This window comes from Salvia miltiorrhiza, chromosome 8, assembly GCF_028751815.1.
Source record: "Salvia miltiorrhiza cultivar Shanhuang (shh) chromosome 8, IMPLAD_Smil_shh, whole genome shotgun sequence".
NCBI classification, from domain to species: domain Eukaryota; kingdom Viridiplantae; phylum Streptophyta; class Magnoliopsida; order Lamiales; family Lamiaceae; genus Salvia; species Salvia miltiorrhiza.
Window position 1 is genome coordinate 36,607,606 of NC_080394.1, and position 60,948 is coordinate 36,668,553.

General features: G+C 40.4%; 3 protein-coding genes and 2 long non-coding RNA genes across 16 annotated transcripts; 3 read left to right on the forward strand and 2 right to left on the reverse strand.

Moving 5' to 3' along the window:
- Window positions 1-15,589: 15,589 nt before the first annotated feature.
- Window positions 15,590-16,045, reverse strand: LOC130998411 (uncharacterized). Its single transcript, XM_057923827.1, has one exon. The coding sequence runs from the start codon at window positions 16,043-16,045 to the stop codon at window positions 15,590-15,592; it is 456 nt and encodes a 151-aa protein (XP_057779810.1).
- Window positions 16,046-45,147: 29,102 nt separating this feature from the next.
- Window positions 45,148-50,229, forward strand: LOC130996568 (IQ domain-containing protein IQM3-like). The gene is made up of 9 exons (XM_057921852.1): window positions 45,148-45,567; window positions 45,867-45,981; window positions 46,166-46,231; window positions 46,352-46,440; window positions 46,817-46,904; window positions 47,213-47,359; window positions 47,436-47,528; window positions 48,344-48,445; window positions 49,550-50,229. Exons 1-9 carry the CDS (start codon window positions 45,278-45,280, stop codon window positions 50,048-50,050), a joined length of 1,491 nt encoding a protein of 496 aa, XP_057777835.1. The 5' UTR covers window positions 45,148-45,277; the 3' UTR covers window positions 50,051-50,229.
- Window positions 50,230-50,725: 496 nt separating this feature from the next.
- LOC130996571 (uncharacterized) lies at window positions 50,726-53,218 on the forward strand. The gene is made up of 2 exons (XR_009092669.1): window positions 50,726-52,812; window positions 52,898-53,218. It is a non-coding gene; the product is annotated as an uncharacterized LOC130996571 (long non-coding RNA).
- On the reverse strand, window positions 53,105-57,054 carry LOC130996569 (uncharacterized). Of its 12 annotated transcripts, none has more exons than XM_057921853.1 (7): window positions 56,927-57,054; window positions 55,554-55,600; window positions 55,356-55,467; window positions 54,844-55,115; window positions 54,512-54,647; window positions 53,953-54,081; window positions 53,105-53,329 (listed from the first exon to the last, which is right to left on the reverse strand). In XM_057921853.1, the coding sequence occupies exons 4-7, from the start codon at window positions 55,014-55,016 to the stop codon at window positions 53,222-53,224; spliced, it is 546 nt and encodes a 181-aa protein (XP_057777836.1). In that variant the 5' UTR covers window positions 55,017-55,115; window positions 55,356-55,467; window positions 55,554-55,600; window positions 56,927-57,054; the 3' UTR covers window positions 53,105-53,221. The 12 variants fall into 12 exon arrangements, with proteins under 12 accessions (XP_057777836.1, XP_057777839.1, XP_057777840.1 ...); XM_057921856.1 differs by having other exon boundaries at window positions 54,844-55,130; window positions 56,927-57,031; XM_057921857.1 differs by lacking the exon at window positions 55,356-55,467.
- On the forward strand, window positions 56,085-56,654 carry LOC130996572 (uncharacterized). Its single transcript, XR_009092670.1, has 2 exons — window positions 56,085-56,269; window positions 56,315-56,654. It is a non-coding gene; the product is annotated as an uncharacterized LOC130996572 (long non-coding RNA).
- Window positions 57,055-60,948: the final 3,894 nt, after the last annotated feature.

Sequence of the window (60,948 nt, forward strand, 5' to 3'; positions counted from 1 at the left end):
ACTTTGATGCTTCAAAGTACCTTCATCCGCGTAAGTCCCTTGCTTCCTTCTCCTACCGGCGGTTTAGTGGAAGTCTTGAGTACACTCCACCGTGGATACATTCTTCTCCATCCTTCTCGTGGGCTGCCGGTGTTAAAGGAAATACATATTAACGTCTATTGGTGAAAGGTACACAAGTTTTCAGTTTGCTCGTTACTTGTTAACTTGCTCCTCGCTGTTCTTGTGTTCTTGTTCTTCTTTTGGTACGTGCTGTGTGTTTTGCTTTAATTTTTGATGTTCTTCGGATCTTGTTTAGTCTTGTGAACTGCCGGTGATTGATAATCACGACCACACCCTCGGGTGTTAGGTTCGCTTTTACAGTTTGTTCAATAGTTGTTAACTTGCTTTCCTCTATTGTCTTACTGCTCTTGTGATCCTTGGCGTGATTGATTGGTTTTTCTGTGTTTTGTTCGTGTTAGTTGGTATCTTCCTTTTCTTTTCGGCTTGTTCCATTTTCTGGTTTTTCCGATTGTTTTTCCGGCTTTTGGGGTGTTTTTCTCGGCCTGTGGTACATCCTTGGGTGTTTCTGCTGTCAGAATTTCTTTCCCACCGTTAGAACCTTTGGTATTTCGCCGGAAAAAGTGTTCGGTACTGATCGGAGAAGAATACACCTCCTGCCGAACGTTCAAACGACTTGATTCACTTGGGCGGTCGTATTAATTGTTTGGGCGGTGGATTAATTAGCAGCCACTTTTCTCTCCTTATGTTTACGTGCCTTAATTCAAATTTCAAATCTTGTGAGATTAGTGGGGAACATAAGGGCGGTGCCTTAATTACTTGTGCTTAACCGTGCATAACTTGTCGGTCTCCTTAATTGCTAGGTCGGTGAGTTTATTAGCAGCCACTAATCCCACTTAGTGCTTTGTGCTTTATTTCAATATCTCTTTTTGTGGTTTTAGTGGGGAACAAAAGTGCGGTGGTTATTAATTACTTGACGGAACTTTTAATTTGCTTATCCTTTATCATTATTAATTATTAAAAAAGAGAAGGTTTTTATTTTTATCATTTATTTTTTTTAAAAAAAAGAGGAATTTGTGTGGTCCTTGCCGTTGCACTAACTATGGCAGGAAAGAGAAGCAATGGTGCGAAGAAGACCGGTAGCCCTTGCACGGCCTCTCTCTCGGCCCCTAGCACGCAAGGTGCAAAGAAAGCCGGCAGCCCTTGCATGGCAACACCCTCGGCCCCTAGCATGCATGATGTGGGCGAGGGCGAGGTCCCCCTAGCACTTGACGAGATGCCTTTCTATGAGGCCTCCCCCTCCGCTTTGGAAAACCAGCGAACATACCGTGAGGTGGTGATGATGGATGACGACACAAATGTTGAGGAGAATCCAATCAATGAGGCCAACGACCTTGAATGCCTTGACTCCCCTACAAGGGTGGCAAGACGTATTGAGATCGGAAACCTTGGTGAACATGAGAAGGATTTTTATATTGGCCTCCAAGACGAATGGTTTGTATCCCCATGGGTAAGGAACTTGGGGAATTTCAACAACAAAGTCATAGTGAATCCTTCCTTACTCTCCCTTCCAAAATTTGAGCCAAAAATCGTTAATGACACTTTAATTTTGGAAGATAAGGACTATATTGCTACTAAACATGCTTGGGGTTATTGTCTTCTTGGTTTTATAGCAGGAAAACTACCCAAAAAAGAGAGAATCTCGGAATTTGCAAAGACATGGCCGGTGGGGTGTAAGATCTCCTATCATGAAGAGGGATGGCTCGTGTTTGCGTTTGAAACCACCGAAGATCGTGACCGTATCTACCGTGGTGGACACTATGTGATCGAAGGCTCGAAACTTTCGCTTTGCCACCTCCCTCCGGATTTCACATTTGACATCACCGCAATCAATAAGTATTCGGCGTGGGGATATCTTCCTAATCTCCCACTCGAATTGTGGAATGAGAGAGCTATTTCTAAGATTGCGGCCTTAAATGGAACCCCTTTATTCGTTGATGTCAAAACTTTCTATAAAAGTGATGTTACGGCGGCAAGATTCCAAATTCTTGTTGATGCTACAAAGCCTCAAGTGAAGAAGAACGTGTTCATCAAACTACCAAATGGGAAGACTATCAACCAAAGGATCATGTTTGACTTCTTCCCCAAGCTTTGTGCTTATTGCCACAAATTAGGCCATCATGAGGATGAATGCCGAAACAAAGGCACCATGGCACAAAAGGAGACAAAAAAGAAAGAGAAGAAAGGAGTACCGTATGAGACCGTGGAGGATGAAGGTTGGACTAAGGTCTCCTACCGCAAAGGTAGGAGCCGAACCCGACGAGACATCCGTAGTGCCCCTCCATCAAATAGGAAGAAGTCACCGGCGAACAAAAGCAAGTCCCCACCGGCCCAACGTCAACCGGAATCAAAATAAGTTTACGTACCGGTCAACAAGGCACCTCCACCACCGAATACACACATCCGATTTCCTAGCCCAACATCTTTCTTTGAGGGGATGGTCGAGACTTGGGAAGATAGATTTGATGGTGATGAGGTTAATCTTGGCTTACACCTTGATGAAGAGCCTGTCCGAAACTTGGAGGATACTTGCCTTCTAGGGTTGTCCACTCCTGCCTCGCCGGGTGGACACTCTCACTCGGCAGCAACCAAACGCTCGACATTGACTGTGAAAGACTCGCCGACTGTAAATCGTGCTCGGCACCATGCATGCCCGTCTCTACACGGATTGAGATTAACACCTTGGCCTGTGTTAAAACACCTGCCTCGGCACCTAGTGTCTCGGCGGGGGGCTCCTCGGTTGAGGTCTCGGCGCCTAGCGCTTCGGCCATCTCCGAACCGACTGCCTTGAGCATTGATATTGTGTAGTCAGCACGGGCACCGTGTGCAAAGGAGGCCTCCCATGCTCCAATTCTAGCCCTTGAGGCCCCAACAAAGGTAACCCGAAATCTAGAAGCTACAAGTGTCGACGAGCAACAACACAAAAAGCTTCCAAACAAGGGGAAAACCAAAGGGAAAGGTAAAGGAAATGTTAGTAACACTCCCAAAACTATTTCCTCATGATTTGTGCAACATGGAATATTCAGGGATTCCATAAACCCCATAAACAAAATGCAATTTTGGACTTTTTGAAAAAACATAAAGTTAGTCTTTTGGGTCTTGTTGAAACCAAGCTTAATTCCACTAAGGCTAAAAAGATCATGGCAAAATTCTTACCTCATTGGAAATTCGAACATAACTTTGAATTGTGTAAAGGTGGCCGAATACTTGTCATATGGAATCCATCCCTCATCTCGGACACTTGTAATAAAAAGGATGAACAAAACTTGGTTTTGGAAGTTGATTGCTTGACTAGTAGAAAGTCATTCTACTTCACTTGTGTTTATGCGTTTAATGCTCTTCCAAAGAGGAAACCTTTGTGGAAAACATTGGTGGATTTGGCGGTGCAAAATGTACCTAACATTATTACAGGAGACTTTAATAATGTGAAGGGGCCAAGTGATAGAACATGAGGTACGACCCCTATGCCTTGGGAGTACGCGGATTTTGCCGATGCATGCTCGGCGGGTGGTTTGGAGGATGCCCCGTCGTCGGGCTGCTTTTACACTTGGACGAACACAAAAGTGTATTCAAAAATTGATCGGGTCATGTACAACAATGCTTGGGCTTTGGCAAATCTCTTTTGTCGAGCTGATTTCCTCACTAGGAGAGTACACTCGGACCATTCTGCTTCCATTATTCACTTATTTGATAGTGTTAAGAGCTTCTCTCGGCCCTTCAAATTCTTTAATTTTTGGATGCAGAACCCGAAGTTTCATAAGCTTGTGGAGGATTCGTGGATGCAGAAATTGGATGATAAAGCTCAACATAACTTCTCCTTGAAGCTTAAGGACCTTCAACAAGTCCTTAGGAAATTCAACAATAAGGAATGTTGGCATTTTTCTGAGAGAGCCAATGTTGCAAGGACCGAACTGAATTCCATTCAAGGAGCACTTGATAAAGACCCTCTCAATGCCGCACGTAAGGAGAAGGAGGTGGAAGCTCGAAAGCAAGCCATCTTCCTCGATCTTGCCGAGAAGGACTTTCTCAAGCAAAAGGCTAAAAGCCAACATCTCAACTTTGCCGACAAAAACTCTAAGTATTTTTTCTCCATGATTAAGAAGATGAATATCAATAACTCTATCTCTTTTCTTTGCAAGGACAATAGTGAAGAGACGAGAGACATGGATGAAATCATTCAATTGTTCGGTGATCATTATAAAGATCTCTTTCGAAAGGAAATGCTACCAGACCCCATCGTGTGGGCTGCTTTTGAAGAAGGACCGAGACTACAATTAGTCGAGAGAGATGCCATGATCACACCAATCTCGGACCAAGAAATCAAGGACGCGCTGTGGGACATAGGCAATGAAAAAGCGCCGGGACCTGATGGATTTTCGGCTGCATTCTTCAAGAACGAGTGGCCAACGGTCAAGTTTGATCTCCTTGAAGCAGTCCATGAGTTTTTCAACTATGGACTGATCCAAAAGGAGATCAATCATACAGTGGTTTCACTCATACCCAAAACCAGCCACAATCCAACCGTTGGGGATTTTCGACCGATTGCTTGCACGAATGTGCTCTACAAGATCATTACAAAAATTCTTTCAAATCGAATGCAATCTTGCCTTAATAATATTATTCATTCTTCCCAATCTTCTTTTGTTAAGGGTAGGTCTATTACTGATAACATTTTCTTGGCCCAGGAATTGATCAGGAACTACGAGAGGAAAATGATATCACCAAGATGCATGCTGAAAATTGACCTTCAAAAGGCATATGACTCCATCTCTTGGACTTTCCTTGTAAGGGTTCTAGTTGGCCTTGGCTTCCACACGACGTTTATCCAGTGGATCATGACGTGCGTTACCTCGGCCACCTTCACCCTTTCCATCAACGGTGGTCACCATCACTTCATTGAAGGAAAGAGAGGACTCCGACAAGGCGATCCGATGTCCCCTACACTCTTCCTTTTTTGCATGGAGTACCTTACTCGACTCCTCCAGATGCGCACTAGAGAGAAAGAATTCAACTTTCATCCAAAGTGCGAGAAACTCAAGATCACCCACATTGCTTTTGCTGACGACCTTCTTATGTTTGGTAGGGGTGATCTTGGGTCTATGGAGGCTATTGACGACACCCTCAAGGAATTTGCTGGAGCTTCGGGGCTCAAAATCAACAAAAGGAAGTCCCAAATCTTCATTGCCGGTGTTAAGAAAGACGAAAAGCGAGAAATCATTGATCTCTTTGGCTTTGAAGAAGGTACTCTCCCCATCAAGTACCTAGGCATTCCCTTGGCATCGAAGAGGCTCTTGGCTGCACAATATGAGCCCTTGATACAGAAAATCACCGAAGCCATCTATAAAAGAACTGACATCAACCTTTTAATGACCGGAAGACTTGAACTTGCAAGAGCGGTCCTCCAAGGCACTGAATGCTATTGGCTACAGATTTTCCCCTTACCCGGTGAAGTTATTCATCGGATTGATAAGATTGTTAGAACCTTTGTTTGGGGTAAAGCTTCGGGACAGGTTTCATGGAAAAAAGTTTGTCTCCCTAAGGAGGAAGGAGGACTCGGCCTTAGGGACCTTGGCATATGGAACAAAGCCTTACTCCTCAAGAATCTTTGGAACATCCATAACAAAGCAGAGTCTCTTTGGGTTCGGTGGATCCACACGGAGTATATCAAGACTAAGGATATCTGGACCTTAGTACCACACTCGACGGATTCCCCCCTTATCAAAAACATATGCACGATAAGGGATACTCTCCTTCTTAAGCAACAACAGTCCATGCCTAAGGCCAAGGAGGTGCTCGTGGATTGGAATGAAATCAGGCTCACGGCCTCGGCATACGACTTTTTTTTACCAAGAGGGACGAAGGCTTTTTGGCACAAGATTATTTGGAAAAGCTTTATCCCCCCTCGATGCTCTATCACATTATGGCTTGCTCTTCAAAACCGTCTCAAGACAACGGACCGGTTGCAAGCCATACAAGGAATTTCGAAGGAATGCCCCTTATGCAAGGTAAATGATGAATCTCAAACTCATCTTTTCTTTCAATGCTCGATTACAAAATCTGTTTGGGATCCTATTAAAGATTGGCTTAGGATTAGAACACTTATGTCTTCTATCCCAAGTGCAATTAAGCAACTTACAGCAAAAAAGAAAGGCTCGAATATCGTTTCTAAAGCGAAACTTCTTGCCATTGCTTTAACCGTGAATCACCTATGGTTTGCAAGAAACAAATTGGTGTTTGAAGAAGAACCAATTGCCAAAGACAAGGTAATCCATAATATTAAATCCGATCTTTTTACTTGTCTTTTCAATTTGTTTGCACCGGAAGAGGTACGCTCCCACCTTGAGTGGAACGGCATCTCCACTCGTTGGAAATAGTCTCTTCGTCCTCTTTCTTATTTTTTCAGGTTTGGAGTCCCCTTGAGCTATAGGTGCTTAGCCTACATTTCATGGATGATCCCGGTACTGAATGAGCAAAGAGGAAGAGCCAAAATCTTGCCGATCAAGTTGGAGTTCTCAAGCTATCGAACCAAAGGGTTTGCCCCGACCCCGAGAGGCTACTCCATCAAAAGGTTCTATTGCTTTTGCTCCAAGAATAGAACCTGTATCAACCCTTGAAGACCTTGAGTTTCTTTTCCAAAAGACAACAAGACCTTGGCTGTACTACAAAGCCGAAGAGTTCAGGTGCTGTGTTGCTGTAGTGATGGTTCCTGAACTGAAGTTCGACCGCCGATGCTCTTGAGCTGAAGCACCAGAACGGCAGTTACAGAGCCATAACTCAAACCACAGCACATTTATACTGATATATAGTGTGATTCTTATGCTGAAGTTCGATTGCTGATGCTCCTGAGCTGAAGCTCCTGAGCGGCAGCTTTGAATCACAACTTGACCTACAATCGGATTCTTGCAACAATGGGACCATTGCTGAATTTACTTGTACGAATGCTCCGCAGCTGGAGTTACCTTATACATCCCCATGGCACCACCCTGACAAAGGATGTGCCAAGTTGGCTGAAAACTAGGCAACCGCTTCGGCAGTTTGCACCTTTGAGACCCACATAGTGCACGTGCATTACCTTCGCCCGGCCGTTGGGCCATATCCTTGCAGCATGCTTAATACTTGTATTTGTTTTTGTAAACTTTATGTACCTTGTCATGGCAACGTCCAAATGCAAAGGACGTGCCAAGTTTGTACTTTTGCTTTCCTCTCTTTAGGAATAGCATTTCACTTTCGTCCCTTGTTCTCACTTGAGACTTGGTGACCTGTACACCCTTGGGTATGCCCAAGTTCTTTTTGTACCTCTTTTTTTTCGTTATTTATTCTTACGTATTTTCATCAAAAAAAAAATTAACCACTTTTTATGAAAAAGTCAAATTTACCTATCTCTCTCTCTTTGTTTCAATACAATCGTGTCTCACTCTTCTCTCTAACTCTCTTATCTATTTCCAGCTACCGACCTTCTCTCCCTCTCTTTTTTCCTTCTTACGACTTGTCTGGTGAGGGTCAGATTGCTCAACAGTGACGACGACAGTTTTCTGCCGAAACTCGTCTTTCTTCCTAGCGATCGACATTGGTTAACCTAGAAGAGTAGATCCAAGCGCGAATCGGTGATCCCATCACTTGGCTCGCTGATTTCTTTGACATTGTTGTCCATACTAGAATCGGCTCTCCATGACGCGATGCTCGTCGTCGACAAAGGCTTCATCGAAACGCTCTTCACCGCACGAGAAGCTGTTGATTTTGTGGCAGAAAATTAGATGGAGATGTCCATGAATTGGTCTCAGCTTTTCCACACGGATTCGATGAGATTCAGAGGTCGCGTTAACTACAACTACGCCGTGAATCAACTTTATCACAATCATCTGTTGATAACAGTCACTTTACTATTGTTTTTAACGTTCTTATGATGTCGATTTTATAGGGAATTGAGTGTTTTTTATAATGGTTTTGTGCTTAAATTGTTTTATCTTGTGAAATATGATATTTGTTCGTACTTTAATAAAATCTACAAAAATATTGAAGCTAAATTTGGAGTATTGTCTGAATTAAAATTATAGATCATCTCGATACGAGTTCGTGGGCGCAAACGGATCTCAAATTGAAGTTCAGACGAGAGAGATATGGCTAAAACAAGAAAGTCGCGTGTAGTAATGAAAAAACGGCGACCATAATCGGTGATCACCAATTCCTGAGTCCCATTCACCGATTCCTCTAACTTTTTTGTGCGGAAAACATGTTTAATTTTTAATGTATTTTCGAGTTTTTTACTGTGTTTCTCACTTGTGCCTAAATATAGGTCATATTCTTGACCTATTAGACACCTCTCTTTTTTCTCTTTTCATATTTTTTCAGTTTTTAGCTTTACAATTTATTTCTTTTATAGTTTCATAGCTCAAATTTATTTTCTGCAAGATTGAAGATTCCAACTGTTCATCCTAAATTCTTTTCGTGTTCTATCAATTTTATTTATTTCAATTGTTTTCTTTTCTATTATGTCTTTTATTTATTTATGTCTGGCTAGTCACCTTACAATGTATTTTTTTTATATGAAAATACACTATTAAAACGAGTCATTTTTAGTTGGATGGAGAAAATATCAATGATTAAAAATAAACTATATCCACTGTTAAAAATGAATTAGGAACTAAATTAAGTTTGCTAAATACTCCCTCCATTCTCATAATTAAATGTATCCAATTTATTTTTTTCGTTCGTCCTCATAAAATGTATCCAGTCTATTTTTGGTAAATTTTCTACTCATAATAAAATGGGATCCTTAATCTACTCACAACATGTTCAAATACTTTATTAACAGTGCCATTTAAAAATGGATACTCTTTATAAGGACGGAGGGAGTATATATTAAGAATAACTTAACCTGCTTAATATTTCAAATTAGCATCTATACTTTAAAGTTATCCCTTAGATTTTAAGTGAGGCTAATATTAACAAAAAAACAAAGTTTGTTGGTAAGACATTTCTATTTCAACTAATATGCTAGGAGTTTGAATTATTTAGATGGTCAAAATATGAGTGCATTTTTTTTTTGATAAATTAACAGTAGTAAATAAAAAAATTTAAAGGCCGTGTCACAAGGTACTCGAACCCAAGACCTTTGACCTCAAACATTAACTTCTTACCGCTTGGCCAACACATGTACACAAAAAATGTGTGTATTTTTCTTTTTTTGGCAATAATACAAGATATATCCCCTCGTCTTAGTTAAGTTGATCAATTTTTTTGATACATAATTTAAAAAATTAGTATTTTAAATATATTTAATAATAGGGGTGATTGCCTGTAAATTTCTAACGGTTACACCGAATTGGTTTTTGCACCTTTTTTTATTTTTCTACTTTTAAATACCTAGCCTTTCGTTTTTGTCTCGAATTTATCCGGTGATCGGTTTTTTCTCATGCCGACGCCGAAATTGACACTGTAGCAGCCGGAATAGACGAGGTGGCAGCCGGAATTGACACCTAAACATAACTTTTACATATGGTAAAAAAATTAAAAAAAAAAAGAAGAAAAAAATTTCCAACTCATCATCTTCCCAACCTAATTCACCTCTCCTCCCTTTCCCTCCACCCGCCGGCGCCGCCCACCGCCACCACACGCCGGCGTTGGCCACCCCCTCCCCCCATCCCCAGACCCATCGGCCCTCCCCCATCCCCAGACCCATCGGCCCCTGCCCCAAATCCCCAGATCCCGTCTGCCCCTCCCCAATCCCCAACCCGTCGCCGCCTATGTCGCTACCATCGCCGACACCACCCCACTCCGTTCTCACCACATTCGCAAGCACAAACGGCGCACAAATGGCAACAATTCGTGCCCTAGATCCCAGATCGCGGCGGTGCACAAAGGGCAACAATTCGTGCCCTAGATCCCCAATTCTCCACCAATTCGCGCCGCCCCCTGCTGCGCCACCACCACCATCACCACCACCAATTTCCCGCACTTCGCCGCTTCAATTCTTGCCTTTTTCCTCCTCTCCGCCTATGCCCTCCTCAACTGGGACAACGCCTCCACTTCGGAGAGTCTTCTCCTCGCTTTAATTGGAAGAATTGGAACTGGTGAGGTGTGCAGGGAGAGAGGGAAAGTCAGGTGAGAGGGGAAGGGGTCGACGGTTAGCAGGGGGTGGCGGGTACCGACCTGTTGGTGGTGTTGGCGATAGTGGTGGTGGCGAAGCAGGGGCGACGCGAATTGGTGGTGAACTGGGGATCTAAGGCACGAATTGGAGAGACCAAAGAGAGAGGGAGTCGATCTGGAAGGTTTCAGGCGCCGGTGGTGGTGGTACGGGCGTCGTCGCCGGCGGCGGCGGGTGGCGGCGGCGGGTTGGGGGATGGGGAAGGGAATTAGGGTTTGCAAGTATGGAAGATTGGGGAAGATGATGATGATATGTATTTTTTTTATTTTTTTTAAAGTTTTTTTCCATATGTAACAAATGTGTTTAGGTGTCAATTTTCGGCTGCCACCTCATCCATTCCGGCTGTCACAGTGTCAATTCCGGCGCCGGCATAAGAAAAAGCCGATCACCGAACAAATTTGAGACAAAAACGAAAGGCTAGGTATTTAAAAGTAGAAAAATAAAAAAAGGTGCAAAAATCTATTTGGTGTAAACGTTAGGAATTTACAGGCAATTACTCCTTAATAATAAAGTAAATAAATGATTAGATATTTTTTATATATTTTTATTTTATATAAGAAAATTGATCAATTTAATTAGAACTATTAAAAAAATTATTGATCAATTGGGGTGGAGCCGGAAGGTACGGCATATTTACTTTGTTGACATTATAAAATGAGGCATTTGCAAACTTACGTTAGCCACCAAAATAGAGGTCATTTGCAAACTTATAAAATTACCAGTACCAATCCGTAACAATTAAATCATTTTAGATTTATCATTTTCTTTTTTAAATTTGCAGACTTACGTTAGCCACCAAAATAGAGGTCAATAAAAATTGAAAATGACTCACGTGGGGGGAGAGAGAGAGAGAGAGAGAGAGAGGAGACGACTTTCATGCAATCAAGACGACTGAATAAATTGGGTCTTCTAACGTAACTCCTAATCATAACCCGACTTAATTTTGAAATAAAATCAGATATCCCAATCCATATTGTTAACCAATCATATTTAATCATTTCTAATTTTCTATAAACATCCTCGATCCTCCGTTGCTTTAATTTCTTACCTTCCTTTAAAAAAAATGATAGGTGAGACAAAAAATATCATTGCAAATTAAACGATTCCTAAGTAAAACAAAAGACTACCTACTTTTCAAAAAAAAAAAAAAATACAAAAAACTACCTAACTCTAGCTCTTATTTACACTAATTGAGCTATGCTTCAGGGGTAATTTTTCATTAACTTTGTAGTAGAAATTTATACGTTCGAGAAAAGCAAAAGGAGAAAAGTGAATGAAAAAAAGAGTACCTCTAATTAAAAAATTCATCTGTAAACAGGAGTTTTTTTTTTGATTGAGAAATAAACAGAAGTTCAATGTTGCCGCTAAGTGGTGCTGATAAATCAAATTTAAGGGGGTGTATTCGTTCTGGAATTTAATAGATTTTTATGGATTTTAAAAGTCTGGGTGTATTCGTTCCAGACTTTTAAAAGTCTGCAGAAATCTGCGTGTATTCGTTCAAGACTTTTAAAAGTCTATATAAATCTGGGTGTATTCGTTTCAGACTTTTTAAAATTCATACAAATCTAGGTGTATTCGTTATTCCATTGACTTAAAATCCGGAATGACTTTCATGGATTTCATCCAAAAAATACACACGACGAAATCCGGCCAAGAACCACGAGAATTGAAATCCATGAAGTTTTAAGCGAGCGCTGAGTTCCAGCGCCCGCGGCCAAGAAGCTAGCGAGCGCTGGAACTCAGCCACCGTTGAGAGAGTCCAGCATACGTTGGATTTGATCGGGCGCTGGGTTCCCAGCGGCCGCTGGGTTGCAGCAGCAGTATTAAACCCTTCTCTTTGCTCTCTTTCCACATTTTCTATTTAGTTTTATGTTTATTTGTGTATGCCTTTAATAATGCAGTATCTCATTATACATATCAATCAATTGATCTGGGTTTCTGTGGTATGCGAATGCCTTTTTTGGGTTTTCTGTTATTGATTTTCGGTTCAGAATTTGGTTATTTCGTATAATTTCGTGAAACTCGGACTCCATTTGTGGTGTTTGTTGCTGTTGAGAATTTTTTTTTAAAAATGGATCAGATGTGTGTGAACACCCCCCTTAAAATATGCATCCTGAACTTTATCTCTATGAAGTATTTCAATAATTTTTTTTATTCAATCACCATGTTACGAAATATATAACACATTCAAATGAGCAAGTGTAAAATGTGAAAGTACCAATCGGTTTTCGTCAAAAAAAAAAGTACAAATCGATTCTTCTTAAATATAAAGTAAAACGTCAAATTCACCAATTTATTTAATACTTTAATAATGCCTCGAATTGATTGCACTAAAAAAAAAGAAGATATAAAATTTATGCTTTGATATAAGGGTTAAAGTGCAGATAGACCCCTGTAGTATAGACCTCTATAGCGTATTGCTTCTCATACTCAATGTGTGTGCAAATAGGCTCCCAAAATTCAAAAAATCGTTCAATTAAGCCTGTTTGACTAACCGCCGTTAGTCAAACTTTTTTTTTACCCCCAATTTCTTTCTTCTTCCAATTTCTACCCCCAATTCCAAATTTAACCACAGTCGGTCACCTCTCCCTCAATTTGGCGTCGTCATCGCAGCCGCGAGATGTAAGGATAGACCGATCGTGGAAACGAGAGAGGCGGAGGGTGTTGCTGCGCGTTCAATTTACGGAGGAGCTGCGATTGTTTCAGCGCCTGCGTCTCCATTATAGCAAAGAGGCGTTCGCGGGTGGCGCCGACATCGCTGCTGAGGTCGGCAACATGCTTCTTGCACCTCGGTGGTGGCGGTGGCGGCGATGGCGGCGCCGAATTGAGGGAGAGGTGACCGGCGGCGCCGAGGGAGATGTCGGTGGTGGCTGAATTTGGAATTATGGTAGAAATTGGAAGAAGAAAGAAATTGGGGGTAAAAAAAAAGTTTGACTAACTCCGTTAGTCAAACAGGCTTAATTGATCGATTTTTCGGATTTTGAGGGCCTATTTGCATACATATTGAGTATGGGGAGCAATACGCTATAGAGACCTATACTATAGGGACCTATACTACAAGGACCTATCTGCATCTTAACCCTTGATATAATATCAAAGTCCTAACTCCTAGAGCTAAATGTCAAGTCATAAAATCATAAGCAAGCAGCGTAAGCATATCTTAATACATAAATAATACAAAAACTCTCTTTTAGGTGAAGTTTTGGATTCAATTCCACATATGTACGAGTAATTTTTTTATTTTTGTGTTAATAGTGATTTCGCCTGCGTACAAATTGTTTATTTGATTATATAATAGATGTCTCTTGTAATTTTTTTTAAAAATACATAAATAATACCTCCACGGCCTCACTAAAAATAATTTATTTCTATTTTGAGTTGTTCCATTATAAGTGGTCTATTTTTATAAATAGAAAATTTTAATCTCTAAAAAATGTAAACTTTATCAATTTTAATTAATTTATATATTATTTTTAATTTACGTGTCCAATATTTTTGTAGAAGTGGGATCGTGGCAGTAACAAAGTTTAGCCAAATTGTCTAAAGATTTTCCCGATGCGTCTGCAGAAATCGAATAAATATCATCGTTTCCTTGTAAAAAACATAAATAATAAAAATAATATTTTTCATTTGTTTAACTTTTTAAATGAACGCCGTAAGTAACACACGAAATTCACCCATCCTAATAGAAGTCGTGCAACACGTTTTTCAAAAACCAACACGTGGTGATCACGCATTAAGGTAGGAGGAAATGAATACCAACGCGCAGGAAACAAATAACCTCACCAATATTTACGGCTATCTTCTACCATAATCTCAAATTTAAGCACTTAGTAGCTGTCAAATTAAATATTCATATGTGACACAACAGAACGCAAAAAATAAACTGCAGATTGATAATATTGTTTAAATTCAATCATTTACTCCCTTTTATTTATTTATTTAATTGTTTGTCTTTTTCTTGTTTCATTTATTTATTTGTTTGTCTTTTTCTTGCCTATCATGTGTTGCGTATATCTTTTACTCATCCGCGTCTCTCGTTCTTACATCAGTGAAGAATATCACTGAGCTACACAGTCTACAGGTTTGTGGTTATATAGAATATTGTAGAGACAACAAATTGTTTTTGAAAAAAATAAAATAACCCAGAATGGGGTTACGTTAAAAAAACATCTGTAAAATTATGTCAGTCATATATAAGTTAAAAAAAAAAGAACATTTGTAATGCCGGGCTATGAATTCGTCAACAAATTGGACTCAATATCAACAAATTACTCAAGTAGCTGCATGCAATGATGCAACTGCAAGCAACTAATTATCCCTAGTCATCGCATTAATAAACAACTAACGTTGCACAAATAGTTGGTTTATATTCTAAATATTATTGTTGCATATATACTTGCTCTGGATTTAATTCTTCTATTTTTTTTATTTTTTATTTTGGCATAATTGAGCCTTTATAAACACAAAAATCAATTTTAATGCAAAAAAATATAAGAAAATTTTCTTAAATTGAAAGTTGGAACACAAGGTTGTGAGTGCAAAGATATAGAGTGGTGCAAAATAATTTAATAATCATATAAGTTTGAGTAAAATATACTATATGGTATGCTAAAGTAGTGTAAAATGAAGATAATTTAATAATTTATCCACTTATTTTCAATAAAGTAAATAAGTGTATAACTAGAATAAATGTAGTATATGATAAAAAAATCATTTTTAATAAACATATATTAGAAAAAGAAAAAAAAATCTCATATTTTCTTATTCATCCATTTCCAAGTAAACACACTTTTATTGAATTTTGGCTCAAAGTACAATTTGCAAATATAAGGGCATTCATTCACTATAGAGAGCCAAGATGGACTCTTAAATGTGGTCCACACCATTTAAGAGGTGGGGAGAGCCAACACCCCAACTCTTAAATTTTGATTTTATTTTGTATTTAATTTTAATGTCTTCTATAATTAAAATTAACATTAAATTTGACAACTTAGTTTTCATTAAAATAAAAAGCAAACATTACATTAATTAAAAAAACTAAAATAAACATTACAATAATTTTGAGAAAATTAAATCTACGACCTATGGCTCGACGGGACCAAAGCGTGCTCATATATGCTCGATTAAATCGTCGCGAAGTCGAGCGTAACGGCTATCCTTGAGGTTTGAGCTTCGGGCCATATAGGCGGTGAATTCCGATGGTGCTCCGGTGTTGAACTCTGTATGAGGACCGCTGCTTGATCCCTCACCGCCGGCCTCGACTTCCCAATCGGCTACGCCCGCTCCTTCATCCTCGATTATTATGTTGTGCAATATGATGCACTCAATCATGATACTGCTCATATGCTCATTCTTCCATAAACGAGCTGAACCTTTGACAATATTTCAACGAGCTTGAAGAACATCAAAAGCTCGTTCCACATCTTTTCTTGCAGCTTCTTGCATCACTTTAAACCTCTGCTTCTTCGAGTCACTTGAAAAAGTGAAGTTTTTCACGAATACCGGCCACTCCGGGTAGATGCCATCCGTTAAGTAGTAGCCTCTAGTGTGGTGGGAGTTGTTGGCGACGAAGTGCATTGCTGCTTCATTGCCCGAAATGACGTCGTTGAACAACGTCAACTGGTTGAGAACATTGATGTTGTTGTTTGAGCCAGCGACTCTGAAGAAGGCGTGCCAGATCCACGGATCTTGGGAAACAACGGTCTCAAGTATAATTGTGGGCTTGCCGTGATCCCTTCGAGTGTAAGCACCATGCCAAGCCACCGGATAATTCTTCCAAGTCCAGTGCATGCAGTCTAGGCTCCCCAACATTCCAAGGAACCCATGTTTCGCCTCGTGCATTGCTAGTAGTCTTTGAACGTCGGCAGCGACGAAGTGCACTACTGTTTCATTGCCCAAAATGATGTTGTTGAACAACGTCAACTGGTTGAGAACATTGATGTCGTTGTTTGAGCCAGCGCCTCCGAAGAAGGCGTGTCAGATCCACAGATCTAGGGAACCAACGACCTCAAGTATAATTGTGGGCTTGCCGTGATCCCTTCAAGTGTAAGCACCAAGCCAAGCCACCGGAAAATTCTTCCAAGTTCAGTGCATGCAGTCTAGGCTCCCCAACATTCCAGGGAACCCCATTGCTAGTAGTCTTTGAACGTTGGCGGTGGTTGGCCTCCTCAAATATACACCGCCAAAAATACGAACAATGACTTTGTAAAGAATTTCTTCAAGCACGTCAAGGTCGTCGTTTCTCCTATACGGAGATACTCGTCACAGCAATTAGCGGCAGTACCGTATGCCAGTTGACGAATCACCGTTGTGCACTCATGGATCAGTGAGAATCCAACACGGCCATAGGGGTCAGAGCGTTGTTGGAAGAATGGATCAACTTCTAGCGCATTGACAATGCGTAGAAATAACTCCCGGCTCATGCGAAAACGACGACGAAAAAACTGAGGGCCATACACCGGTTCAGGAGCAAAATAATCCCTATAAAGCTGATTACCACCGCCTTAACGATCACGGCGAATAACTCGACGCTTCATCTTCGGTTGAGGCAGATGATCAAATTTAAAAGTACTCGCCACTTGCAAGAAATTGGAAGAAAGATGCATGAAAAATAAACCGGGATTGACATTCGGATCAGGAAATTGAAGATGATCTTGGTTCGGCACTTCTTCATCAGAGGACGAATTCAACGAAGAATTGTGGAAAGAATTATTGAAAGATGACATAGTTTTTGTACTTGTGACTATAGATGAGATAATAATAATAATAATAATAATAATAATAATAATAATAATAATAATAATAATAATAATAATAATAATAATAATAATAATAATAATAATAATAATAAATAGATTAATGGGTATTTCACAAACCAATGCCAACAACAGCTCCCTGCCACTGCCAACGGTGAGTTAATTTTTTTTTTTTTAATTTCCCAGAAATTCGTTGATTGGGCGGTGAAGACATGCACCCTACCAATTTTCTTGCTGCTTCGGGTGCGGACGGGAGAGGTTGCTGCGAAAATGGGGGGCGCGGCAATGGGGAGAGGTGTACACTGGCTTCCGCATCCCCCATAGTGGATAATACTCAAACTTCACGCTATAGAGTAAATTTCACGGGCACAAAAGATATATTGATTCAACCTAAAATCTGAATTAAAAATATTAAAATTATATAAATAACTATTAATTCAATAAATTAAAAACACACTTAAAATACTAAACACTATTTTATTAAATTTTGTATATGAAAGAATGCCTTCAGTTAAATGAGATAGAGTGAGTATTAGTTTTATTTGTCCCACCTATCTTGAGACACTTTTTCTTTTGGACGTCCCACCTATCTTAAGACATTTTCTTATTTGATAAGAGTTTTACCCTTTATTCACCTTTTTCACTTTTTCACTTACACACAAAATACTACTTTCTTAATTATGTACTAAAAAAAAGGTATCAAGTGTCTAAAAAAAATGTTTCAAGATAGTCTGGACGGAAGGAGTAATCTATGGCCCAGTTTGATAGCCTTGTTATGGTTGTATTAGCTCCTTACCTGGGCTAATATTTTCGTTTGACAACCAAATAAAATAAAGGGCAAAGGTGCAGATTACCACCTGAACTAGACCCCCTAGAGCTTTGACCCCCCAGACTCGATCTAGTTGCATGGACCTCCCTGAACTCCCGAAATAAAGGGGCATTTTACCCTCGCGTTAAACGGCTGTTAGATGCCGTTCAACTTAATTTTTTTTTATTATTTCTGTTAGACTGTGGGGCTTCCCTTTCCCTGATTCAGAAAAAAGGTCTTTAGTCTTTGCCGCTTTAGTCTAAACTAGTGAGGACTAAAACACTTAAGTCCATAAGAGAAATACAAGTAAGATAAGTTTTCTAATAGTTTTGGTATCATCAAAATCATGAGGTTGGATATCTTTTTGTGTCCCAACAATTTTCCCCTTTTTGATGATGCCAAAACCTTACAAGTAGTCCTAAAGCAATCGACGACAAAGTTGAAGAATTCTAGACGGGGTAATTGAAATTCCCCCTGAACAAAATATCATATCATTGTTGATAACACTCATGTTTCCATGGTTTTTAGTGTTCATATGATATTATTTTATAGGAAATTGAGTGTTGGATGATTGTTTTGTGCTTAATTTGTTTTATCTTTTGAAACATGATTCTTACTCGAACTTTGAAGGAAATTGCAGGTTTATTGAGTTCGAATTTGGTAAACTTATCTGAAATAGAAGTTGTAGATCGTCTCGATACGAGTTCGTGAGCGTAAACGGATCATAAATCGGAGTTCGGACGAGAAAGTTATGACCAAAACAAGAAAGTCGCGCGCAGCAGCGAAACGGCGGCGACACCGCGGCGACCGGGCGGCGACCGCCGCCCGAAGAAGGAATTTTGTGAAGCATCCGGCGACCCAGCCGGCGACCGCCTCGCAGCCCGCCGAGAAATCGGCGTGGCGGGCGCCCGGATCAAAAAGTTGATCACTAATTTATTAGCAACAAAAATACCGCAACTAACACGGTGTAATCGTAGTATAAACAGCAATCGGATATCGTATCCACAGGGACTGTAAGACGAAATCACTCTATCTATCTCCTACACAGACTCTCACAATATGCAAGTAAAACGATCATGAAGGTGAATATTGAACTAAGATTAAAACGCAATTAACAATAATTAAAAGCACGTAGGAAAATTCGAATAATAAAGACAACTGATCCTAGGGTAGTAAATTCATTAACTAAATCCACATAATAAATCCATTAATCCTATGTACCAATTTAATCCAGTTATGATGAGAGATCACTAAATTAATCAATTACTCTCGCTAGAGCAGCAACGATCGTAGATTAGTAAATTATCTATCTCCGTTAGGTCTCAAGAAAATCTACTAACTCCCAATAGCTCCTAAGAATAGCTCCCTATGATCCACCTATCTCCGCTAGGTCTCAAGGTTAAAATCATATCATACATTCCTGAATCCGCTAAACAGTTATCTCCGCTAGGTCTCAAACCGAATAGCTAAACATGCAAACTATTGATCAGATAATTCACAAGAAATTAAGCACCAGGAATTATGAATCATAAACTGGAAGGCACAAAGGTATTAACAAATAAATCACATAAATTCAATCAACTATTTACAAACCCTAGAATCAGCTAAAGGAAACTAGCCAGACATAATAAAAGAAAGCATAAACATAATTAAATTGAACGCAATTGTAAAAACTAAATTAAATAAAAACTGAATGAAAACTATTGTAGCGACTTGAATCTTCAGTCTTGATCCAAGCCTTGAAAACTAGAAAGCAATTAAATTCTGAAAGCTAGAAAACTGAAAAATAAAGTTTGGAACTGAAAAGGTAAAGCTGGGAACTGAAAAACTAAAGCTCGGCACCCTGAATAGGTACAAGGAAGACCTATATATAGTGTCAGGGTAAAACTACAGAGTTTGAGCTCGAAAAGGACTTTAAAAACGAAATAAAACGTAAAAAGACGGGCTGACAGCGACCCCTCGGCGGGCACCCGGCGATCGCCGGTTTCTTCACAAAAATAGCTCTTCACGCGGCGGGCGCCCGGCGATCGCCGCCCGATCGCCAGCCACGCCGATTTCTCGGCGGGCTGCGAGGCGGTCGCCGGCTGGGTCGCCGGATGCTTCACAAAATTCCTTCTTCGGGCGGCGGTCGCCGCCCGGTCGCCGCGGTGTCGCCGCCGTTTCGCTGCTGCGCGCGACTTTCTTGTTTTGGTCATAACTTTCTCGTCCGAACTCCGATTTATGATCCGTTTACGCTCACGAACTCGTATCGAGACGATCTACAACTTCTATTTCAGATAAGTTTACCAAATTCGAACTCAATAAACCTGCAATTTCCTTCAAAGTTCGAGTAAGAATCATGTTTCAAAAGATAAAACAAATTAAGCACAAAACAATCATCCAACACTCAATTTCCTATAAAATAATATCATATGAACACTAAAAACCATGGAAACATGAGTGTTATCAACTCCCCCAAACTTAAGCCATTGTTCGTCCTCGAATAATGAGAAGAACACAATCAATAACACGAATGGGTAAGAAATCTAGCTCATCGATGCCTCCGAAAAATAAAGGATAATAGAATTCTCAAATTCTTAACAATTTAGCACAAAATTCACTAATAAACACAACCTATAGCAAAATCAACCTTGACATTCCAAACAATTGAATCTCACAAGGTATGTGTATCACTCAACTCTCAATTTTATGGAATAGGACGTGTATGCTCTCATCGAATTCAATGCAATGCAGATCACTTACCATAAGCTTGCCAATCGTCTACAATCTCCATCGCTAAAAGTGTGCCAAGACTAAGATCAAATAGGTCTTTATTTTTGGGTTATAATGTAGGGACATTGGTTAAGGTAGGGAGATATAGGCTAAGTGACTCAAATAGATCAAGAACACCAACCTTATAACTTCACAAAGCACAAATCAAGTATGGAATAAATTCCATCTTCCACCCAACTATATCACCATAATCAACACAACTCAAGGGATTTAATCATCACAATGCAGAACTAACCACTCTTTTATGCTCTCCATTTATTTCCAACACACGAAGTCGATTTTCTAACAAATTTCTCAATATACACTCGACTTCACACTTTTCTTTTCTTTTTCTCTTTTTTTTTTTTTCTTTTTCTTTTTTTTTTCTTTTTTTTTTTTTCACAACTTTTCTAGAGCTTATAAGAGTAAATAGTATCACAATATCATCCCTTCTTTTTCACAACCCACTTTGAACATTCACCACATAAGGATCCCCATATACTACATCACCCCCTATCATCCGGCTAAAGAATAAAAGCTAAATAGGCTCAAAGTGGATAACAAAGGATAATTTTTTTTCATTAAGGACAGTGTTTGGGATGAAAATGTGGCTAACAAAAGATGGCCTAAAATCATCTCCTAATCCTAGGCACAATAGCAACCTCAACACAGAAACCATGGCAAGTTCTAGAAGATCACCACATGCATGACAAAACTCACAACAAAGAATAAACTGTGTATGATAAACAGTTATAGCTCAAATCCTCACAGGTTTATTCAACGTCCAAAAGTCAAGGTCAAAATCACTCTAGAATTATGCAAATTAGTTCCAATTATACTTAAATCATCAAAGAAAATCAAATTCCATTTTTTTTTTTTTTTATATAGAAATCATCATTGGCATCTCACCAGAAATCTAATGGAGCAATAAACATCTCACAAACAATCACACACCACCAACCAAGCAGGATAAAACAATAAAGCCAACAAAAAGATAAAAATGATACACATATCTATTCTCACCCCCCTCCCCCAAACTTATTACAGAACATAAGTTCGAAAATAAGTTTGGAGGGATGATGATATGTGTGTCACTACTCACAGAAACACATGCTCCACGGTGGTGATATGAACAAGGCGCGAGTTCCCGCATCTTCCAAGCTCAACGCTGCACTAAAAAAAAAACCCCAAAACAAAACAAAGAAAACAAAGAAACAAAAAGAAACTAAAAGAAAGAAAACAAAACAAAGAAAACGGTTGGGTTACCTCCCAACAAGTGCTTAATTTAACGTCTAGAGCTCGACGATACCTCATGGTCTCAATGAACATCAAACGCAGCGGGCGTGACAGACCGCCTAACACGAACAGAGACAGAGGACTCATGCGCATCAGCTGCGTGAAAAACGACGCTTCCATTCGGCACATCTATCATAGCTCTTCCCGTAGCTAAGAATGATCGACCAAGAATCAACGGCGGATTTACATCTTCAGGAATATCGAGAACCAAGAAATCCGTAGGGAAGACGAGCTTGTCAACCTTCACAAAGATGTCGTCAAGCTTTCCTCTCGGCTTCACTCTTGATCTATCCGCCATCTGAATCTCCATTGAGGTCGGCTTGAGATCTCCAATTCCCAACCGCTTGAAAACAGAGATGGGCATCACATTGACACTAGCCCCTAAATCGCAAAGAGCCTTGGGAAAGAGCTCTCCTCCAATCTCGCACTCAATGGTGAAGCTACCCGGATCTTTCTTCTTCGAAAGTAGCTTCATTGGCAGCTCAGTGCCCACAGCTGTCGCCTGCGAGATTTTCCTATCCTCATCCCCCATCTTCTTGGTGTGAACAACTCCCTTTTCTTCTTTATCCTTGGGATCCTGCAATTTTGAGAGAGTTTGAGGCTGTGCACGCCGGTCTGATTCTTCAAGTAGCCTCTCTAGCTCATCCACTATGCATCTATGCTCTGTCTCCTCGGGATTGGCAATTTTTTTCTCATTCTTGCAATTGGAGACCTCCAGCTTGATTTCCTTGGCATCCACATTTTTGCTCGGCTTCACAGCATATTGCTCTTCAAGCACCTCTCTTTTCATCAGCCTACGGGGGAATGGAGCCTTTGGGATGTATTCCCTAAGTGGAATAGGAGCCTTGTATGGTTCCTCACTTTGTTGTTCGTTCTTCTTGCTCATCATCCTATCTTTTGGAGACAGAGTGCCATCGAAAATAGCATTGCATTGGCCCTTAGGATTGACAGTAGTGTTGCTTGGGAATTGGCCCGGCTTGTGCTGCGCCGCCGCTTGGTTGGCAATCTGACCAACTTGATTCTCTAACATCTGCACCTGCTTAGATAATGCTGAGAAATTATTCTCCATGTTAGAGATTTTATTTCCAACATTCACCTCCATCCCAGTCATCTTCATGAGCATCTGCTTCATCATGTCCTCCATCGAATCCTTCTTTGGCTCATTGATGACTCCCCCACTAGAAACAGAAAATCCTGGTGGAGGTTGCACAGCATTGTTTGGGTTTCCATAGGAAAGATTTGGGTGCGGACGTGCTCCTGGCTGAAACTGCTGCTGACCCTGCTGATATGGCTGACCTCTGTTATACATCCCTGGCTGTCCTTGCTGAAAATTCCCATAATTTCTGTCATTGATATAATTGACGTTTCCCAAGCCTGATGGGTCTATCACAGCTTGCTCATGACGTCCAGCATTCAATTCACCAATTTTTGCAGTCAGCTCTGCCAGCTGTGTAGCCATCGCTGCCTGTTGAGTAACCATAGCTGCCATAGGATCAGAAGTGGACGCAGCTGCAACCTTCTTCAATTGCATACGCTCAGATGGCCATTGGTAGCTCGTAGAAGCCATACTATCAATAATGCTCCATGCATCAGAGCTGCTTTTCTGGAGTAGAGAGCCGCCTGCAGCTGTATCCATGTGCATCCTCGTACGCTCCCCGCAGGCATTGTAGAACATTATCACGAGCGTGCCTTCATCAAAACCATGGCCTGGGCACTTTCTGAGCTTCTCCTGGTATCGCTCCCACGTCTCCGCTAGCTTCTCTCCCTCGTACTGTTGAAACTGCACGATGTCCATCTTCAATTTCAACGTAAGGCCAGGCGGATGAAACTTGCGTAGGAATGCATGAGCCAAGTCCTCCCACACGATATTATTTCCCAGCTGCAGCGTATGATACCACGACTTCGCCTTATCCCGCAGTGAAAAGGGAAAAAGACGAAGACGGATAATGTCATCAGGGACACCATTCATCTTTACCGTGCTACACAGCTCCAGGAAATGTGCCAGGTGCGCATTAGGGTCTTCGATCGCCTGTCCACCATATTGGCTCTGTTGAACCATCGTGATCAGACCCGTTTTTAGCTCAAAGTTGGTAACGTTCACACGTGGGGGCTCCTGGTACACATACTGTGGTATGAACGCTTCATTTATGGCTGGTTGTTTCGGAGCCTCTCTCGTCTCCTGTGCGTCAAGCAGCTTCTTCAACTGCTCTTGCAGAGCTCGAATTTGGATCTGTTCTGGAGTAGCCATCGTATTATCCTCAACTTGATCGTTCTGCTTCTTTAGATTGCGCAAGGTCTTGTTGATTTCAGGGTCTAACTCAAAGAGAGGATTCCCGTGAGATCGTGTGTTCATATTCAACCTACAGAAACAGCAAAAAGATCAGAAAAGAAAAATAAAAACAATAAAAAAAAAAAACTTGCAGTACTATAAAGTCCTATTGGAAATATTAAAGCAAAATCTAAACAGTCCCCGGCAACGGCGCCAAAAAGTTGATCACTAATTTATTAGCAACAAAAATACCGCAACTAACACGGTGTAATCGTAGTATAAACAGCAATCGGATATCGTATCCACAGGGACTGTAAGACGAAATCACTCTATCTATCTCCTACACAGACTCTCACAATATGCAAGTAAAACGATCATGAAGGTGAATATTGAACTAAGATTAAAACGCAATTAACAATAATTAAAAGCACGTAGGAAAATTCGAATAATAAAGACAACTGATCCTAGGGTAGTAAATTCATTAACTAAATCCACATAATAAATCCATTAATCCTATGTACCAATTTAATCCAGTTATGATGAGAGATCACTAAATTAATCAATTACTCTCGCTAGAGCAGCAACGATCGTAGATTAGTAAATTATCTATCTCCGTTAGGTCTCAAGAAAATCTACTAACTCCCAATAGCTCCTAAGAATAGCTCCCTATGATCCACCTATCTCCGCTAGGTCTCAAGGTTAAAATCATATCATACATTCCTGAATCCGCTAAACAGTTATCTCCGCTAGGTCTCAAACCGAATAGCTAAACATGCAAACTATTGATCAGATAATTCACAAGAAATTAAGCACCAGGAATTATGAATCATAAACTGGAAGGCACAAAGGTATTAACAAATAAATCACATAAATTCAATCAACTATTTACAAACCCTAGAATCAGCTAAAGGAAACTAGCCAGACATAATAAAAGAAAGCATAAACATAATTAAATTGAACGCAATTGTAAAAACTAAATTAAATAAAAACTGAATGAAAACTATTGTAGCGACTTGAATCTTCAGTCTTGATCCAAGCCTTGAAAACTAGAAAGCAATTAAATTCTGAAAGCTAGAAAACTGAAAAATAAAGTTTGGAACTGAAAAGGTAAAGCTGGGAACTGAAAAACTAAAGCTCGGCACCCTGAATAGGTACAAGGAAGACCTATATATAGTGTCAGGGTAAAACTACAGAGTTTGAGCTCGAAAAGGACTTTAAAAACGAAATAAAACGTAAAAAGACGGGCTGACAGCGACCCCTCGGCGGGCTGCGAGGCGGTCGCCGGCTGGGTCGCCGGATGCTTCACAAAATTCCTTCTTCGGGCGGCGGTCGCCGCCCGGTCGCCGCGGTGTCGCCGCCGTTTCGCTGCTGCGCGCGACTTTCTTGTTTTGGTCATAACTTTCTCGTCCGAACTCCGATTTATGATCCGTTTACGCTCACGAACTCGTATCGAGACGATCTACAACTTCTATTTCAGATAAGTTTACCAAATTCGAACTCAATAAACCTGCAATTTCCTTCAAAGTTCGAGTAAGAATCATGTTTCAAAAGATAAAACAAATTAAGCACAAAACAATCATCCAACACTCAATTTCCTATAAAATAATATCATATGAACACTAAAAACCATGGAAACATGAGTGTTATCAATTGTGTAGGGTTAGAGGAACCGACTGAAAAATAGAACTTAACAGAATAGTACAGGAGACAAGAGGTAAGCATAAATCATAACAATAGATTGGAGCCTGGACAACAGTGGATTGTCATCAGGATGGGATCAGAAGGTATGAGGATTTCATTGTTTAAGGAACTGATGAAACATCAGTAGAGTACATAGACTGAAACTAGGTGTCGGATGACCACAATTAAAGATTTAGCTAGAGCTTCTGACCGTAAATCCTGAACACAACTAATGCGACATGGTTGATGCTCTTTTGATGTTCAGTAGGATTGAATTTCTAGATCTTGCAGATTGTGTCGATCTCTTTTTTGATGATTTCTCGATTGACCAGTCCTTTAGGTCGAGGAGGAGATACCTCTTTCAGCAGAGGAATCATTGGGAGTTTGCCATTATTTCTTACAGCTTGAATTAACATTTCGATCTGTGGTCTTTCTGGCCAGTAGTTAGAAAGTATTTCCATGCCAGCTCTTGGTTTTTAGATTCTTGATTGATGTTTGCAAACTTGACCCATTTGGTGTAAATCTCCTTGAGGGCTTCCCACCATTCATTTAAGTCCTTTGGTATCCAAGAGTCACTGCGTTCGAACTTCTTTGCATGAGAAATCAGGGGACCTTCATTGTAGTAGTTGTCCAGCTTCTGAGTTGTTTTAAGTGAGATAAATACTCGAGGAGTATTAGTGGCAGGAGCTTCAGTCACTTTTATCTGTTTCTTGGCCCTGGAGTCAGTCTCTTTCTCTTCTTCAATCAAGGGCGTCTTTTGATGTTCAGTTGACTGAAGCGGTATCACCAGTTAGTTTCAACAATCCTTGTCGAGTGTTTTCTACCATATTCTTTATGGCTTCAATTTGACGACTCGAGAAGAGTCTTTCATCATTTGCGTCATAATGCATTCGATTCACAAACGATTCGATGTTGAGAAGCTTATGCACATGCTGTGTTGCTTTCTGCGTTCGCTCATCAAGTTGACGTCGAAGATCCATGATCTGCTGTTGTTGAAAGATAACCACTTGTGCCATGGTGATGTCTTGGAAAGGGAAGAAGGTGCTCTGTACTAAAGGGAGTTCATCTGATCCCTGTAGTACACTGGGTTCTTCCAACTCTGCTTCAATTTCTTCTGATGTTGAAGCTGATGCATCAGTAGAGCCGTGATTTGCTTCAGTGAAATCATTTGCAGTTGACTCCTATGCATTGGAAGTTCCGCAAGACATATTAGCATCATTTGCTTCTTTAGTTTGTTTGGGCAGAGTTTCTTCTTGATCATTCTCTTTCTGAGCATTATCATCTCTGGTTGGTTCTACTTGTTTCTGAGTTGAACATTCTTCACCAGTGGCTTCAGTCATGATTTCTTCTGGTTGGTCTTGATGGGTAACTGATTGGTTCTGATTTTGAGGATCTTCATCCTTGTCTTCCTCAGTATTTGCCTCTTCCATTAGTTTATTATCCGTAGAGAGGACTTCAGTTAAAACGTCTATGGTGACCTGGTCCTCCTGAATAAGCTGAGGGATGATCTCTGGAATTGTTGGCACAAAGGCATCAGGTGCAGACTCTGATGTCTTTCTAACAATGTCTTCTACTTCAGCCATGTCTTTATCGGTTGGACTTTGAGATCTGAGTCTCATTTTCAACATCTCCAGTTGAAATATCTCCTTCGTGAGTTAGACTGAGAAATTTGTGTGACTGCAAATTATGATTTCCAGTAGGAAAATTTTCAGTAAGAGTTTCTGCTTCGCTGACAGTCTTCTCCATATTTGCTGAAGCTTCCACATTTCTTTCAGTGTGGGTGACTGGACCTTCCAGATCTTCTTCAGTATAACCAGCAGGTATAGTCTGAGCATCGATGGTACGTTGATCTTGATAAGTTGAAGCTCTATATCTTCAGTATAGGTAGCTGGGATTCTGGTAAAACTTTGAGAATCAAGATAGTCTAAGGCAATTTGATCAAAGGAACGAATGACGTCCCAGAGACGAGTGAAACCGAAAATACTGTAAAGCTCTACTTCTTCAAGGGCAAGGCTATCAGCGGAGTTGATGGCCTTTACATCATCGATCTGAGGGCATGGTACATTTTTGAGAAAGGTGAAAACAAGAAGCAGGTGGATATTTTTATGAACTTCAATAGAAATAGCAAATCTGGGAAAGATATTTTGAAGATGTGTAGTGGCTTCACTTTCGAGAGACAACTTGAAGTTGGCTACTTCTCTTTCCAAAGCATCAGTGCGAGAGGGAACTGACACTGATGAGGATTTGATAATAAGAGCTTTGGATTTGGGAATTACCACAGAGATCCTTCCGGATTTTGACTTTTTGGTTTTGAGTGGTGATTGAGAATTTGAAGAACTAGGAATAAGTGTAGATTTTGTGGGGTTACTTCTTGGCCGGTGTGGGATATCAGTAGGGATCTCAGGATAAGAATTTTTGATTTTGGCAGAGGAAGAAGGTGGAGAAACTTCGGTTGAGGACGATGAGATATCAGTCTCAACTGTTTTTGATTTGGAACCTCCCTTAACGAATCTGAGATACTGATTGAAACTAATCTTATCAGGCAGAAGGAAGTGATGTGTTTTGAGGCTTCAATGATCATCTAAGACACTCGGCTACCCTGCCTCGGCATCTTAGAAGTCTTCTTGAGTGATGGCTCTTCAGAGAGCACTTGCAGATAAGCCTTCTCCCAATTGAATGGTTCTTCCTTCATTAAAGCAGCTAAAATGTTTTTCTGACTTTGTGAGGCTTGATTGGGCGATCCTGTTGTCCTAATCCAACATCTGTGAATGATCCGCGCTAAGAGCTTGTATTCTTATTTCAGATCTGAAAGCTTTAGTGAGCTTTCAATGGAGATATTTTTGTTCTTAACAACGGTTTCTAAAATCTCGTTTGCCTCTTCATCTTGGATGTCGAGAACCGGTCCGATGTTGGGCAGATGGTATAATTTCTGGACGATTTGTATGATGTCAATATCGACCTCTTCTTTCTCCTTCAATTTTTCAGTCGTGAAGGCGATCACAGAAGAGACATGGTAACTGTCGGCATTGATATTCTGATTGGAATAGAACTGTTGCACATGAGATTTCAACAGAACAGGTGGTTCCGCCTGAACAAAATGCATCCAACCATGTCGTTGAAGAATAGCAGTGGCCTTTTCGTATCCTGGTTGAGTTTGAAAGCTTGGCATATAAAGGGAGACATCATAGCGTACAGATTTGTTGTCACAAGGGATTTTAGGAGCCATTGTTTTGAGAGAAATGATAAGAGAAATCCTGAAAGTTGAAAATTTCTCACAGGAGAGTGTGCTATGGAATCAGAGGTTAGAGGAAGATGAAAAATTGAAAATGGAGGTTTTTCTCGAGACCAACAAAAGTGACATTTGTGTTCATTGATGAATATGAATAGTTTGATTTGAGACGTGTTGTCGTGACATTGTCGGTTCAGTTTTACGTGTCACACGTGCATGACTAAGATTTGAAATACGCAATTAAGGGATCTATAAGTCCAAATCCAAGAATTTTCTGAGCGCAATCTTCTAATCGATTGATCATTTAGATATAAATGTGGATCAGGTCGATTCAGTCCTATTTTCCTTAAAGAGAAGGGTGAAAGTTAAATCTATTCAAAATATTTCAGGATCAAAATAGATTTGAGTAATTATCTTTAGAAAAGTTATTTGATAATTACCTAAGAGAGATCATCAAACGAACATTACCGAATAATCGATGTTGGAAAAGTTAAAATGTTTGCTAATGAGAGGATTAGTGAAAAGATTTTAACAAGGAAGTTGAATAGATTTTATGATGTGATCAGTGCGTTGTTGATCGTATTTTAGAGTAGAAATTGATAAAAATTCACGTCCGCAAGAAGAATGCCTAAAAAGTCGGGAATTGCAATGATTTGCTGATGTAAGCAAGATACTTATGCAACAAAAAAAATCATCACAGATTGGACATTATCAGACATATTTCAAAAATGAGACTGAAAGAAAACTGCACATTTGGTAAATCTTTTCAGTTACTCAACAATTATTTTCCTACACAATCAATAAGTCACAAGAATACAACTAATTATAGAGATATATGCATGTAAAACATAATCAGATTACATTCTAACATTGATGTGAAATACTTACAAGTCGACCGATCCTTGTAATCAGTTGTTGTCAACATTTCAGTTATACTGAAACTATCTGTTCCCCCTTGATTGTTGACTCAAGTCTTCAGTTGACCTAGTTTTAATAGGGAAACTCCAGTTGACTGAACTCCAGTTGACAATGTTCAGTCAAGAGCGCCAGTGAAACTCTTCAGTGGATGAGTGGCTTCAGAGGATGGTGAACACCAGCTTCTGATGGCTTCATCTTCAGCTGTGGTTGAAGATTTCTGGGCTTCAGTTGGATGGAGTTCATGATGCAGAGGTTGTGGATATTGATTCTTCGATTTGGTGTAGTATTTTGCACGTTCTGAGTTCCCGAGCTCAGTTCCTTTGATTTATCTGCTGTTGATGAAGTCTGTTCGTTCTTCCTTGGTTGACTTCTTCATCTACTTTGGCAGATCATTCGGCGATTCATTCCTTTTTAAAATGAATTTGTGTGAAGCATTTGTAAACAACAATCTAAGGGGAGTCCTGCCAGACATGAATGATGTTGAGAACCTTCCTCGATGTCATGATTCACACTCTTGCCTTCTTCTGGGAGACTATCGAAGGTAGTCCTTCTTCTTGTTTGAAGATTGGCCAGGTCGCTGAACGTCAGAAGGTTGAGGTGGATGGTTTCCAAATCCTCACTCCAAAGGAGCATTGCATTACTCCTGTTGACGATGCGGGTATCAATTTCAGTTGCAGGAGGATATTGCATTGTCGTTCTTTATCTGAAACTGATACTTCCTGTGCAGTTGGAAGTCTAAGTTTCCAGAGCGCCCCTTTTGAGCTTCCTTTTCAAAGTTGGCTTTGAATCAGCTCGATGCGTCGTTGAAGAAGATATCATCCCTTGTTGTGTGATGTGTGAGAGTTCTTGAGAGGGGAACTTCAACATCTCAAGTAAATCAATGAGGACATCAACAAGAAGGATATCCTGCATCAATTATTTCATGGCAAAATAGGGATGATGTTGATTGAGAGAGCTCAACGCATAAGCGAGAATAGTATGAGACGAAGACAACCCTCTTAAGATAGGATCTAGTTCAGTAGAACCGGGTCAAAGCAGCTTGTTCTTGCGAACAACCTACTCTGATACCAATTGTTGGGGTCCTAGAGGGTTGATTGAACAGGTGTATTGGGAGGGAATACACCTGATGGCTATTTTTGCGGTGTAAAACAAACTAACCAAATTTGAATTAGAAAGATGGTCGTAGACTGATACTGAAGTAACTTCAGTAATTAGACTTCAGTCAAGCATACATCTTAACAGATATCCACGTAGGGCTTCAGTTTAGAGTTTGCAAAATAGAGTAGAGTTATTGATCTTACTGACTATTAGTTGATTGGTCAGTTAGGCTAATATCTCAGCATTGGAAATTTAAACTTAACGCCATTAGCCTTTTGAAAAGGTTTGTCACTTACAAAATCCTTAGTTACACTTTTCAGTTAATCCAGTTCAGTTGAAAATAGATTTAGCACAGAAGACAATGATTTTTACGTGGTTCGGAAACAACGTTTCTAATCCACGGTCAGATGATTAGTCTGACAAACACTCTGGGCTGATGCTTAAAGGTGCACAACAAACCCACCAACACCTTGGGTTGGATTTCTCGCTCACTCTTAGCACGCTAAGACACACTCGTGCCCGGACAGCGCTTCGCTAAGATCTCTGGAGTCAGAACCCTGATCTGAACTCCGCTCTTCTCAAACACTCTTTACGCTCAGTTGAAAAGTGAGTTTGATCTCTTCCAACTAAGAATACTGAGAACATGTTCTCAAGTAATCTATTCCAGGCTTAGGACAAAACAAGGGTTGCATAGATTTCTAAGAGAGTTAAGGTAATCGGCTAGACTGATTTTACAATGTTTGAGTACTTTATTCTTCAATTCAAGGTTATATCTAAGAAATAGATGGCTTGTTATTTTGACAGAGCTTCAGCGTATGTATTGAATCGGTGAAGATTGCAGGCGTTCCTCAAGCTCTATTTATAGGCGAAGTCTTGAATAGATCCGTTGGAGAGATGGTCTTCAGAATTTCTGCCGTTGTGACAGAATGTCACTTCTTGGGTTGAGGTGGCAATCTTCAAATACTCCTTGTTGCAAATGTTTGAATTGCATTGTCCTTGGAGTATGGTACTTCTGCATCTTTACACGAAAAGGGAAGTCCTGGTACTTGCAAGGACGATCTTCAAATCCGACATTTAATGTTGTTGCAGAAGCATTTAATGCGGCGTGTCTGATACTCTTTACTTCAGATCGATGTGGAGTGTCGACTAGTACTTGATTTGAACTCCAGTTCAACTGTGACATGAATTGCATGAGTATCTCTGACTGGTGACTGATGGTTTTCAGTTAGGATGCGTCCTTCGGTAGTTCAGTTCAATACGCTTCAGTTATGCTGCCTTCAGTCTTCAATCTTCAAAAAAAGGTCTTTAGTCTTTGCCGCTTCAGTCTAAACTAGTGAGGACTAAAACACTTAAGTCCATAAGATAAATACAAGTAAGGGAAGTTTTCTAATAGTTTTGGATCATCAAAATCATGAGGTTGGATATCTTTTTGTGTCCCAACATAACCTAAAGTTTAAAGATTCTCACAACTTCATAATATCAAGATAAGATCGTAGGCAATCACACTGACAATACTCCCTCTAGCTTCTACCGAATAAATCACGTCTCAATTGCTTACAAAAGTGTTGCAACAAAAACTTTAAATCCATCACACCAAACAAGAGAAACGCATAAGAGAAAAATAAGAATAACCACCAACAACACAAACCCGAATATCACATTGAGAACCACATCTTCAAAAAGATCAATTAAGACAAGCTCAATTTCAAGCATTCACTAAATGCAAGGGGACCATATGCCCCACCAATAAAGCTCACAAATAACTCTTCTGCATTTACCACAAATCAAGAAAAACAGGGCTTCCCCCCACACTTAGAACAAAACACTGCCTCAAATAAGAGTGTAAGAGAAACACTTCCTTGAAATATCAATCAAGGAGGTGAGCCATGGAGTTCCACATTGCCACGCATGCTTCTCATTCACACAAGATGTCAATCCCAAAAGTACAGAACTTGCACCAGACACCAAGGACACAACCAAAACAAAAATCAAGCAAAGCAAAAGAAAAACAGAGCAAAGGAAACCAAGAAAAACATAGGTTTTGCCACCCATGCAGCGCTAGTTTTAACATCGCTAGCCCGACTAAAAGGAACCCTTAACCAAAGTCTACTTGAAGCTTCAGCTGCCTTACAGGGCCAGCCCTGGGCATAGGCGAGGGGTGCGACCGCCTAGGGCCCAGGGCCAAATGGGGCCCCAATTTTTTTATTTTTATTGTTATTAGTTTATATAAATAAGACTTTTTAGTCATATATTGGGCCCCAATCAATAAAAAATTTGCAATACAAGCCCAAAGACTCTAATCTTATTCCTTTGAAAAAGATGGCCCACAAACACACAATTGTATGCAGTTAAAGGGGCCTTTTTTTCTCATTCTGCCTAGGGCCCATGAAAAGTCCGGAACGGGGCTGTGCCTTAGTGCATGTGTCAATACATCATCTTTCAATGCAGTTGTGGGTCCTTTTAATGCACATCCAGTCCTCATAGCATCAAATGATTTCCCTTCAACACCTCTTCGGGAATCAAATTCAAAACTCCCCTCTTCTTTCTCATCCATCAGTAGCGCACACTGTAAATCCGACACTATATCATCCTCACGTTGCAGCATGTCCAAAAATTCTTCTTCAATGGCTGTTTCCTCTTGCAAGTTAGCTAGGAATTCTTGAATTATGTCATCTACGTGTTGCAACTTTTTTCAGAGATTCTCCTACAATGGTCACCTCACCTTGCAAGTTAGCAAGGAATTCTTGCTCAATGTTGTCTTCATCCTGCAAATTATCAAGAAATTCCTGCACAATGCGATCCTCATCCACATCATCAACAATCTCAACATAAGAACAGTTCTGCAAAGAAAGATTAGGAGTAGTAGGTTTCTTATAAAAAACTGAGAATGTTACCGATCTACCTGACCCGGCCATACTCAACGTTCCAGATCCCACATCAATGCAAGTATGAGTGGTGGCCATAAAAGGCCGGCCGAGCAAAACGAGATGACCATTCTTTCCTCAAATCCTTTTGCCCACGTCAAGCACCACAAAGTCCAGTAATACTCTAACCCCTCTCACTATGACTTCCACATCTTCCACAAGTCCCCGTGGGCTGCTACTAGAGTCATCAGCTAGCTCTATTTTCATATCAGTGCACTTCAACTCATCTTCCTTCCTGCCCAACTTCTCAAAAAGATCAAACGACATCAAATTGACTGCCGCACCCAAATCAAGCATACCTGAAACCTCTTCAAGTCCACCTAAACTAATACCAAAAATGAAGCTACCAGGATCTCTGACGAGCCTATTTTTCGTGCTCTTTTTGTGTCTATTTTTAGGTTTACATCGAGTCTTTTTACATGTTTTTGTGTGTGCTTGTGCCTGGGAGGGCATGTTTTGGGCACAGGAAGTGTGCATGAGGCATAAGGAGGAAACCGGCTCCATTCCGTGAAAGAGGCAAGTACCCGACTGCACGCAAAGGCACAGACCATTCAGTGCCCACATCGAGTACCGCGCGGGATCGAGTTGAGTTTGGGCAGGAGGTCCAGAAGAAGCCACATGAGCAGAAACCGAGGGATTGAAGGTAAAGGAAAGGAGGCCAAGAGAGAAGTTGAAGTTAGGCACAACTAGAGTGAATGGGCACAGGCGGGAGAATCTGCCCCTCGGGTCCAGAAAAGGAAGGAAATCCACTTTCCTTCCACAGCCGAGATTCATTGCCATACCGGAGGCTCTGTAGATCCTAGGGCACACCATGGAAGGAAAGAACCAACCATGCAAACCCTAGCCCAGCCACCGCCTGTTCTGGGCCAAGCCTTAGCCCATGCCTTCTCTATAAATATGGATGCACCTGCCCAGAGGAAGGAGTTCGGTGAATTCGGAAGTTAGGCAACATCAAGCTTCTCGGAGAGCTCCGGCGGTGTACTATTCCAGGCCGACCCCCTACGCGACCACTTTCCTTTAATAGCTTTTCCTAGTTTTTGTTCACGTGTTGAGTGACTGTGAGGCAGATACACGGCCACAGGCCACTTTACTTTTCAGTTTTATATTTTATTTGTCTATGACCAGAGTTGGCGTCGGCAAGTACTTTGTTTGATTTACGCCTAGACAACTTTCAATTCAAGTATGTTTTTCTTTACTTACCTTGCTTTTATATTTACGTTTATGAGTAGCTAAGTTTATTTACCCGGTATGGGCTAGTTAAGGTTGATGTGGGATAATCATAATTCGTGAGGTCGAAACGGGCATAGGAGTTGTGCAGTCACGTTCCCGAAGCATTTGGCCTGATGCTAATACAACTTGGGGAAACCTGGAGTTTCAAACGGACGGTGACACTCTGGGCATAACGAAGTTACAAGCAACAAGTGGAACCATTAATGGAGAAATCCAGTTCCACATAGTGCGGCAAATGTGGAAAAGGTGATCGTATGTCTTCAGACATGCTTATGGGTCATTTGGGTCCGTCAGCCACATTGAGGGCACGGATGAGGATGGGGTAGGCTGCGCACGTGACGAGTAAAAAAAGGGGCCCAGCCTATTGACTACTATCCATAACCAAAGATGCGACCGCACAATGAAAAATCCTTGAACCTATGACCGAAAGAATTATCTCATATCACACCAAGACTATGCCCACACCGGGTTCTTTTTATTACTGACTATTTTCTTGTGTTTTCTATTTTAGCATTTACATATTGCCCATAGATAGATTTCAATTTTGTTTTGGCCACAGGTTGGCAAATGACACCTTTGCCCAGAGACGGGCAACCAAATATAAAGCATGTGACACGAGTACTGTGATACACCGATTCCCTGTGGGTTCGACCCTATTACTTGCTATTAATACTAACCTTAATTGCAGGGCATAGGAAAATACAAATATCATTTACCCGAAGTCTCACGACGGGCTTCGGCAATCTTCTTGCTTTGGTAGTGATTGGGTTGGATCAGCAATGACGGGTGGCAGAGGCTTGCTGGGGCATTGGATAGCTTTGATTGCTTCCACGGTTTTGCTTCTTTATTTTTCAATGGTGTCTTTCCCCGAGTTTCCCTGCTAAAAACCTTCCCTGTCACGCTCCACTCTGTGAGGCAAAACATCAAATCCCTTGATCCTTGGGATATCTTCTTTGACAATTTCAATAGCATGAGTTTGATGCAGCTGTGGGCCCTGAGTGGAGGACTTTCCAATTAGCTACGGCTGCTGCAGCTGATTCAAAGCCCCCGTGAGTTGCCCAATAGTAGTCTCGAGGCGCTTGATGGTAGCACTCTAAGCCTCCATCGCTTGCTTGCTAGCTTGCATAAATGTCTGCATCGTATCCTCCAACGATGGTCCCGAGTGTTGGTACTGCTGCTGCTGAAGCTCAAAATTATTTTGCTGGATAAAGCCCTGATTGTACTGCTGAGGAAAATTCTGTTGCTAGTTCTGATACCCCACCTACTGTAGAGGTCTGAGAAACTGATTTCCTTCATTTGATCCTGATCCTCCATGAGCTTGATTTCTCCATCCAGAATTCTGTTGACCCCTCCAACCGCCATTTAAATTTTGTTGGCCTTGATTATATATCGGTCTCTGCTCAAATTGGGGTCTGCTCGGATATCCTTGAGCAGCATAAACTTCAGCTTGTCCTTCTGGTGTGTATTCTCCCACTATGTGACACTCATTAATTCGATGGCCAAAATCACCACAGATTCCACAGCTTTATGTTTTCTGCTCTCGGACAGGAGGAATTTCTGCCTTGCTCATCTTTAGCTGTTGCAGCTCCCTCATCATCTTGGCCATCTGCTTTCGTAGCTCAAAATTCGGTGTCACTGCACTCGCTTCAACGCATCGTCCACAGGTAGATTTCTGTTGGGAACTCTCAGCTAGAGTCTGGAAAATCTGATTGAGCTCTACAGCTGTCTTCTTGGCTATGTTTCCGTCAGCAGTGCTGTCCACCATAAATTGAGTTGTGTGGATCAGTCCATCATAGAAAAATTGGCTCAACATGATAGGAGGCAGCTGATACTGTGGGTATTGCCGGAGCAGCTCTTGAAATCTTTCCCACGCCTCATGGAACGACTCATCAGCTCCTTGGATGAAATTCATAATCTGTGTACGAATCTCCTGCGCCTTGTGATTGGGATAAAACTTCAGCATAAATTTCTCACATGCCTCTCCCTAAGTAGTGATGGAGTTTGGCGGCAGGGATAGCAACCATGTTCTTGCCCTATCCTTAAGTGCATACTGGAAACACTTACGCTTCAGCTGATCTTCTATGATATCCAAAAGCGGGAAGTTTTGCACCTGGGTGCAGAAATCTCAGATGAACTTCAGGGCATCTTCATTATTAAGTAGCCCGTAAAAGAGAGGAAGCACATTTGAATCGTTCGGCGTCAACTTATAGTTCCTGACTGCAGTAGGAAGAACTATAGCTGAACTCGTGGCCTCAATGACAGGCCGGGTAAAATCTCCCATGTATTGCAGATTTCCTGTTGTTATTTCTTCTCTATCATGATTGGATTGCACTTCTTCTTCTTCTTCTGTTTGATCACCTCTGGACTCTTCAGAATGAAAAGAGTTTGTATCTGCAGTGTTCTCCAGATTGGTATAAGGACTTCCTGCACGTTCACGATCTTCTTCCACATAAACGTTTGAACTGGACTCGGACTCCCGGCTTTGACACACCTTGCATGTTCGATTGATGTTGTCAAGGTAGGGCGCCAATTCTTTTCAAGCTTCGACGTCACTGCATGCACAACACTAACAAACGGATCAAACGCACCAGAAGGAGAAAATGATCGATTCAAAAGAAATAAAATAAAGAAAAAAAAACACAGAAAACAACGTGACACAATTAAAACGCCTAAAATCTTTCCCGGAAACGGCGTCAAAATTTGACTCAACCCAAACCACCTATGGAATTGACTCGCAATCGTACGAGGTCATCCTAGTGTGGTAAGCTAACCTAAGTCGTCTCTCAAGGAAGATTTAACAGGGCATTCAATCACGTCACACACAGAAAGCAATAAATCCTAACACTCTAATCAATATTTTGGGTCTGACACGCTCTCTCATTAACTAGCACGTAATTGAAATAAAGCATATAGAACTATCTAGGCGAAATTCAAATGTAAATAAGCAGTAATGACATAACATGTAATTCTACGCTCGGATTTTTAAATAAGAGCATCAATTATCTAGGCAGCAATCTAAATCATAAATAAGAATTAATCTAAAGAGCATACGGAAAGCAATAACCGATGTTCATTTGAAATCATATATCTAAGAGTTTTATCTAGGTAATAAATGGAAACTAACAGTAATGATGATAACTGGAAAATAAATCTCTATAACTACTGAATTACTCTAGGCGTAAGGATTAAAATAGAAGCAATAACTCTAACTAGGAATTCTGGTGTCTGAAACGATAGCTAGAACTGCCTCCGGGAAAGTGTAAGTGTAACCTAGCAAAAGAGAAATACAACTCTTTATATACTCCCCCAAAGTGAAAACATACTTTTCTCAAAGTCAAAGGGAAGTGAGCGGGCGCGGGCGTGGGCGGATTGCGCGGCGCGGGATGTTTGAGCGCTCGCAAGGCTTGGCGTAGTGCGCGGCGCGGATGGGAGAAGGTTGCGCGGCACGGGGTGTTTCCAGCGCCGCGGGGAGTGGATGGGAGAAGGTTGCGCGGTGCGGGGGCATTTGAGTGGCGCTAGGCGCTGGAAATCGCGCGGCCGCACCGCGGGAAATTCGCATGCCCGCGGGCACTTGGGCGCGGGCGTGAACTATTTTTGTTTTGACCTGTTCTCCCCCGTTACAAGTCGGATTTTGGATCCGTTTTCGCCTACAGACTCTTATCGAGACGAAATATAATTTTTCTTAAGATCAATCAACCAAATTCGAACTCCATATTTGTCCACTAATTAATCAATTAGAGCATCAAATCTTGAAACAACAAAATAAGCACATAAGCTCAAATCAATCAACTGCTGAGTGAACGAGACCAAAAATAATACTCCCTCCGTCCACCAAAGATATGCCACTTTACTTTCGGCATGAGTTTTAATAAAATCTGAGTGAAGTTGGTAGTGGAGTAAGGGTCACACTTTAAATGTGAGTGGAATGGTGTGGACCCTACTACTAAAAATGGACGTGGTATATTTTTTGTGGACGGATGAAAAAGAAAATTGTGTCATATCTTTGGTCGACAGAGGGAGTAACATATATCATATCTAAACATCAATAGAATCGTCACAAAATAGGACTAAACAAGCGACAACGGTTTTCGGGGGAATTAGGGCTTTTCATCTCCGTCTTCTTCAGAGGATTTTAGAGAGAGGAGTGGATTGAGAGAGGGGAAGTGTGGGGGAGCGTTCGACTTAGGCGAAATGATGACAAGCAGTTGTTCGCCGTTCTTCCATAGGAGGCGGCAGAGGAGTTTCAAAAGCGGAAAGAAGGGAAACTCCAGACCGCACTTGAAGGTGTGTATTTGGTGAGAAATAGAGAGGATAAGGGCGTCGACCCACGTCGGAGAGAAGGAGTAGCATTGCCGGAGCTTAAGGGTCAACGGCGGCGGTGAAATATGAGGAAGAAGAGGTGTTGTGACGTATTTGATTTTTATGGTGGGGTTCGCTTGAAATAAAGAAAAAAAATTAAATCAGATGACGTCTAACAGCCGTTTAACGCGCTGGGTTTGAATGCCCCTTTATTTCGAGAGTTCAGGGAGGTCCATGCAACTAGATCGAGTCTGGGGATGGGGGTGGTCAAAGCTCTAGGGATGTCAAGTTCAGGGGGTAATCTGCACATTTGCCCTAAAATAAAATAGGAAGCCCTTGTTGAACGCCTGGCCCGATCCTAAATCACTGTTCCATCGTGTATACACAACCGAGGGGACCCCCTAGTTAGGAGTTACAAGTTTAATTTTCTTTCACAAAATTTTCCCCAATTCATCTCTCTCCATCTTCCTCGTTTCTTCTTCCTCTTTATGGAGAATCACGCACACAACACCAAATCAGAATCACTCACACGCACAGGCGGCACCGCCCCCTTCCCTCCGAGAGCAACCACCGGTCGTCCCCTTCTCCCTCGACTTCTCTCTCTCTCTCTCTGGTCGACGGAGCTCTCTGCATTGCCTCTTCCCTTAGCGACGGCGAAGTCGCTGGCGCCTTCCTTTAAATCCCTAGTCCCCAAGGTCCAACTCCACTCTGACAAACAGCAGCGAAAGCCGCCACAAACAAGAGTCGAATGATCATATATTTCCTTATTTCTAAATGAAAATGGGTTCTTGTGTGTTTGGGAAAATTGACAAGAAAACCTCAACTTCAAATCGGCCAGAAAAAATGGAGAAATTGGGAAGAAAGGTGAGAGAAGGGAGGGGAGGCGACGCTGCGGCTGAATCTTGAATTTTGACGGGGAATGGGAAGTGGAAGGAGATGGGTTGTTTTTTTTGGGGGGTTTTGCAGGGGAGGGAGACGGCGGCGCTGCACCAATTCTTGTTGGCGGGGTGGCGCTGGAGGGAAGGAGACAACGCAGGGCTGAATCTTCTTGGCGGTGGGGCAAGTCGGCGCTTCAGAGAGGGAAGCGGCCTGCGCCGATTATTTTTAGCGGTGGGCCGGAGCGGCGCTGGAGGGGGGAGGCGGTGCTACGCCATTAGGTGGGGGCGCAGGATGGTTGGGGTTGAAGAATGAAGACACCGAAAAATTCTATAGCAGACTTCTACCAAACTTGTTTTATTCTTTAATTTCATAGAAGGTTAAAATAGTAATTTCAGTATCTAATCTAAACTATCAAACAACTAATTCATACTCCCTTTGTCTCACAAAAATATGAAAATTTGTAAGTGGCACGAGTTTTAAGAAATATTAGAGAAAAGTGTATTGTGAGTGAAAAATAGATCCTACTTTATGAAAAGTAGAGATGAAAAGTAAAGGGATTGTGGTGGGGTAGTGTACCAAAATATAAATGTTCATGCTTTTGTCAGGCGCCCCAAAATGGGCAAATGTTCATGTTTTTGTGAGACGGATGGAGTATTATCTAAATTTTAATCTTGATCTATGAAACACTAAAATACATTACTAATCTCACCCAATTCATATTATTTAAGCTAAGTTGTACTCCCTCCGTCTACGAAAGAATTTCATATCTTTTCTTTTTAGGATGTCCACAAAAAAATTTCCTACCTATTTTTGAACTATACCCCATAATTACTTACTTTTCCACAACTCCCAATATTAATTGATAGTGTTGCTTCGTCTGGATCAAAAATGTTGTGCAGAGTGTTGGAACAGCACGCACAACAACACAGAGTAAACAGCAGCGGAAATAAATAAGAATGGGAGAGAAGACACAAGGAGACACAAAAATTCTTCAAGTTATAAAATATATAACTTGAAGATGCCTCATAGCAAAATGACTAAAGGGAGAATGAACAACTCACGTTCAATACCTTTACAAGACTCTAGGTATTGAACAAACGACACTCTCATTAAAAAACAAAACTCGGTTCAAGAGTAATACTCCGAAACCTTACAAAATAAAACAACGGGTGTTGACTCTGATGTCATCCCGACATACAGAATCACACTCGTACACAATTGCCCTACATGGCTTGATTTCTCTCTGTAAGCTCTGGTTCTGACTAGGAGCTCTTCCTTGGCATTTATAGGCATCACCAACTTGCTCTCCAAGGCTTGGAAGTCGTGGATAGGTATATGAGAGAGTGGTGGTATAGGTTGTTGAGGTTAGTCCACAAAGACCACTTCTCCCTTACCTTTAGGAACTGCTTAACCACTTCTTCTCTCTCACCTTTATCTTTTTTCTTTAGCTCTCACCCTTCCAGAAATGGCTCGGTCAAAACACCTACACAAAATGTGGAGAAAGGCAAAACAACTCCATCTAAAACAATGCATAAACGTGAGTTTATTATAGAGTAAAAATTAACTCCAACATTAATTATAACATATTTTCACCACTTTTAATACACACAACAATGCTAAATCACGAGCAGCCTGGTCTTGCCTTGAAGGTGGCAAAGTATCATTCTTTTTTCCAAGAAAGGAGTTTGGTAAATTAGCTAAACAATTGAGAGTTCGGCGGATGAAAACCCTTGGCTCCCTCTATCAAGGGATTCTCTCGGCCGCCGCCTAGGCGGCTCGGGTGGCTCTGGCCAGCCGGCTGTGGCCTTCTCCGGCCGGCGTTATGGCGACCCTATCGTCCTCCGATTTTTCTCCGTTACACACCACCGTTCTGCCTAAGGTTTCCCTCCAGCCACCGCTGTTTAACCCTAAAACTTTTGATCCGGTTCCGGCTCCATGCTCTCTTGTGGATCTCTCTTCCGACGATGCTTTGCCTATTGGCTTCAACTTCTCCCGTAACTGCTCCCTGTTCCCGGAAGTTCCAGCGTCTGATATTATTATGGCGGCGACTAGGGCCTCGTCCATGGGCCTGGCGGCGCAACCTTGGTGTGCTGTTAGTTCGGCCTTGGTCGCAGGGGCGGCTGCACCCACGGTGGGGTCTAGGGATCCGATCATGGACGCGCCCCCTCCTCCGTCTCTTTCCGAGTCTGTCGCAGCCAAGGTTCTTGTCTCGACGTCGGTTTTGGAGACGAGGGTTCCCAAGGCTGTTTCGCTTATGACGGTAACTGGTGCAGGCCAGTGTTTTGACAACAGCATGGCGATGCCTTCTTCGTCAGTGGGCAGTTCTTTGTCGCCGTTCGCGGACTCCGTCACTACCTCGTATTCGCGGGATCATTCCTCCTCTTACTGCGACATCGGCCTTCTTCGTTCGGGGCAGCCGGAGCAGCTGCGTTTGCTTTTGGAGCCAGGCCGAGGTGGAGAAGCCCGATGTTCGTCCGGTACTTCTCCCGTGAAGTCGCTTGTCGAGACTCTTAGGCAATCTCCGGGGTGTCTCGCAGACGTCCCTGCTCATGATTTTGCGGTGCTGAAACCCGCAATGGTGGGCGACAGGCCGTGTCTTTCTATCTCCTCAGCCTTCCGTCAACGGCAAATCAAAGCCTTTCAGCATGCCATTCATGGGAGGGTTTTCCTTCGCAAAGGCGATACGCCGAGATTTGCGGCTGATCTTTTTACTGAGCTCTCTATCCTCTGGAAAACGTCGTCTCCATGGCAGGTTATCCCTCTAGGCAAGGGATATTTTACTTTGAAGTTCTCGTCACCTGAGGATTATGCTTTGGCTTTTGCAAAATCCGCTTGGCGTCTTCATGTGGGGATCCTTTTTCTTCAGGCATGGACTCCCAACTTCAATCCGAACAAGATTGTTTCTTCTACTGCTCAGGTTTGGGTCCGTATCTTTAATCTCCCGCATGAGTTTTGGCATCCTGAAGTTCTCTCTGGTATAGCTAGGCATGTTGGCACTCCTATTCTCGTTGATGGCATGTCTGCTAGGGCTTCAGTTGGTTATTTTGCTAGGGTGTTAGTTGAGATGAATGTGGCCCTGGAAATTCCTGAGTTTATTGATGTTAAATGTGATGATGATATTTATGAAATTGAGTTTGGATATGAGAATTTGCCATACTTCTGTAGTCTTTGTTCTGCGATTGGCCATGCCACTGATGACTGCAGGAAATCGGGCATAGAGCCTGCCTCTCCGACTAAACAGAAAGTACAGGATAATAGTTTGCGGGGGCAGGAAGCATAGCAATAGATCTCGACAATGGAAGAAAATTAGGAGCCGTTCTCGACAGCACGCGATTGCAGTGACTTGTGCTGCTAAGCTGGATAATCATGAGGAGTCTTCGCCCAGACGTGAAGTTACTGTTGGGAAGATTTCTGTGGAAAACAGAAATCGGTTTGAGGTGCTAGAGGGTATGGAGTTAGAGAATGAAGACAATATGGCAGCACGTAGAGAGGACTCGCTTTCGGGATCAGGTTTGGAGTCCTTAATGAAACCGGTTCAGAATTCGGATGCTCAAGCTTGCAAGGAGGACACGGTTGTTATGGAGGATTCTGACAGATCCGTGGATGAGGAGATCATTGCAGACGATCGCGAAGCCGCAAGCTCGGTAACGCGACCACAGAGGAAGGACACGGCCGGGTCTGAGGGTTCTACACTGCAGGACGTTGCGAAGTTTGGGCAGCATAAGGAGGTCATAATACAGTCTGTCGTGGTTCCGTCCATGGACATGGTAGATGATTCTGCATCTCGGTTGGTCATTGAGCCTACACATTCTAATCAGGAGGAGTTGGCTAGTTGTATTAGCAAATTAGAGGAGCAGGTTAGTCAGGGGATGCAAATGCTCGTTGACAATCCTAAGCGTCGACCGGGTCGACCTAAAAAGGGTATGGAACGTCCGCAAGATCCACCGAATCCGATTGACAGTATAAAAAGTCGGCTCAGGAATAAGGGCGCCGTTCTTGACACTCCGTTGCCGGTGGAGTTCTTGAATAAAGTGCCAAATGCTCAGTCTGGAGGAGCGCTTATGCACAATTCTGTGGTTCGCTCTTCTTCTTCAGACGCAGCTCGAGCTATGTCGGCTGTAGTTTCTAAGAGATGGGGAGATATGCTGGACGACGAAGACTCGTTCTACGAGGACGATCAATTCTTCTCTTAGTCTTGCTGGCTCGCACTCATGTGTCTTTCACTGCCCCTGCTGTCTCAGGCGTTGCTTTTGCTTTTGGGTTCTGGTTCGGGTTTTTGGAGGCTGGCTATCCTAGGGGCAATGGTTCGGTCGGAGCTTCTGAGGTTGACTTTCCGCCTCCTCCCGTTTCGTTGGTTTGGTTTTTTTTCGTTGCTTTGTCGTTTCTTTCGTTTGAGCTCTCTTTTTGGCGGCTCGGCCCTTAGTCTGCGCTTGTGCTTTCAAGGGATTTGAACTTTTCTTTTTTCAATAAAATATCTATTTCAGCAATACACACAACAATTTTTTCTCCACTTTCATACACTCAATAACTTTTTTATTCTTAAAAATTCTGTCACTCCCTCCTAAAAAATTCTTTCATGTAAAAAGGGAGTATTTATTGTTCTTTATCTCAAGCCTCTATCCTTCCAATTTTGTCCATCATATTTCTGCATATCTACCAAACGAAACGCAATTTAACTCTTACAGTTTCCATAGATAAGCAGTTGGCCGCTCCGCGACTGGTGATTCCCTAACGTACTCGCGCGCGTGGGACGGAGAATAGGAGTATAATAACATTGACAGGTGTGTTTACTGGGAAAACTCACTAATACGTACAAAAACCCTCACCCTTCTTCTCCTACTGCTCTGCCCCAACTCAACTCAACTCAACTCATCAACACTCTCTCTCACTTTCTCTCTCTAAAATCCATCGTCTCTTCCCTCGTCTTCCCGTTCGAAATGGAGGTCGAAGCGCACGCGGTTTCCGCGTTCGATCTTAACCACGGCGGCAACTTTCCTGCTTATTCGTTTTCTGCCATGTCCGCATCCTCAGATGAGGCTCTTCCCCACGTGGCCGATCAAATGTCCGTGAACGGTGGCCAACGTGAGGATTCCGCTGCGCCGCCTAGTTCCGCCGCTGTTCCCTCTAGATGTCCGATGAATGCAGCTAAGAGAGTTCAGAAGGTTTATCGGAGCTATCGTACTCGGCGCATGTTAGCTGACTCCGCCGTGGTCGTGGAAGAATTGTGGTACTTTTATTTCTATTTTCGATTTTTGTTTAATTTTTAGCCACTCTTTCAGGCTGAAATCATTGACACGTTGAGAGTGCTCACTGTGATCCTCTGTTCACATTAATATGCATGATATATTTTATTTCCCTGATTTCCGCTCATGCAGGATAACTTTCAATTGCGAAGCGAATTTGTCTGTTTGTTTTTTTACTTTGGCAACTTTTTCTCAGTGTTTTTGTTTTTTGGGAGAAGATTTTATGTCTCCTTTTTACTTGTAAAATATAGTGATGCCTTTTACTTTTTGGCGATAATTGAAGGTGGCAAGCACTAGATTTTGCGCGATTAAATCACAGCACGATATCATTTTTCGACTTCTTGAAGCCAGAGACAGCTACCTCACGTTGGAATCGTGCCCGGTGGAATGCTTCAAAGGTAGCATATTGATAAGATTATCTATTAAATATGTTCGTATTGTTTCTCTGCAATTGTTTCTGATAATTGTTCGAGAAACTGGAGAATTGAAGAAAAATAGTTAAAATAGTAAAATCACTAAGTGTGAGAATTGAGGGCAGATTGCGTGGTTGTGATTATCTTACTAGAAAAATTATGTGGACAGGTGGGAAAGGGTCTATCCAGGGATGCCAAGGCTCAAAAGCTGGCTTTTCAACACTGGATTGAAGCTGTGAGAACTGCACCCCTTCTTTTTCTCTTTCATCTTTCACGTGCAACAATTATTTTATTAGACGATTGATTACGGTTTACTATCCCCAATTTTTACTTTAAGTTTTGGGTTATGACCTAGATTGACCCGAGGCACCGATACGGACACAGCTTACACCTTTATTATGAGGAGTGGTGTAAAACCAATACTGGTCAACCCTTCTTCTACTGGTGAGATTTAATGCCTAAGATTTTTAATCTTGTTTGTTTTTCCACACTGCCCTGTTTACACCATTTACCCGAATTTTCTCAATTCTGTGGTGCTTTATCTAAGGCAGTCAAACATGGTGGCTGTCTGGAATCACTCAGCTTTTGAAAATTACAATTATGTTAATTTTTTGTTAATAGAATGAGAGAATGAAAAGTTAATGTCTAAAGCATTATATTGCAAGTATTTATAACTCTTTTGTGAAAAAATTGTGAAACATTTGAAGTTGCCTGTAATCTTGTGAGCTTATATATCTGGATCAAATTACTTAATTAGATACCTGTGAGTTTTAATGTGAAGTCAGAAACATATTAAATCTTTGGATTATTGATTGTACAGGTTGGATCTTGGAGATGGCAGAGACTTTGAGCTAAAGGAGTGCCCAAGATCAAAGCTTCGCCAACAATGCATCAAGTATCTAGGACCAGTATGTGATCAATTTTTCAATCGTTAGTGCAAAATTTATTATGAAAAAACAAAGGAAAGAATAAAGAAGGAAGTTAGAAGTACCTTCATGGCTCATGTAGTTAATACAAATATTGGAAGTCTTTATGAGGCATTATTAATGCTTTTTGAGTAAAAATTAACTGATGCAATTGTGATGGATTTCCATGCTTTATTTTTTGATTTTGGTAGCAAATGTCTCTTGAGCTGTTTATTCTGTGTTTGAACTTTGAATTGAATGTACTTTGTAACAGAGTATTATTAATTGTTTGCCATGTTTCTTTTTATCAGATAGAGAGGGAACATTATGAATATGAGGTTGTTGATGGGAAATTTTTGCATAAATTGACTGGGAAACCACTTGATACAAGTCAAGGGTCAGGAGGATCTAAATGGATTTTTGTGATGAGCACCTTTAAACGACTCTATATTGGAGAGGTAAGCTCTAAAGGTTAAATAGCATACATCATAATGTATTAATCAGCAGTCTGTTTCTGACTTTACTCTACCTCAGAAAAGGAAAGGGTTGTTCCACCATTCCAGCTTTCTTGCTGGAGGGGCTACTTTAGCTGCTGGAAGGCTCACGGCAGAGGATGGAGTGCTTAAGGTACTGTCTGGGAGGTTGCTTTTTTCTTTTAAGGATAAACATGTCCATTCAATAGTTAATGTTACAGGCTATATCAGCATGTGGCATAGAGTCATTTGCTTAGCTAAGGTGATTACTGGAGGGAAAGGGGAAGGGCAAGAGTTCTACCTTTAGCTTGAGGGAGGCTATTATGGGAAGAAAATCTAGAAACTCCTTTGCATTTGTTTGATTCATGCTAAAAGTCAAAGACCATTTCTCATGTTAAAAGATGATAATATTATTGTAAAGAAAGATAACCACCTTTAAGGAGCACGGTAGTTCAAAAACTTTACATAAATGGTCGACTAACTCCTTCAGTTCCTCTTCTCTCCTTCCATGTTACTTCAAAGAAAAAAATACAGTAGAAGTTGGAACCTCTTCAAAGCCCTCTCCTCTGTTCCCCTATAATACACTGTGCTACTCGAATTGCTGATCATATAATACTCCCTCCGTCCCATTAGTAGTGTCCCACTTTCCTTTTTGGTCCGTCCCATTCCCTTTATGGCGCTATTCTCTCTCTCTATACCTAATATTTAAATAATTTCCACCAACCCACTTTATCTACTTTCTACACATTTCTTAATCTCCGTTTCCAAAAGAAGTGAGACACTACTAATGGGACGGAGGGAGTACTATAGAATATATACAATTATGTTTTCTGATGCTACTACATAGCTTTTTGGTGGTGTGAATTAGTGATGGCTTTCATGATGCCAGAATAGTTGTTTTTTCTGAAATTCCATTAGCAGAATTGTCCGATAAGTTTGACCTAATGCTGTCACCTCCTTTTATTTCAGGGTATCTCAGCTTATAGTGGACACTATAAGCCAACTGATGATATTCTTGACAGCTTCTTATCATTTCTCAGGGAAAATGGGGTTAACCTGAATGAAGTAGAGGTACATCGATCATTGCATTTTTTGTTTGGGAAGCTGCTGCTTTTTTCCACAGCTTTAATCACAACACTTGCTATTTAAATCGACACCCAGTTGTGAAGGAGAGACATGCCTTTCCAACTTTATGCCACTCAATTGTAGTTTATAATATTAGTATATTGCATGAGACTGGAGAACATCGAATTGCTCTAGATAACCTTGACTTGTTGGATGAAGTCATTAAATAGGCAAGGGGTATTATATAGTATAATACTCCATTCGTCCCGCCTCATTTCACTTGCATTCCTTTTCAAGCACCGACTTGGCTTAGTCCATTTTTGGCAAAAATAAGGGCCACTAATTACACAATAAAAGACTATGTTTTATTTATATTATAAATAAGCCTTAGAGGGTGTTTAAGTGAGTTTATAAGCTATTTAAAACAACTTATAAGCTATAAACTGTTTAGTCTTATGAGCTCTTTCAAAATGTTTGGCAAAATAAGCTCCTAAACAACTTATTAGTTGTAAAAATAAGCTCCAAAAGCTTATAAGCTCTTCAAAAATAAGTTCATCTACCTCAACTTATTTTTTCATAATCTTATATGCAACAATTATTTTACAAATATACTTCGACTATGGTTTGTGTTTTTGCATAAACATATTACTTTCAAATTCATCTTTCTTCAATTTTCTCTTTATGGCATAGATTTTTTCTCTCTAATTAGCCAAACACACTGTGAAACACATAAGCTCTTAAGAAACTACATCTTATAAGTTGTTGGAACTTATAAGCTCTTTAAAATAAACTTAGTCAAAACACCCTCTTAAACAAGTGGGTCACAACACTTTACATAATAAACATTTGCTCTTAAATAACCGTCCCCAAAAGAACTAGGTAAAGTAAGGTGGGACGGAGGGAGTAGGAATTTGCACAAGTCAATTGGAGATGACTTGTGTCAAATGAGCTGGTTAGTTACGACGTAAATATTATGCAAAATATTCTTCTGATATATGATTAGTAGTGCTTAGTCTAGATATCTACAGTCAGCCACAGCTTTCGAAAATTTAGTCCTTTCATTCTGCATTATGGTTTCAGTATTTTGACATAAATGTTGTTATTTTTCAGATACAAAAGCCTGCTGATGACTATGAGAGTAGTGAAAATGGGAAGGCATCTTTAGAGACGGTTAATTCTGAAGGTTCAATATCGGATTCCATTCCATCTGAAGTGGATGGCGACGTGCCTTCAGAAACAACCAAAGCTTCTAAGCCAGAAACTTGTACTGTATACAAGAGGAGTCTCTCTGGTGGTCTTCAGAGTCCCAAAGCAGACGTGCCAAGGACGTCCCTACTGCAAAGAATCAACTCGAAGAAGGCTGTTAAGTCGTATCAATTGGGGCATCAACTTCCTACGAGATGGTCTACGGGTGCTGGCCCGAGGATCGGGTGCATTGCTGACTACCCTGTGGAGCTGAGGCTACAGGCGCTGGAACTTACTAACCTCTCTCCAAGATCGTCTCCGCCATCATGGACACCAAGAAGGGCTTCTGCTGCGGCTATTGTTTCGCCATCTGCCTATCCACCAAATGTAAGTAGCGAAGAACTAGAAGATTACTTTAAAGTGTAATGACACTGCACAACTCTGTGTAGAATATGCCTTCCTAGTCCTACTGTTTCAGACTGTTGTGTTTATTCAAAATCACATCCCTTTTAGAAACTATCTCTAGCGTGCTTTCAATGAATAAAGATGTAAACCCCATCTTGAGCTATATAAAATATGAGGCAAGTAAAGGCATTTAGCAGTCATGAAGCAGAATCATCATCCAATTTCCATTAATGGTTTTCATTTTGGTTCCTTTGTTGTTTTAAGCAACTGTTTGCGGTTCTTGATAATTCGGATGAATTTGGAATCCTTTCATTTCAGATCAAAATCTTGCAATACCATCTTTTCCTAGAACTTTGTTAGTTGATTTCTAAGTTTATGCGGTTTTCATGTCTAGTAATTCCATTTGTTTCACTTAAAATATTCAAGGACCAAGAAAGTGATCTAGAAGAAAATTAGCGTCACAAATATCACACAAAAATGTTGGGGAAAATGACAATTAAAAATGCATCCCTTTTTCTGTCTGCACGGATTACCCAAATTTACCTTGCTAGTATATTAAAATCATAAATGCATTTGCCTATACTCCAAAGCAATTTCCAAAGTTTCTTTAATTTCTGAATGATCAAAAGACTTGATAAAATAACCGAAACCATGATCAATGTACAATACAATAATATGAAGAGTGGCGGTGGACAAATGATTTTGATACACAAATTAGATGATTGTTGATAGCAACACATGACCAAAAGCACAATGTGCTGAAGAAATGATTTCAATCTTTTTTTTTTTTTTTGAAAGGTCAAGATAAAATGATATTAATAACCAAAAGAGTACAAGGAGTACTCAAGTTCGAGCAATACAATGACAGCGACGCAGAGAAAAACGTCAAAACAGCTAAGAATACAGAGAGGAGGGAAAGCAACTAATAGGATGAAAAGCCCAGTCATGATATGAGAAACAAAAAGCACGAGGGTTGGCAGCCTTAACCCATCTCCATGTGCACACGATAATGTCTTCCACAGTTTTACCAACATTTGGATTTCTATTCTCAAAGATTCCATCGTTTCTAGCTTTCCAAACCTTCCAACAAACACATTGCCAAAAATAATTGAGCATTGCTTTTTCATTTTTGGTCTTGCCCAAATCGACGAATTCAAAGAAGTGATTGAGCAAAGAAGTCGAAGATGGGATAGGGCTCTGAATCCACTCACGAATCTTTTTCCAAACTGCACCAGAAAAATGGCATGAGAGAAGAATGTGGTTGGATTACTCCTCTTGGAAAGAACAAAGGGGACAGACATGATCAACGTTTTCAGCATCAATCGATCTCTTCAAAAGATTAGCCCTAGTGGAGATTCTGTCTTGTAGGGCTTTCCAGATGAATACGGAGACTTTGTAACGAACTTCATCCAAATCAAGTGAACAACTTTCGGAATGTAATCTTCGGATGATGAAGCTTTATGAAGAATGGTGTACATCTCTTTGGTGGACAAGTCTCCAAAATTGGAACCTTTCCAGAGGAAGGAGTCCGCTTTTGAGTGATAAACATAAATAAATCAAGAAATTCAACAAAGTTAGGAAGGTTAAACATCCTATCCTATGAGAACTCCTTGCTTACAAACCCCATCTCACCAACCTTGCGATCTTTTTGAGAAGACAACGGATATAAGTTTTGGAACCCGAGTTTCAAAGAACATCCCCCTCAATCCATAGATCATCCCAAAAGAACACAGACTGGCCGTTAGGCCCGTTACCAAGAGAGAATTGTAGATTATCGAAAAAGGTTTTACCCTCGGGACCATTCGCCAAACCTCTCATATCCCTCCACCAAATAGACTCCGCATTAGCATTGCCAGTGTTCCCACCCCCAATTGAAAATTTCCCATATCTAGACCTAAGCACTCTCACCCACAAACCACTCTGGTTGTTAACCCATCTCCATAGCTATTTACAAAGAAAAGCAATGTTGAAATTTTTAATGTCCCTGACCCCAAGATCTCCCTCTGGCTTACTTCTACAAACTCTATCCCAATTCACCCAACAAATTTTCCTACAATTTTCCTTCCCATTTCAATCTTAAGGCATAATTTGAAGCCAATTAAGTGTAACCTTCTTCTGACAGCAAATGGCAATGAATTAGAGCAACTATTGCATTCATCAATATCACAAATTTCTATTTTATTTTAATTTTTCCGATCTTGAGGCCCATTTTTTTTTTGGCATTCATCAAAATGACATATCACCAAACTCTTCCTATTTCCAAAACGTGAGAAATAAATGTATGTGCAAGTATCTCCGATTCCACACCATTCCTCTCCAAAATGGCAACATTTTTATGAGCTTGCGTTTCTAGCTTGTGCATTCTACGAGTATCACTACCAGCTGTAGCCACACCGCCAGTCGGCCCAACCACTCCACCACCGGATTCAAGCCCGACAACCTCCATTAAGCCAGCCCGTTGTAAGTCCAACCCTACCACCAGCTGTACCTCCACCACAAGCATCCCCCAGGCCAACACACAGCCTATGCAGTAAAATCACCTGCACCAGCACCTGTAGTACCAGCCAACACCGGTGGCACCACCAACTCCAGCACCAGCTTTACTACCACCGGTCCCAGCACCAGTAGCGGTCCCCTCACCCACACCAGCACCTGCCAAGCACAAATACAGGCGTCATCATGCCCCAGCACCGACACCAATTGTTGTTGAAAACCCTCCGACTCCACCAACCACCCAAGACACAGAGGACACAGCATCAGCACCGGCACCAACCTCAAATTTGGTGATTAAACTGAATTCATCCTAATACTGCCTTATCAGATGTCTTACCCCTATATAGCTTCTGACTGCTCGTCGTTCAATTACAGAATGGCGGCATCTCACTTGATCATGCAGGTGACCGCCGGATTGGCCCTGGCTACCCTTTTGGCTGTCAGCGGTTTCTTATTCTAATTTATGCAAGAAGCAATCTCCTATAGATAAACTGTGGACCATTTTGGCATTCGAGAAAGGCGTATTCGCATAGAGAAGAGGATCAGAGCATCAGAGCAGTTTTATCTATATGATATTCATTCTTTATCTCCAAAATGTTTTACTATCATTCTAAAAATTTAAAATTTGTTATATTTGTCATGAGATCACAGCAGATTTTTTGCCTCAAAAATTGAAATGCTGACAAATTAAAGATCTGTCTAGACTTGATCTATATTTGCATCTAAATCAATTTCCTCCTGCAAGTTGTACTCAATAACAAGTCCGAGATTGTCGACAAGCTTGTGGTACTGAGAACATCCTGAACACTGTTCAATAAAATAGTCAATCTATACCTGGCCTGACAAAATGCAGCAGCAACAATAAAAATAAAACATCTAAAAAAAAAAGATAATGGAGCCATTTTCTGATTTAGAATGTTCTAAGCATACAGTAGAAATAAAATAAGCTAAGACTTGGAGGAATATCTAACAGTCAAGAAAAGATTTATATGATTGTGTCAGAGAGTCATTCTTAAGTACTGCATCCTGCTGGCTCAAATTCATATAAAATATCTTCCTTTCGGTTCAATTTTTTATAATGCGGTTGTATAAGATGGACATCCCTTGTTTTTACTCTCATATACCTAATTGTTTCTTTGAGCAGAGAAGTCCTTAGCCATCAATAAGTTGTTTGTATAAATTTAACGTCATATGCTGTTGCAAATTTACTAATCTAGTTAAAATACCTCTAGATTCTTATTTTACTAGCTTGAAAAGGTATGGGTCTTCTACTTTGTGGTAAACTAGTTGTAGAGAAAGGCATAAGTCGAAATGACCATGGGCAAGTTTACATTGATTGGAGATACTTGTGCATTAGTAATGCGTTCAGGGAAGAAAAAAAAAGTATGCCATGGAAGAACATGAAAATATAATAACTAATCCATAATTACCTGCACATAAACAAGACCCCGTTCGTAAGCTAGTCTATTTATTAATCTCTGTGACCGTGCACCACAGGAGTCACATGTAAAAGTTACTAACAAACGTCTTCTTGGGAGCTTCAAGTCAATAACACCCTCCTGTGAGCAAGAGCATAAGGTGCACAGCTTAACCCAGACTCTCCATGAGACATTTTTCAGAAATAATTGACTGAATTGAGTCATCTTTGAGTTTGTTGGATATGCAATCCTTCAAATACTCAATGTACATATTGTAAATCCAATTTATCACCCAAAATAAATGTCCAATTTTTTATAAGATAATTACATCTGCAAAAGCATGAGAGATGCTTCAAAGAAGCCATTGCTAATCTATCGATAGGAATGCTCGTATATAAGTGCTAATTTATGCAATAACAAACCAACTCCTAATGAGGTAGGGTAGCCAGGCATAATCTAAAAGTTCAAGCAATTAAACAACACGGTTCACTAATAGCATGAACATTTTTTCATATTCACTACTTCTAATCCCTACAGACAAGCAAAAACCAACATAAAACGGAAACTATACCTGCCGGCAATCCATTGAAGAGGACTGCTCCATTTCTTTGTATTCTCCATTGCCATCTACCATCGAACATGAAATGGTTGGCACCCTAAAAGATTGCTCCGCACCCTTATTTCCTTGGTAAGCGATTCTCGACCTCCTAAAAATTCATCGTTACACAATATATAAAATCAGACCAAATTAAAAACAATTCAATGCTGTTACTAAAATAGAAATTATTGTTAAAAAACTAGACCTTTCCAAAAAAAAGGTCCATTTTGGATTGAACAAAAGCAAGTGAAGGTAGAACAGTGATGAAAAAGTAAAAACAGACTAGTCTAGGCAATACTGCATACCAACTACTGCGAACGGTGATCGAAGATGACCTCGGAAGTGTAAAATCTCCATGTTTGACACCTAAATTAGGTCTGAATAAGTGGGAACATGGAAGAGAAAATTTGGGGGCTTTGACCACAAGGGGCATATACTTTTCCAATGCGAGAAATTTGAAGCTGTTAACGGCGTCCATTTTCAACAACAGATGAAGATGAACAGAACCTTCAATTTCGTTGTTCCTCTTTTCACTGAGTTCTTGAATTCACGACGGTGTTGTTTAACTAAAAAGAATCTGTTCACGAAACATCTACAATATTTAAAGAGAAATTTAAGAAAACATTTTACTGTTATAAAAGAAGGCTACTCTTCAAAAACAAGCAAATATGAACAACAATCTTTTTGAGTTTATGAAGCCAAAAGAAATACCCAAAACTAACGAGACTCGGAAAATGTGGGACTCTGCCACAATCCATCAAGAAAAACAATCTATGTGATTCCATTTTTTAAAAAGTTAAACTAATTAGATGCTTACTATCTTGCCCATCAAATGAGTGCGACGATTTCCAGATCCAAATGGTTACAAAGATGGTTATTTTTGTACACATGTTATACAAATATAATATCACTAGATCTGTGAATTTCACCTGTCATCAGCATTGCAAAAGAAAAGGCAAAGTGTTAAGGTCAGAGGTTTATTTTGAAAGATGATTGGAATTATCGCACTTTTTACCTTTGATTTCTTCATCTTCCAAACCAAATTCAACTTGAATGATGGTCCTATATACATTAGGATCAACCAAAGTGTGACAAATTAACAAATTAAAGGCTGACAAATTAACCAAAGTCTGGCAAATTAACGGAATAAATGATGGATCAACCAAAGTGGGACAAATTAACAAATTAAAGGCTGACACAAGTAAACATAGTCTTCTGAAATCAGCGGGAGGGAATTCTTACAATTCTTTAACACATTGACAGAGTAATTACATAATCATAAGTAGGGATGGCAGTGAATCTTGGACCCGGTCCAGATCCGTGGATCCAGATCCGTTTTTCAGGGTCTGGATCTCAATTTTTTGGACCCGACGGATCTGGATCCGGATCTGGATCTCAATTTTAAAAACGGATCTGGATCTGGATCTGAAAATTTCAGATCCGGATCCGACCCAGATCCGACCCGTGGATCCGTTTTATTTAATATATATTTTTTATATTTGATATTTATTTTATTAATAATATTTAATATATTAAAATTAAAAATAATGCACTACTTAAAAATTTCATTTAGAATTAGAACTAAGGAAACCCTAAAATTTCCTACATTGAGCGGCGCCTCCCTCCCGCTTGGCTTCCCAAATCCTATCTTCGATTCCAGCCATCTCCACCGTCCGGCGCCACCGTCCCATCTGTCCGACTCCGTCAACTTCTCCATCTCGCCGGGCAGAGGTTCGCCGCCAGAGCTTCGCACACCAAAGGTTCAGCGCGCCAGAGGTTCGCGCACCAGAGGTTCGCCGGCAGAGGTTCAGCGGCCCAGCTCGCTGAATTGTAGCCAAAGGTTCACCGCTAGAGGTTCGCGCGCCGAATCGCTGCCACCGTTCGCGAGTCCAGAACCTCCACCGCTGCGAGTCTAGAGGCTTCACCTCCGCGAGTCCAGAACCTCCACTGCTTTGCTAGATTCAACATCCGCGAGTCTAGAACCTCCGTGAGTCCAGAACCTCCGCGAGTCTATAGTTTTTGAGAGATTCAACCATTTGTTAGATTTGAACTTTATGACTTGATTATGATTTTTGACTGAATTGCTTATGAAATGCTTCTAGTTTTCGATTCAAAATTTATGACAGATTCAACCATTTGTTTTGAATTTATCTTAACAACAGTAGATCCATGGATCTAGACCCGTGGACCCGTGGATCCGACGGATCTGGATCTGGATCTGAATTTTTTAGATCCGTCGGATCTGGGGCGGATCTGGATCTGATAAAATAAAACGGATCTGGATCTGGTATTGATGAGATCCGGTCCAGATCCGGCCCGTTGCCATCCCTAATCATAAGTTATGAGTTCTTTAGGGAATTCAAAGTATTGTTAAAGTCGGAGCCATACCTTCAGGTACAGTCGGAGCCGGACGAGCGGTGGCCGGACTGCCGGAGAGAGCAAGAGAGAGACTGCCGAGTGACGGTTGATGTGCGAGGGAGAGGGAGTTCAATTGTTTTTTACTCTTTCTTTTTTTTTACATAAATTAACAGTATTGTTTTTTTGATGGTAGATACACCCGTGGAGGCCCCTAGAGCGTATACCCACCATTTTCGATCTTGGCCCAAATACACCTTAGAATTCAAAAAAATGGTGCATTTAAAACCAGCGAGAAAACGGTCGTCTCTCGTCGGTTTACTTAATTTTTTTTTTTTTAGTGGAACCCATTATCCACCACCATCCACCTCCCCTAGGGCTGTAAACAAACCAAGTTGCTCGGAAACTATTCAGAGCTCGACTTGAAAAAAGCTCGTTCAAATTCGTTTAGAGAAGCTCGATAAATAAACAAATCAAACTTAGTATTTGGCTCGTTAGCTCGTGAACATGTTCGTCAAGTGATTCAATTTGAAAAATATAAATTATTAGTACATACAACTTATATTTATCCACTAAAATTAATAATAATTGTATTAAATCTCTAATTAATTTTATTTTTTATAAGAAAATAATTAATATATTTATAATTTTGAATAAAATAATTTATTTTAAAAATAAAATAATCAATATTTTGAATATAAATAAAAATTTAGAAAGTTCGTATAGGCTCGATTAAGCTCTTGAATTGCTCGTGAGCCTCGAAGTATTCGGTAGGTAAAATTCAAAATTTGATTCGATACTAAATAAATCAAACTTGAGCACGCCACTATTCGGTTCGGCTCGGTTCGATTACACCCCTACCCTCCCCTTCACCCTCTCTGTCAAGCCCTTGATAACAAGTGCAGTCAGGGAATGAAACAATACCAGCGACACTCACTGAGCTAACGGATGAAATATCAAAATCAATAGACGACAACAATGATCATCAAGCCATGAGGTTGGCGAAAATGAAATTCCTCAACTAAAAAAGGTTGTCAAATCCTAAGGGATCAAGGGTTATTCCAAACTTAAAAAGAGTGAGCTCGTAGAGCTCCTAATCAAGTCGCTGACCGATGCCTCTCTGTAAACCGGAGGCCATTTTAGTTAATCCTTGAACTTCCTTTCCTGCCTTTTTCATTTTCATATTCGTTAATTTGTTAAAGGGTTCTCTAGTTTGTTACGAATTCTTCAATTCACTCAAAAAACCCGATGACCATTAATCCTTGAACTTCCTTTTCCCCTTTTCATTTCCATATTCGTTAATTCGTTGAAAGAGTTTGTTAAGAATTCTTCAATTCACTCAGAAAATTGATGACCATTAATCTTTGAACTTTCTTTCCCCCCCTTTTTCATTTTCATATTCGTTAATTTGTTGAAGGGTGCTTTAGTTTGTTAAGAATTCTTCAATTCACTCAGAAAACCGATGACCATTAATCCTTGAACTTCCTTTCCCCTTTTTTTCATTTCCATATTCGTTAATTTGTTGAAAGGTGCTTTAGTTTGTTAAGAATTCTTCAATTCACTCCGAAAACCGATGACCATATTAATCCTTGAACTTTATTTCCCCCTTTTTCGTTTTCATATTCGTTAATTTATTGAAGGGTGCTTTAGTTTGTTAAGAATTCTTCAATTCACTCAAAAAATCGATCACGGTGTCGGAGGGCGTTGACAGAGAAGGTGAAGGGAGGGGGATGGTGGTAGATAGTGGGTGGGTCCCACTCGCAAAATAAAAAATACTCCATCCGTCCCACTAGAATTGGAACTTTTGAGTTGGGCACAGAGATTAAGAATAAAGGATTAAGAGTGTAAAGTAGGTAGGTCCACTTATTTTATGTGTGTAGAGAATGTAGGGACCACATACCATTTTAGGAAAGTGTTAATTCTAGTGGGACAAACAAAAAAGGCAAGTGTGCCAATTCTAGTGGGACGGAGGGAGTAAAAAAATTAAGTAAACGACGAGAGATGTCCGTTTTCTCGCTGAGTTTAAATGCACCATTTTTATGGACTCTGGGGGTGTATTTGGGCCAAAATCGAGAATGGGATGATATATGCTCTAGAGGCCTCCACTTCAAGGGTGGATCTGCATCTTAACCCATAAAAAAATTTTAAATAGAGACACTAAGGCCTTACCGCTTGGCCAACACACGCACACATTGTTTTTGACTTTTTAATTCCCATTGATGCGTTTCCAGCGTTTTTTATTTAAAAAAGAAAAGAAAAAAAGGATATAGAGTATTAAATAAATAAAAGTACTAAAATTACACTTCTTCCGTCCCATTTTTTAATATCCATATTTTCATTTTAGTTCGTCCATCTTTTAGTATCTATTTCTATTTATAACAAAAGTAGATGAGATCATTATTCCACTACAATCGCGTTAACACTCTTATAAATATGAGACGTTTATTTCAGTCACAACATATTCAATCGCTTTATTTAAATTTATTTCATTCTCAAATGAATACTAAAAATTGGGACGAAAGGAATATATACTTGTGTGTAATTTATTAAATTTTGAGGAAAAATTATTTTAGTTGTATTTATAATTATAATAAATAAAATAATGTTTATAGCAAAGTAATATATTTGAATTTTCTATTTAAATAATAATTTCACTATTTATTCTCATCACAAAATGTATAGTAACTCGTGTTAAATATCCCCACATATTTCATTTATAAATATAATTTATCACAATTAATTTATAAATGTCCCCACATATTTATATTCATATTAATCTCAAATACAATTAAAATAGATTCTTTTACCTATTCAATTAAAAATTAATGACAATTCATCAATATCTAAGGACTCATCAGAAAGTTCACCATAATTTGAACATAGGATCAAATTTTTTATAAACATGAGTATTTTTAATTACAATATAATAATATGATCATTTTTATTCATTGACACTAAAAAGAATGATAAAATATTAGATAAACTAAGATAGTTGTCTAATGTAAAGAGATGGGAAGACCATCTCCATCTCGAATTGAGAAAACGGTGGGGCAGTACTTTTGTCGATTTTCAACAAGAAATAGGAGCTCTGTTAGTTATATTTGGCTTTATGGTAAGAAAGTGCGGGGATTTCAAAAAAATTGGACAATCAGCTTTTTAAATTGATTTGGATGAAAAGGGGATGAAAAGGGGCATTGTACGTGTTCATGAATTAGCACCATAATTCTTAAATCTTTGACATTTATATAATACTTCGCCCATTCCAAGTAGTAATGTTTCGTTATTTTTTAACACAAAAATTAAAAAAAGTACTCCCTTCGTCCCATGACCCATTTCTTTTTTATACGTGAATTAAGAAATTGATATTTTATGTGTTAAGTGTGGTAGGTAAAAAAATGAAAATGTGAATAAAGGGTAATTTTTTTGACATTTTTAGAAACAGATCAAGCTTCGTGGGACTAGGCCTGGTAAACCGATTTCGGTTATCCGGTTATAACCATGACCGATTTTTTCGGTTCGATTCGGTTATCGATTATTGCTTTCGGTGTTAATCGATTAATCGGTTTAACCGGTAACCGGACCGGTTAAACCGGATTAACCGGTTTATTAATTATATAATTTATACATATATTAAGTTGTATTAGATTAATTACAATTTGAAAGAACGCCTTCCGTAATTCCGTTTGTTTCTTTCTCCATTCCAGCGTCGTCCAGTTGTAACATATAATATAATCATAGCATGGAATTTAGGAATGACGACGAGAAAAGAATAAAAAATATAATTGCCATTAGTCGACCAACATAACAAAACAGTTTGACTTAGAACCTTTATTACCAAATATATGTAGCTTTTGTTATCTTTTAAATGGGTCGCAAGATGTTCATTTCCTATTATGCTCAAGGTCCGTTCCCTCTCTTATGAATTTAATAGATTTATGTTGTTTTCTTACAAAAATTTGTGTCTGCCTCAAAATGATTCTCCTTTCATTTGGGTGAAAATTGAAAATAATTGAATTAATCGGTTAATTCGGTTAACCGATTAATCGAACCATAAT

Coding starts and splice junctions, on each gene's coding strand:
- LOC130998411 (XM_057923827.1), bottom strand. CDS start 16,045: ATGCACGAGGCGAAACATGGGTTCCTTGGAATGTTGGGGAGCCTAGAC.
- LOC130996568 (XM_057921852.1), top strand. CDS start 45,278: ATGGAGGTCGAAGCGCACGCGGTTTCCGCGTTCGATCTTAACCACGGC. Junction 46,905..47,212: donor GCATCAAGTATCTAGGACCA/GTATGTGATCAA, acceptor TCTTTTTATCAG/ATAGAGAGGGAACATTATGA. Junction 48,446..49,549: donor TTAACCTGAATGAAGTAGAG/GTACATCGATCA, acceptor GTTATTTTTCAG/ATACAAAAGCCTGCTGATGA.
- LOC130996569 (XM_057921857.1), bottom strand. CDS start 55,016: ATGGACGCCGTTAACAGCTTCAAATTTCTCGCATTGGAAAAGTATATG. Junction 54,648..54,843: donor ATCACCGTTCGCAGTAGTTG/GTATGCAGTATT, acceptor ATGAATTTTTAG/GAGGTCGAGAATCGCTTACC. Junction 54,082..54,511: donor CTTCAATGGATTGCCGGCAG/GTATAGTTTCCG, acceptor TCTTGCTCACAG/GAGGGTGTTATTGACTTGAA.